Source organism: Nicotiana tabacum, chromosome 4, assembly GCF_000715075.1.
Source record: "Nicotiana tabacum cultivar K326 chromosome 4, ASM71507v2, whole genome shotgun sequence".
In the NCBI taxonomy this organism is placed as follows: domain Eukaryota; kingdom Viridiplantae; phylum Streptophyta; class Magnoliopsida; order Solanales; family Solanaceae; genus Nicotiana; species Nicotiana tabacum.
The window spans coordinates 34,034,154-34,106,242 of NC_134083.1; the positions used below are offsets into that span (position 1 = coordinate 34,034,154).

Consider the following 72,089-nt stretch of genomic DNA (forward strand, 5'->3'; position numbering starts at 1 on the left):
AGGATATACTTATGCTCTTGCCAGTTTTTCTTGGTTTAGTCACTCATTTGAACATATCCGTATGGTTTTATTTGTTCCTTATTAGAAAGATTTCTCCTTTTCTACCGTTTTCTTCTAACTTCCTTTATTTTGGGGGGTGGGGGGAGGGGAGGAGGTTGGTGTACCTTGTTTTCAAGTAATGGGGCATGGCTGAACTATCTGTGTTTCTTTTTTCAGAGGATAGGGGGAAACAAAGTATATATATTGCATATATGAATAATATACTCGTCTTATTAAAGGAAACATATCGCTATATCAACAAGTAATGTCACTCAGATGTCCCTGTAGTGTATAATATTGTGCTGACCCAAATGTCATCTTTAAATTTAATAAATAATTCTGTATTCTAAGACCTCGAAAAGTACCATTTATCATTCCTTGACTTGATTGCGTAGTCCGTACAATTTTTCGGAAAGTTTTTATGTGAAAAATGGATTAAAATGGGAAATAGAGCTTTAAAACTCAAGTGAGTTGACCTTAGTTAATATTTTTAGCAAACGGACTCGGATCGGTATTTTGACACTTCCGGTAACTCCGTATCGTGATTTGAGACTTAGGTGTATGCCCGTAATTTAATTTGGAGGTCCCTAGCTCAAGTTATGACCATTTAACGGAACTAGCAATTTAAAGGCTAAATGTTCCACGTTTGACCACGGGGTGACTTTTTGATGTCGAAGCCGGAATCTGATTCTGGAAATTTGAACAGCTCTGTTATGTCATTTATGACTTGTGTGCCAAATTTGAAGTCATTCCGGATTCATTTAATATGTTTTGGCACGAGATTTGCAATTTGAAAGTTTAAAACTCAAAGTTCAAATCGGAGTATGAATTGTAATTTCAGTATTGTTTGACGTGATTTTAGACCCCGAGTCACTTCGTATTATGTCACGGGACTTGTTGGTATATTCGAGCGGGGTCCCGAGTACCCCAAGAGTGAAACAGATCGAAATCGGAACAAGAATTGGACTTAAGCAAAATCTGAAATTTTGAGTTCTGGTGTAATCGCACCTGCGGAATTTTGACCGCAGGTGCGAGCTCGCAGAAGCGAGACTTCTATCGCAAATGCGGTCTTCGCAGGTGCGGCCCTTTTGCGCAGAAGCGGACGTCACAGTTGCGACATTTTGTCCGCAGGTGCGGAACCTCGCCTAGCAGCCCTACTTCGCAAATGCGAGTTTTGTCTCGCAAATGCGAGAGCGCAAGTGCAAAAATATAGCCCGCAAATGCGAAAATGCTGGGCAGAATATATAAAATCGGTTAGCCATTTTTACTCATTTTTGAGTTTTAAGTCTCGAATTTGGGCGATTTTAAGGGGGATTTTCACGACTTTGAACTGGGTAAGTATTCTTTATCATATAGTGATTGTATTTCACAAATCCATGTCTATATTCATCATTTATTTCGGATTTAGATGGAAGAAATTGAAATTTTTGTAAAACTTTCCAAAAATGAAAAATTAAGATTTGAAGGTCCATTTGATATCGGAATTGGACAAATTTGATATGGTTGAACTCGTATCGGAACGGGTGTTCGGATTTAGCGAATTTTTCCGGGATTTGAAACGTGGTACCCACTGCTGAATATCTTAATTAATTTCGAATTTTTATCCGGAAAATTTATTTCATATGGAATTAATTCCTATGATTCGTATTGAATATATCGAATTGTTTGTGAATAGATTTGAAGCTTTCAGAGGTAAATTTAAAAGGAAAAACTGTGGTTGAATAATTGATTGGAATTTACAAAGCGGGGTAAGTGTCGTAGTTAACCTTGACTTGAGGGAATAGAACCCTTAAATTATTTGTTATGTGAATTGCATGTGAACGACGTATAGGCGAGGTAACGAGTGTCTATACATCGTCAAATTAATTGTTTGCCTGCTTACTTGAAAAATCATAAACTATTTTTTTATCATAAATTAATTACTATAATAATTGTTTCTCTCTTATTCCTTGTCAAAATATTAATTCTTGAATTCCTGCATTAATTGTTACATATTATTTGAATTATGTGCCTTAATTGTTATTTGACATTTAGCATATTAAATATTAAACTGCATATTTGCTCCCTGATTTTCATAATAATTTGCTACTTGTCATTGTTTGCTTCATAATTAAATCATAATTATTGTTTGCTTGTTGTCTTATGATTTTATATTAATTGTTGCGTTTATTGGAAAATTTCTTCTATAAGAATTGATTGGTAAATGAATATGTTGGAGGAGCGGGTTGCACGCCGCAACATGATTGATTATAATGAATATATTGGAGGATCGGGTTGCATGCCGCAACAGACTTATTAAAAGTTAATATTGGAGGATCGGGTTGCACGCCGCAACAGACTTATTAAAAGTCAATATTGGAGGATCGGGTTGCACACTGCAACAGACTTATTAAAAAGTCCATATTGGAGGATCGGGTTGCACGCCGCAACAGACTTATTAAAAGTCAATATTGGAGGATCGGGTTACACGACGCAACAGACTTATTAAAAGTAAATATTGGATGATCGGGTTGCACGCCGCAACAGACTTATTAAAAAGTCCATATTGGAGGATCGGGTTGCACGCCGTAACAGACTTATTAAAAGTCAATATTGGAGTATCGGGTTGCACGCCGCAACAGACTTATTAAAAAGTCCATATTGGAGGATCGGGTTGCACTCCGCAACAGACTTATTAAAAGTCAATATTGGAGGATCGGGTTGCACGTCGCAACAGACTTATTAAAAGTCAATATTGGAGGATCGGGTTGCACGCCACAACAGACTTGATTAAAATAAATATATTATGAGAGCGGGTTGCACGCTACAACAGAATTGAATGTGAATATATTGTGAGAGCGGGTTGCACGCTGCAACTGCATTGATGGAAATGATAATTGGTTATGACTGCTAAGTTGGCTTCGATTATTATAAATGAGTTACTTGATTTATTTCTATTATTGTTGTTGTTTCTAATATTGCGTACAGGTAATGTAAGTGACCCGCCTTAGCCTCGTCACTACTTCGTTGAGGTTAGGCTCAGCACTTACCAGTACATGGGGCCGGTTATACTGATACTACACTCTGCACTTCTTGTGCAGATTTTGGAGTTGGTCCCAGTGGCGTACCATAGTTTTGCTCGGATTTCAGTTATTCAAAGGAGACTTGAGGTATAACTGCATGGCGTCCGCAATTCTGAAGTCCCCGTCTATTTTACTTTGGCTGTGTGTTTATTTCCAGACGGCTTTATTTTATTCAGACCTTTATTTGTATTTATTCTAGAAGCTCGTGCACTTGTGACACAAATTCTGAGATGATATTTAGACACCGTTGTTTGATGGATTATTTCATTATATTTCAAACTTTGCTTCCGCATTTGTTTTCTTATTATTAATAAATTTAAAATTGTTTTAAAAATGGATAATATTATTCTAACGTTGGCTTTCCTAGTAAGTAAAATGTTAGGCGCCATCACGGTCCGAAGGTGAAAATTTCGGGTCGTGACAATTGATATCAAAGCACTAGGTTATATAGGTCTCACGAGTCACGAGCAAGCTTAGTAGAGTCTGGAGGATCAGTACGGAGACGTCTGTGCTTATCTTCCAGAGGCTATGAAGTTTAGGAACAAGTTTCACTTCTATTCTACTATGTCGTGCGATTTATTTCTATCATTGACGATTGAACTCTTCTATTCTTGTCCTCTCGTAAATGGCGAGAACACGCACTGCGTCTACAACTGGACAGGAGCCAGAGCCCCCAGTGACAGCTACGATTAGGGGCAAAGGCCGAGGCCGAAGTCGCGCCAGAGGCCGAGGTAGAAGCAGAGGTAGAGTTCAGTCCAGAGCTCGAGCATCCGCACATGTTGTAGAACCTTAGGTGGATCTTCAGGAGGAGGTTGCAGTTCAAAATGTACCAATTGGACCGGTTCAGGTCCCAGAAGGTTCATAGCCACTCCAGCAGCCCCGCCAGTTGGGGTAGTTCATCTAGTTATTGCGGCACAGACCGGTGATAGGCCCGCCATGTCTTTTGAGGCCTTATTGAGACTGGATAAATTCACTAAGCTTTTTCCAGTTCACTTTAGTGTACACCTTTTGAGGACCCACAGGATTATCTTGAACGCTGCCATAAGGTGCTGCGGAACATGGGTATAGTTGAGACCAATAGGGTTGATTTTGCTGTATTCCAGATGGCGGGTTCCGCCAAGAGGTGGTGGAGAGATTATACATTGACTAGACCATTTGGATTGCCTGCACTTACCTGGGAGCAGTTCTCTCAGCTATTTCTGGAGAAGTTCCTTCCTATCACACTGAGGGAGGATTACCGAAAGCAATTTGAGCGTCTACAGCAGGGCAGTATGACTGCTACTCAGTATGAGTCCCGTTTAGTGGATTTGGCTCGTCATGCTCTCCTTTTACTACCTATTGAGAGAGAGAGAGAGACTGAGGAGGTTTATAGAGGGACTCACGCATCCTATCAAACTTAAGATGGCCAAGGAGACCGGGAGTGAGATTTCTTTTCAGGCGACTGCTAATGTCGCGAGAAAGATCGAGATGGTTCTTGCACAGGAGGGAGGACAGAGGTCTGATAAGAGGCCTCGTCAGTTCAGTGGTTTCGGTGGTGCCTCGTTTGGAGGCAGGGGTACTTATGCCAGGGGTCAGGTACTTAGAGGTGGAGGTCAGACTGTTAGAGGTGGAGGACAAGCGGGTAGAAGGCGTCCTAGATGTGGAGACCCAGCCGTTGTTATATTTGTTTTATGATATGGCAGAGGTCGTTACATCAGGTGGTGTCGTTATGGGTACGACCTCAATTTAAAATATAGGAAAAATTTTCTTAACTTGATTCGATTCTGAGTGTCAAGACGAGTCCTCCTATTGTGCTCCACGTATGTGAAAGCTTCGTAATTCTATAATCTACTTATGTGTTTACTCCTGTTGCGAGATTCTATGGAGATAACTACACCTATAATTCCATGTTGATCACTAATAAGAGCTGTAAGGCTAAATGTGACTTTCTATTGCTCATTTCGTTAAGTTTTGATGTGATTTACGGATAATTAATTACAAATTATGAATTATATGCCCTATCGGTGTGGGGTTCATTATTTGTTGTGATATTGTGTAACCAAAATTATTTAAAAGGAGAAAAATGAAATTTTTTGATTGGCACGATATGCATATTACTTGTGATTCAGAATTGAGAACGAGATCCTCCCTTTTTAAAAGAAAATAAATTGATATGTTTAAACCGGGCTACGAGCTGCAGTGGAAGTTATATAAGGACGAGATCCTTGTGATGAAAATTCTTGTGTTTAAGCTCTCCCTTGTAAAATTAAATTTGTACTATCGTACTAATAGGGAGTCATTCATGTTAGGCTTATTTGAGAATTCTTGTATGAAATTCTCTGTGCACATTTGCCAAAATTCGTGTTTGTAATTATTGAATTTTAATTTACGAAGTAGGTGCTCGCCCAGGTGGCATTAAATGTTACTCGTTAATTCGGGTAAATAATTATGAGGTCTTCATGCCTCACATCTTGTTATCAGTATTGTGAAGGTTTGCAACGAGATTGTTTTTTTTTACATGAGGTTAATTTGCAATTCGGTAATTGATCATGAACAACTATTAAGAACAAATATCCGTTGCCAAGAATTAATGACTTATTTGATCAGCTTCAGGGTGCCAAGGTATTTTCGAAGATTGATTTGAGATCTGGTTACCATCAGTTGAATATTAGAGCATCTGATGTCCCTAAGACAACTTTTCGGACTCGGTACGGGCATTACGAGTTCCTAGTGATGTCATTTTGGTTGACAAATGCTCCAGCAACATTTATGGATTTGATGAATCGGGTGTTCAAGCCTTATTTAGATTCTTTTGTGTTTGTATTCATTGATGATATCTTGATTTACTCCAGCAGTCGAGAAGAGCATGAACATCATCTTCGAAGTGTGCTTCACACCTTGAAGAATAATCAGTTATATGCCAAATTTTCAAAATGCGAGTTTTGGTTAGACTCAGTTGCCTTTTTGGGACATGTTGTATCGGCAGAAGGCATAAAGGTGGATCCTAAGAAGATTGAGACTATTCTGAATTGGCCTAGACCTACTTCGGTTGCAGAGATCCGGAGTTTCCTGGGTTTGGCAGGTTTTTATCGTCGGTTCGTGGAAGGGTTTTCATCTATAGCAAGCACCTTGACCAGACTAACCCAGAAGGGTGTTCCATTCAGATGGTCAGACGAGTGTGAGTTGAGCTTTCAGAAGCTCAAGACTGCTTTGACTACAGCGCCAGTATTGGTATTACCCACAGGTTCAGGATCATATACGGTATATTGTAACGCATCTCACATTGGGCTTGGTGCAGTATTAATGCAAGATGGCAAGGTAATTACATATGCGTTGCGGCAGTTGAAAGTTCACGAGAAGAATTATCCTGTTCATGACTTAGAATTGGCAGCCATTGTTCATGCGCTGAAGATTTGGAGGCATTACCTCTACGGTGTCTCGTGTGAGGTATTTACTGATCATCGTAGCCTCCAGTATCTGTTCAAACAAAAGGATCTTAATTTGAGGCAGAGAAGATGGATGGAGTTGTTGAAAGACTATGATATCACCATTTTGTATCACCCCAGAAAGGACAATATGGTGGCCGATGCCTTGAGTAGAAAGGCTGTGAGTATGGGTAGTCTTGCGTATATTCCGGTTGGTGAGAGACCATTAGCTGCAAGTGTTCAGACTTTGGCTAACCAGTTCATGAGGTTAGATGTTTCAGAACCCAGTCGGGTTCTCCCCCTCCAAAGAAACGCAAGCAAGGCGAGAGCTCCTCCCGACAAGCCAAGGGAAAGCAACAGGCTAGCGGGTCTACGAGGCCACCACGGCCTCGAGTGGAACTTGTTCGGGATGACGCCATCAAATGGCATGATACTTTTGTTCCATAGGGGAGATATGTGTCTGAAATGGGGATAAATGTGAAGGCTTTAGAACGGAACTTCCCAGATGTACTTGCTACATTGATTGAAAAGAAGATGGATAAGCTCCTCGAATGTCCGGGCCCGGCAAATCTCAGCATGGTAAGAGAGTTATATGCCAACTGGAACGAGAAAAATGACATGTCGTGGGTCAGAGGAAAGGAAATTCCAATGGATAGGGAAGCCTTGTGTCAATTTTTGGGAGTTGATAGTCCTAACCCATAAAGGCTTCGAAAGTTCATCAAAAGTCCAAGCTACCAAGCAATACGTCACACACTTTGTGGCATTGATTCTAATGCAAAATGGACGCGAACTAAGGGAAATATTCACCTTGAAATGCTCCGTTTCGACTTCAACAAAACGGCCAAGGTTTGGCAAAACTTTGTGCAAGCTAGATTAATGCCCGTTGAACATAATACTGAGTGCACTCGAGCTCGAGTGTGCGTGATCTACTTCTTGATGACCGGGCACCCCATAAATGTGGGTGAGCTCATGCTTTGGGGAGATGGCCCGCACCCGTTTTGGAGGAAGGATAAAAAGGTTTTTTTTGGCAACACCTTAACACAATACATGCTCTCTCGTGGGATACCAGAGTACCCTGGCTATGATGAGGTAGTGGAGGCACCCACAACATTGTTAGACATCACATCCATGCTAGAACCCACATCCAAGCTCACCCAAGCTGCTAGGAATGAGAGGGACGAAAATTTCAACAGGTATCTTTACAAATCCCTCAATGTTATTATGAGCAAGCTTGGGGTGTCAGATGAGGAGCGCACGCAATTATGAAGTGATCTCTCCAGTTCTTCCAAGGAGATGTTGGGCATAGCACCAGGCAGTCCCGTTCATCCATCTGAGGATGAAAACACTAACGAAGAATCTGATAATGAGGATGCGGATGATGATGAAGTTATGGGACCAATGGCTTTGGTACCCTTTGGAGATGATGATGAGCCCATTACCGCAGCTGGTTGGCATCCTGATGAGGCAGACTCCGACTAACAGGGAGTTCTTTCTTTCCACCTTACCTTATTTTCGAATTTATTAAGCATCGGGGACTATGCATTGTTTAAGTGTGGGGTGGAGGAAATACTCCTTAAATTGTATATAATTTTTAGGGCTATTAATTTTCTCTCTTTCTTTTATCACCTTTTAGCTTAGTTTAAGACTAACATAGTCTAATTAGCTAGATTATAAATAAAAAATAAAAAAACATATTAACAAAAACTTGGGACTTTTCCCGACGATGGATCTATTGGACAATTTTCTTGAGGGATTAAAGTCCGATTAAAAATACCAAAAAGATTTTCTTTTGTTTTATTTTTGATAGTTAGGTAGTATCCCTTGGTTTTTCTTTGGACGCCAGTTCTTTTCCAAGGGTGTAGCTCGAACCGGGTGTTTTGTTTTGTTTTTTTTAGGAGTAGGATAAGGGAGAAAACTGAGATTGCTCTGATGTACCTGTTGACATGTTTGGTGTTGGCAAGTTAAGTTAGGGTATGCGCTCTGTCTTCCTGCATATATGATTTGAATTGTAATGCCCAAGTAAATTAAGTAGCCTACTCTTTGACGCCTTTTTCTCAGTTGATTGACTTGTATGCCACCTAGTGCGGTGTTGCTTAAAGAATTCTCAACTTGATATGCTTGCTTGACCTGAGAGTCACACATAACCGTCTTGAGTGAGTCAAGTGCCATGTGTGTGTAAGGATTGTTGATATTCTGTGCTACCCTGTGTAGTCTAGAACTTGCCCCGTGTGTTAATCAACGCGAAATTATTAAGTTGTGCTAGTCTAGGAGATAACATAGGCATTTCTTGCTTGACCATAAAGGTGCTTGTTACTGACAAATAAAATTTTCCCATTGCTAGCCCTTTGAGCCTATAGACCATTTTCTTGTCAACCACATTACAAGCCGTACTCCTAGTTGTTCTTAATTTGAGATTGTTGAACCTTTACCTCCTAAGGCACTAAGTCGCTAAAAGACGTAAGGTGAGAGATTAGGAAGTGGCTTTCGAGTGAAACCATGGAAGGGCCCTTAAGGTACACTAAAATTGTGAATAAAGGTCACTAGCCTATGAACTTCAATGTATGGAGTGTGTGGAAAAAAAAAGAGGAAATTTTTTGCAAGAAAGAGCAAACAAAAGTTCAAATAATGTAGAAAGACACACCTCCTAATCCTTCTCACTCGTGCTAGTGAAACCATAGAGGTGCTTGATGGAAAAGAGGGCTATGTTCGTTATGGTGTATGACAAGTGAATGGGTTGTGAAGCAATTGCGCTTGAATTGTGAGTGTAGTGTATTAAAGTGCTTAGGAGAGTTAGTCAATATTCCTAAATGTATCCTACTCGTCCCTTAGCCTGCATTACAACTTTAAAGTCCAAATTGATCCTAGATTTAGCTAGCTTAGATTAGTAGAGATGTACACTACGGGCAAGCTTATGGTACGACCACGAGATGCACATGAATTCTTTGTGAGAGTGAGTGAATGTTGTTCAATTGTGTGATGTCCTTAATTTATGTTCAATGACATATTTAAATTTGTGGACTACTTTCATATTCACTCTTTTGCTTTGTGGTGAGGGCACTTGATCTCATGACGGATTGGTGATATTGTACACTTTCTTGTGTTGGGTGAGTGCATGAGTTGAGGATGCTTAGTGGTAACGAGTCGTCTCTTGAGGTAAGGTGGTTGTGGAGAGGTTGCTTGAGTTGATTGAGTTGGTTGAAAAACATTGAGTATACTTAGGCTATTTAAAAACGGGAAGAATGTGAAATTTGTGTGTCCATGCCTAATTGCCGACATCGATCATAGTCAAAAGGTAGGTTGTTTGATTGAATTAATTGTGAGGTCCTCTTTCATAGTGCTAAGTACGTTTTGGGGGTGCTAATATAGTTCCATTGCTCGAGGACGAACAAGAGTCTAAGTGTGGGGTGTTGATAATCGGCTTAATGTATGCATATTTTGATATATATCGCCTCACATTTTTCTCATGTCTCGACGATTTGAGATGTTTAATATGATTATTTGTGCTAAAGTTTGGTATTTCTATGTGTAGGAATCATTCGGATGCAATTTGGGACGAAAGGGCGCGAATCGGAGCAAAATCGGGACAAAATCGCAAAAAGGGAAATTTGAGGGCCACAGCCAGCGCCCCACGCTGGCTGTGGCGCACTTTACAGAGGCTAAAAAGTTTGAGCACCACGGCCAGCGCCCCACGCTGCCCTGGATGCTCAAGACGGGAAGTGTCCTTTTTCGACTATGACTCGGTTATTTCGACCCCTAGTCGCCCCCAGCTCATATAAAAGCCAACCTAAACCTATTTTTGGAGGGAGGAACATGATTAAAAGGAGGAAGGAGGCACAAAACACTCAAAAGCAAGGATTTGATCAATTCTTCCATCCCTTTCCTAGTATTCATTGATTTTATATTTGAAAACATGATTTTTGATGATTGTATGAACATGAGTGGCTAAGAAACCTATTGTTCTAGGGTCATGGGTATACATGAATGTTGATATTTGAAGTTTAATTTGACAAAGTTGATTTTATCATATTGGGTTGTTTATTTAATTCTGTTTTTAATTATTTTACTGAGTAGCTAACAGTGAAATACTATCTACGAATCTAGAGTTGAACTCGAAAGTGGGAACTCTAGATTGCATATAGAATTAAATAGAGCAAGTTCTTGAACTCGGGCATCGGGGAACGGATTCGCAATTAGGATAGAAATATACCTAATTGTCTTGCTCGGTTGAAATACAGGAAGTGTAAATGCATTCTTGTTAATATTAATTTCATAGACATATAGGCATTAAGTTAGCTTGAATAGGCGAGTAGGAACTCGACAGATTCTTATGAGTAATATCAACCCTGTCAATCAACAATCCAGATAAATCAATTAGTTATTTTAAGCTAAGAATGCAACATGGTTGTTAGATAACACGTGACCCTGGAATATTATCTCCCATTGATTATTATTTAAAACTATTTAAGTGTTGTGTTGAATTTTAGTATTTCATTAATTGATAGTTTTTAGGTCGTAAATTAGACAATTATCTATTTTATAAGAAATCGCTGGAATCGATAAGCTGTTTGAGTTTAAATTAGTCAAAAGTTAATCATAAGTCTTCGTGGGAACGATACTTTATTCACTACTCTATTACTTGACGACCACGTATACTTGCGTGAGTGTGTTTGGTCGCAATACGTCTCGAGTCGATTTGGGTTATGTACTGATGCAGAATGGCAAGGTGGTAGCTTATGCTTCTCGATAGTTAAAGAACCATGAAAAGAATTATCCAATTTATGACTTGGAATTGGCTGTGATCGTATTTGCACTTAAGATCTGGCATCACTATCTTTATGGTGAGCCGTGTGAAATCTATACTGATCACAAGAGTCTGCAATATATATTCAAGAAAAGAGATCTGAATCTGAGGCAGAGACGTTGGTTAGAATTACTTAAAGATTATGATCTTACTATTTTGTATCATCCCGGAAAAGCGAATGTGGTAGCAGACGCCTTGAATAGAAAATCTATGGGTAGCTTGGCCCAATTTACTGCTGAAGAACGACCTATGGTTATGGATATTCAGGCATTGGCCAATCGGGGAATGCGTATTGATCATACATTGCTGGGCAGGTTACTTGCGGGTTTAGTAGCACAATCATCCTTGGTGGGACATGTCAAGGCTCGTCTATTTAAAGATTCCCGTCTTGCTAAACTCCGAGATCGAGTGCAGGATGGTAGTGTTAAGTCATTTGCTATTGATAGTGAAGGTGTGTTACGTCGACATGGTAGATTGTGTATCCCCATGGTAGGTGATGTGAAGCAGTTGATTCTCGAAGAGGCTCAAAGCTCCTACTCTATCCATCCAGGTGCTACTAAAATGTATCAAGACTTGTGTGAATTGTATATATGGAAAGGTATGAAATATGATATTTTGAAACATGTGACTAGTTGCTTAAATTGTTAGTTGGTGAAATATGAGCACCAAAAATCAGGCGGTGTGATGCAGAATTTGATTGTCCCGGAGTGGAAGTGGGAAATGGTTACTATGGATTTTGTAGTGGGGTTGCCACGTATTTTTAATAAATATGATTCAATATGGGTGATCGTGGAAAGACTCACAAAGTCCGCGTATTTTATACCGGTTCGAGTTACTCACACTGCAGAACAGTTAGTAGATATTTACCTTCGTGAGATAGTTCGACTTCATGGTGTGTCTATTTCTATAATATCAGATTGGGGTGCAAAGTTTACTGTTGAGTTTTGGAAGTCATTTCAGAAGTCATTGGGTTCTCAGGTTGAGTTGAGCACAGCTTTCCATCCACAGACGGACGGACAATCCGAATTGGTTATTCAGATCTTGGAGGACATACTTAATGCTTGTGCAATTGATTTTGGAGGTAATTGGGACAATCAGTTATCATTAGCAGAGTTTGCTTATAATAACAGCTACCAGTCGAGTATACAAATGACACAATTTGAAGCTCTATATGGTCGTAAGTGTCGTTCACCAGTTGGATGGTTTGAACCTGGTGAAACATAACTATTAGTTCCGGATTTGGTTCAGAAAGCTTTGGAGAAAGTTGTATTGATACGAGAACGACTTCGGATAGCTCAATGTAGACAAAAACTCCCACGCAAATAAGAGAGTTCGTGATTTGGAGTTCATGAAAGGAGAAAAAGTCTTTTTGAAGGTGTCCCCTATGAAAGGAGTCATGAGATTCGGGTGCAGAGGAAAGCTAAGTCCGAGGTATATTGGTCTGTATGAGATTTTGGATAGAATCGAATCGGTGGCGTATAGACTTGCTTTGCCTCTGAGGTTATCTGCGATTCATCCTGTACTTCACGTGTCTATGTTTAGACGATATGTTCGTGATGATAGTCATAAGATTCGGCCAGAGGATATGGAGCTTGCTTAACTTATGAAGAAGGTCCGATAGCTACTCATGATAGGCAGGTGCGACAATTGAGATCGAAAAAGGTTGCTTCAGTGAAAGTATTATGGCGCAACCATCAAATAGAGGAAGCTACGTGGGAATCCGAAGTAGACATGCGAAGCAAGTACCCTCAGTTATTTGAGATGTCAGGCACACTTTCTAACTCGTTCCAGGACGAACGTTTGTTTAAGTAAAGGAGAATGTAATAACCGAAAAAAATTTATGTAATGATTAACTCAAGAGTTTTACAATTATTTAAATAGTTAGTGGGCCTAATTTATTATTACATTTGTTGGTTGGATAATAAAGTAGTTGGGATAAAATATATAGTAAAAAGTTAGAGCTAGGCTATATATATATATATATATATATATATATATATATATATATATATATATATATATATATATATTTCTGGTGGTCCACATGAAAAGACCTAATATGCAGTGGTCTTAGTTAATAACAAAGAAAGAAAAGAAAGAGTACAAAATACATGGTGCCCATATGAAAAGACCTATTGTACAACTTTTTTTATTAATTGGAGTGGGGTTGACTTTGATTTTGACTTGTTCCTAAATTGTGAAAATTATTCACTTAGATTAATTAAGACGTGTTATTCAATATTTTGGATAGGTTAAGGCCATTGGAGGCCATTTGATTGGCATTCGAGACGTTGCAAGGTTGAAAAACTTCTCATTAGAAAGGTAAGTGAGACTTTAAACTTTGATGCTTGCTTTTCTAAAACTCATTTTTTTTTAAAAAGTATTTTCTCTGCATGGTCCATGTGTTGGGACAAGCGTGCGACTTATTATATAATGTCTATATCTATATCAATATCTATATAATATCTATATAATGTTAAAAACATGAAGCCTTTGACTTAAAAGTTAAATTACACATTTGCCCTTCTAAAAAAACTAACTGTCCTACTTATTAAAAAACCGTACGCTTAGTAGAATACAAAGGGATGCGTTGTTTCGGACAAGTTTTGTTACTCATCTATACGAAAGGGTGTGTTCCTTCAGAGAAGTTTCAAATACTAGATTTATATCTCCAACTGTTATTCCCCCCAAAAAATATTCATAACAATCTAGAAATTTAAGGAATTATATGTTTATATCTTTGGAAAAGAAGAAAATGTCGACCGAGAATCCAGCGATAACGCAAAGTTGATGATGAAGCCTGATCAATCTCTGATTCAAAGAGAAATGAGAATTTTTGTAGCTTACTTTATTGGGTGCATGCTCACTTCTACCAAAGGCGGCCAATTGAATCTAATCAAAAGTTCAAGAATTGACGTTTAATTGAAGGAGACATTTTAATATCCAATGCACTTTGTTTGTTGAAATTATAGCAAATCAATTGGGCAAGCAATGGAAGAATAGAGTGATAATAACTGAATATTTCCTGATGGAAGAATAGAGTGATGGATTACCAAAAGAATGACAAATTACACTCGTGCTACTACAATGGCTTGAATTGCATCATGAAGAAACTTGAAAGTGAGGAAATTAAGGAATTGAAGAGCGAGAGCATAAAATCGGGTGAGGAGATATGAATATCCCTTTTTCATTCGTCGCTCTTCTTTTTGTTTTCTTTTTTCTGTTTTCCCTGAAGCTATAGTCAATTCTCCACTTTCAGTAGATTAACCAATTCCCCTTCGTTTCTATAAATAACCTTGAGAACTTGTGGAGTTACATGTAATCAATCAATGCAGATTACAATAACCCGACTAATTCAATTGGTGATTAGTTTCTTTCTTTTCTGCATAGGCCCACATGCGAGGAGTTGTCACGATCCAAAATCTCACATATCGTGATGGCGCCTATATCAGTACTAGACAAGCCGACAAGCTCAATGAACCGCAATTTCTCTTAAGTTTGAAAATAAAATATTTAAATCCAGTGAAAAAATCTCACAAATACATATATAAATACACTCCCAAAACTCGGTGTCATTGAGTACATGAGCATCTAATATGAATACAAAGTCTGACTGATAAAACACTGTCTGAAAGTATAGAACAATATAATAACTGAAGGAAAGAGAGACAAGGTCAGCGGACGCCGAGCAGCTACCTTGATAGTCTCTAACTGGTAACACACTGAGGTTTAACAGTCGTCGTGTCCGGAAGCACCTGGATCTGCACACGAGGTGCAGAGTGTAGTATGAGTACAACCAACTCAATAAGTAACAAGACTAACCTCTGGGCTGAAAGTAGTGACGAGCTCCGCAGGTACAGTCCAGTACATAAATAATGGTACAGAAATGTAGGAATGCTTTCAAGTTCAATAGTTAAACTCAGTACAAGCAAAATATATCAATACTACATGATATGAGGAATGTGACATCTCAGTGGAAAGACCTCATGTACTACTGGCCACTAATCATTCGGTCACTCAGTACTATTTTTATGGCCAATCCAAACCAGGGATATTCCATCCCGTATATATATATATTCACATCGACTGACAGTCAGTCACTCAGTACCGTATAAGGCCAATCCAGTCCTAGGATAATTTATCCTCATATGTAAATGATACGGACATGATCCATTTCCAGGGAAAATTTATCACAATATAAATAAATAAGGCAAGTCCATGCCCTGGGAAGTCCATCCCGAATATATATATATATATATATATATATATATATATATATATAATTATCTACTCTCACTGGGGGTGTGTACAGACTCTGGAGGGGCTCCTTCAGTCCAAGCGTGATATAAAGCCGATATGGCCTGCTGCAGGCGGGCAACCCCGATCCATATAATAATAGAGGCTATAAGTCCTGCTGCAGGCGGGCAGCCCTGTTTCATATAATAATAATATATATAAAGCCGATATGGCTTGCTGCAGGCGGGCAGCCTCGATCCCATAAATATCCTCACAATGGATGAACATGACTGAGTATGAAATATATATTTTTAAAATAATTAAATTCAACAGCAACACGACTTTGTGGGTCCCAAAATATCGGCATGTAACCTAATCATGATCTTTAATACGAGTCTCAGCTCAATTTCCTAACACGTGGAGATTATACGAATAATCTGTCACGACCCAAACTAACCCCTGTCGTGATGACGCCTATCGTGGAACTAGGCAAACCGACTCATTTCCAAAACAAACCGATATTTTTATTTCAAAGAAAATTTTAATGTTATTTAACATAAAAACCTTCGTAAAGCAGTTCAAATCAAAATAAAAGTGCGGAAGAAAAAGTCCGACATCGGGGTGTCACTAGTCATGAGCATCTACTATCATTTGTCTGACAATATCAAGACTAACATAGTCTGAAAAATAGCTAAATACAACTAAAGGAAGATAAGAGGGAGAAGAGAAGGGGTTGCGGTCGCCAATCAGCTACCTTGCTATCCCCGAGAAAATCTGCAACCAGAATAATCAACAACCGCTACCATGTCCAGCTACACCTAGATCTGCACACAAGGTGTAGGGAGTAACATGAGTACGCCAAATCAGTAAATAACAACAATAAATAAAGACTGAGTAGTAGTGATAAGCAATAAAGCATATCAAGATCATATCACAAAAAATCAGTAAAGTACAACATGCTTTAAAAATCAGTGTTTGAATCAAATCATCTCGTTTAAACTCGGTTCCAGTAAAAATCATTTAAGGATATTTTTCAACAGTTTTTCAAACAGAAAAAAATGCAAAGGTGAGCAAAAATAAAGAAATCATAAATAGCCCCTCGGGCAAACCTCACAATCACTCTTGCCACTCGGGCATACCTCACAATCACTCTTGCTACTCGGGCATACCTCACAATCACTCATACCTCCCAGTCACTCAGCACTCGGTACTCGGCACTCGCACTCAGTAGGTACCTGCGCTCACTAGGGGTGTGTACGGACTCCGGAGGGGCTCCTTCAGCCCAAGCGCTATATCAAGCCAAATCATGGCATAAATCACTTAGACCCTCGGCATATATCAAACATGCTGCGGCGTGCAACCCGATCCCATAAATATGCAACATGATGCGGCGTGCAGCCCGATCCCATAAATATCCTCACAAATCAGGCTCTCGGCCTCACTCAGTCATAAACCTCACAAGCCACTCGGGCATTTCAGTAAAACAGGGCATTCGGCCCAAAATATTTATATGCATCAAAATAGAATCATAAAACTGAGTTATGTGGTAAACAAGTATAATCATGACTGAATATAGATTTTCAATCGAAAACAGTGAGAGGATAGCAAGAAAAGGCCCCTAAGGGTCCAAACAACACTGACACAAGGCCCAAACATGACATTCAGTCCAATTTACAGAAACTCTTTCTAAAACATATAAGTATCATATAGTTTCAACAAAGTATGCAACTTTACAGTTGCTACGGGACGGTCCAAGTCATAATCCCCAACAGTGCACGCCCACACGCCTGTCACCTAGCATGTGCGTCACTAAAAATAGTAGAATGATACAAAAATCCGGGGTTTCATACCCTCAGGACTGGATTTACAATCGTTACTTACCTCAAAACGGTCAAATCTCTACCCCGCAATGCTCTTGCCTCTGGACTCGGCCCCCAAATACTCCAAAACTATTAAAAATCAGCACAACGCCATCAATACGTGCTAATGGAATGAATTCCACAAGAAAAGCTGCAAAAATTAGACCAAAACCTGAAATTGACTCAAACCTGCCCCCCAGGCTCATGTCTCGAAATCTAACAAAATTTACAAAACTAGAAAGCCCATTCACTCACGAGTCTAAACATACTAAATTCATTAAAATCCGACATCGTTTGATCCTTCAAATCCTTAAATTACTTCTCCAAAAATCCCAAGCCCTAACCCATCATTTTCACTAATTACATGATTAAACAACGAAACAATTACCATATATACGAGTAGTAGGGCTCAAGAAACTTACCTCATTGATAGCCCTTGAATCACCCTTCAAAAATCACTCCAAAAGCTCCAAAAATCGACTTGAAAATGGTGGAAATGAACCAAATTTGCGAAGGGTTCTATTATGGTTTCAGCCCAGGTTTTTCGCACCTGCGAAAAATTTCACGCTTCTGTGCCACCGCACCTGCGGAAAAATCCATCGCAGGTGCGGAAATCACTTAGGAGCCCATATTCCGCATCTGCAACCCAAAACCCCGCGCCTGCGAAGGCGCACCTGCGCGTTTCCTTCGCTTCTGCGAAGCCTGCCTAGTGTCCCCCTTTTCGCATCTGCGCCCCAGGTTTCGCACCTGCGGGCTCACAGATGCGACCTCCAACTCGCACCTACGCATCCTGCCTAGCTCAGCATTTCCCGCTCCTGCGGACTTCCCATGCGCACCAGCGGCCTCACACATGTGACTCTTCCTTCCGCAGGTGCAGAAATAGCAGAAGCATCAGCTTCATCTGCATTTTCCAACCTCGATAAATCCGTTAACCACCCGGAATCACCCCGAGGACCTCAATCAAAAATATCAACAAGTCATATATCAACATATAAACTTAGTCGAATCTTCGAATCACTCAAAACAACATCCAAATACCAAATTACCCTCGGATTCAAGCCTAAGAACTTCTAAATTTCCAAAGTCGGCAACCGATGCCGAAACCAATCAAACCACGTCCGAATGACCTCAAATTTTGCACACACGTCACAAATGACACTACAAACCTACTCCAGCTTCCGAAATTCCGTTCCGACCCCGATATCAAATTTTTCACTGCCGACTAAAATCGCCAAATTTCCAACTTCGCCAATTTAAGCTTAATTCTACCACGAACCTCCAAATTTCATTCCGGATGCACTCCTAATTCCAAAATCACCTAACGGAGCTAACGGAACCATCAGAATTCAAATCCGAGATCGTTCACATATACGTCAACATCCGGTTGACTTTTTCAACTTAAGTTTTTACTTAAGAGACTATGTGTCTCAATTCACTCTGAAATTACTCTGATCCCGAACCAACTAACCCGATATAACATAATATATCTGAATAACATAAAAAGAAGTAGAAATGGGGAAAACGGGATTATAACTCTCGAAACGACCGGCCGGGTCGTTACATAATAACACGATTCTTTAATTTTACAACTTCACAGGATTTATTCAAGTCACAATTTCTATGGTGCACGTCCACATGCTCATCACCCATCGTGTGCGTCTCCTCTAAATAATTTATATCATACCAAATTCGGGGATTCATACCCTTAGAACCAAGTTTAGAAGTGTTACTTACCTCAAACCGTGTAATATTTTACTCCGCTATGCCTTTGCCTCGCGAATTGATCTTCGAAAGCCTCGTATCTAGTCATAATTAATTCGATTCAATCAATACGAATTATAGGAATTAATTTCGTATGAAAATACAAATTTTCCAACAAAATCCGAAATTACACTCAAAAATCACTCGTGGGGCCCACGTCTCGGAACTCGACAAAAGTCACAAAATATGAACGCCCATCTAACCACGAGTCCAACCACACAAATTTTACCAATTTCCGACATCAACTCAACCCTCAAATCCTCAATTAAAGTCTTTGAAGATTTCTACCATTTTCAATCCAATCTTTACCCATTTAAACTCAACAATCTTTCCATAAACCTTATTGGTACGTGTATATATAAATAATACTCTTACACTCAAGAATCATACTCCTAATCACTCATCTTTACCCAAACTCGAAATTGAAGACTAGGGTTAGAAATTCTTACCTCTTTGAAGCCCTAGAAATATCCTTGTGAAATCTTCAAACCTTGAACAGGAATTGATGGACAAATGGCTAGGTCTTCACTTTCTCTCTCTAAGATGCTCTCATCTATCTTTAAAACATCAGATGAAACCCTTCAAAATGACCCCTAATAGTATTTTATAAGAATGGGGTCGGGTTTATAAAACCAGAAAAATGAAGCTCTGAAACACACACTGCGGTCGCATATGCGATCGCATAATGCTTCTGCGGCCTGCAAAATGGGTCGAAAAAAAGCCCTCCGGAACTGGGCAACACTGTTTCAGTTTGCGGCTGTTATGCGGTCCGCAGACCTATTCTGCAATCTCATAATGCACTGCAGAACTGGTATGCGCTCGCATAATGCGCCGTAGACCTTCCTCCAAACTTGCCCCACTTCTGATTCACCCTGCGACTATTATGCGGTCCGTAGAGTGATTCTGCGACCGCATAGTGGGCCGCAAAAATGACCTTTTCCGACAAAAAATTTCCTTTACTCCCTGGCGCATTGTTCAATCCAAAAGGTCCGAGCCATGGCGAGCAAGCGAGCCGCGAAGAATTTCTACAATTCTCAAACACGTAAGCATAGTTCGGCACCACGAAACTTTAATTTTCTTAGCAAAAATTTTTCGAGGTCGTTACACATAAGTCAACATCCGGTCAACCTTTTCAACTTAAGTTCTAACTTCTAAACCTTTGAACTAAGTGTTCCAAATAATTCCAAAACTTCACCGGGCCCGAACCAACTATCCGGGCAAGTCAAATAACAACCGTAAAGTACAATTTGAACAGTAAATGAGAAGACGGGTTGTAATACTCGAAACGACCGGCCGGATCGTTACAGCAGTCTTGTCAACGACCTTTCCTCTTACCACTTATATTAGGCTCCAATTATGGGACGTACAGTATCATAATGAAGTTCTCTCGAAGAAAATCTGCAACTCCCTTTCGAGATGGTAAAGACTATTTTGGTTTGTTGATCCTTTGTATCCAACTTAAACATTGTCTCATAAATAAGTATTCTCTAAACCCACGTTATTTTTCATTCTTTGTCGGTTACCTTTAATTTGCTTCAGCAATAGTTAACATTTTTAGGTACTACCGTTGGACATGATCATGTAGAGATTAAAATCAAAGCGATTAAAATCAATTTATTAGTACCACAAGCTCGCTTTACTTAAAAGAATGAAGATAGAGGTTTAAAATAAAATTGAAGATAGAGATTAAAATCAAAGCGACATATATACTATAAGGTTTAAAAGGATCTTATGTAAGCAATAACTTATTCAGCTTATATGCCGCGTTTTTTTATTTTAAAAATATAAAAGGACTAATGGTATATCTTCAGTTGACAATAGCAACTTACGCCTCATGGTGGTATGTTTGGGCAGTTTGTTTGTGGAAATCCTATTGAAATCTTAGAAATAAAATGGTTAATGTGTTTGTTTATGTGATTGTGTGTATCATTTCAGGAATGCCATTATTAAAAACTCGTTATTCCAGACAAAAACTTCAAGTAACACATTGATTATTGAATTCAATAAATTAAAGTTGTCTTAGAGAAGAAATCCTTTTTTCCCTCTAGTGTAAGAATAGTCCGAATTCGCACAAGAAAATCTTACTTTAGGGGTAAAGAGTGAGGAATTATCATTTTCACGATTTCATTCCAATCAAACCCAATTTCAATAACTTAATTAAAAGCTTTTAAGTTAATTGTTGAAAATTTAAGTCTCGAGTTATTCTTGAAATATCAATTTGTGACCAAACTTAATCAAAATTCCTGTGCTTTGGCGCCCAAACAATCTTTATTTAAATTTTCCTTAATAAAATACTTCAATATGATTGGAAAGAGCAGAAAGTTTTAAATGATCCCTAAGGTAGCTCTTTTAAATTATTATACTCAAATAACGCCAAAAAAGCAAATCTAATCACGTGATTATGCATGTGGTTATCATCAGATTCCCCATTTCCCCTGTTCCCTACGAAGTTCCAAATCTATCCTCGTTGAAGCGCGTGGACCACGGATGCAAAGCGAGGTCAAAAGCGTCAATTCATAGAGTACAGGCGCGCTCCTCAACAAAATGGGATTCAAATTCCCGCTGTGGAATCTAAATTTCAAACTTTCAAAAACCCTCCAATGGCTCATATTTACCCCGCCAAAGTCAACAAACCCTTTCTTAACGGCTCCTTCTTCTACCTAAAGCACGAGTTTTCTCTCTCTTTTATATCGATTCCATTTCAGAATCCTTACAAAGTTTGGCCATACACGCACACACACAGTTGAATTCATTTCGTCAAATAAAACAATTATGTCGTTAGCTTCAGATCCTTCAAAAGACTCTAGATCCACTTATTGTCGTAAACAGAAGTCTCTCGGTCTCCTATGTTCCAAGTATGAATCTGAGGTTTTGTTAATTTTATTTTGAGTTTGAATCTGAACATTTGCTGATTCTTTATTTTTAAAATCTATTTTGTGAATTGGTGCAGTTTTTTGAGCTTATACAATCGGGAAGGTATTGAAACCATAGGGCTTGATGATGCTGCGGGAGATTAGGTACTTATATCTTCCTTCTTTTATATATATATATATATATATATATATATATATATATATATATCTTTTTTTTATTTTTATGGGTTTGTTTTGGATCCTTTTATACATAGGGGTGGAAAGACGGCGGATCTATGATATTGTGAATGTACTGGAAAGCATTGGTGTAAGATCTACATATATATTACAACTCGTAGTAACAATTTGAGTTTTGTTAATTGTAAGGTTCTATTTTCTTAAATCTTATAGTTCTAGTTTTTTGTTAATTCAGGTTCTTGCAAGGAAGGCTAAGAATAGGTATTCATGGAAAGGGTTCGGAGCAATTCCTTGGACATTGCAACAATTGAAGGTAAATGCACTAGTTTAGACTTCGGATTTAAGTTATACACATTGACATTTATTTTTTACACTATCAATATAATTTAACATGATAGAACATGTTACTTACCATTTTTTCTAGAATATCAATCAATGTAAAATTAAATATAGCTACTTTCAATTATTCTTTAAGTGGTATGATTGTGTAAATTCTTTTAGATTGTTAGTGCTTAGACCATAAACTATTCAATGTTTGACTTACCTAATTGTTTTCTTTTTGGTCTCAATTAATATTTGGTTAGGAAGAGGGTCTAAAAGAGAATGTCAGTGGATTTGATGGATCTAGCTCTGCCAAGGTAAGTTCTTGACTGCTCTCATTATTAAGCATTGTTTAGTTTAAGTCCTTTGTCTAGTGAGATGCTATATTTTCCTTATTTTTGCTCCATGTAATATCAGGGTTCAGATGATGATGATGATGATTCAGATTCCAAACCAATTGTTTCGAGTCACACAGAGACACTAAACCCCAGTTCCAACTTTGCAGCAGCGTCCAAATCTGGTGTGTTTGCCTTTTTCCTTCCTTTAAGTGTTGCTTGTAAATGACATTCAATTGTTTTAATTAATACAGCTACTCTTTGGGAGTACTTTCTGAGACATCTTGGGGTATGTTTTAACAGACAATAGAAGAGAAAAATCATTGGGACTACTTACACAGAATTTTGTCAAGCTCTTCCTCTGCACCGATGTAAGCAAAAAACTTTCCACTATCAATAACTTGTTTCTCTATTTGGTTTCTACATATTTAATTCTTTGTGGTGATTCTGTTCAGGTTGATATGATTTGTCTTGATGAGGCAGCAAAAATACTGTTAGGAGATGGGAGACCTCCTGCGATGACAAGAAGTAAAAATCCACACCTTATTTTTTTCTTGCTTAAGAATAATCTGAAATACTAATGTAGATGAATGAACTGTTAGTATCTTTTAACACCACTGTGCTGCCTATCGATGCTCCTTCAAGTAACTTTGTCTTTTCTTATCTATGCAGCCAAGGTTAGGAGGCTATACGATATTGCAAATGTATTGTCTTCTATGAAGTTTATTGAGAAGGTAATTATCCTCAAATGTTATTCATCAGGAAGAAAAAAATAATTAGGCAGAAAATTGAAAATATACCTAAAATTTTGTATAAGAAACTCTAGTTACTAATATTGCTGCTCGCATAACTTGCTGCAGACCCATCACCCAGAGACAAGGAAACCTGCTTTTAGATGGTTGGGGATGAGAGAAAGATCAGATGACAAATCAGTTGATACTCTTGGTGCTACTGAGTCCAAGAAGAGGGTATTTGGGACTGAGCTTACAAATACAACTATCAAGAGGAGCAGAGTAGCACTACCTATGGATGGTATTTCAGATGAAGCAACTAGGAAACAATTGCTAACTGAAGTCAAATGTGAAAACCTGGAAAATGAGATTCACTGTCCTAAACAGGAACCTGGTTTAACAGCAAGCAAAAAGAGTTACCACTTTGGTCCTTTTGCTCCTCCAAGCCTGGCCCAGGCTGAAGCGTCTGATGCTGACAGGATGAAACGGGTTCATGACTGGGAAAGTCTAGCCTCCACTTACCGTCCTCAGTATCACAACCAAGGTATGTTGATTTTCACTTCCTCAAATACATTAATGATTCAATTGATTATCATTAAGAAGATGTTAAACACCAAAAGGCAGGCCCCAATGTGTTCTACTAGGGATATGCTTGTAAATATCAAAGTGGTGTCTACCTTTAATGTGATCTACCAGGGCTACTTGGATTAATATGTTGAATCACTTTTTCCTAGTGCACTGAAACAGCCACTTATGTAATTTAGTGTCTGATCTATTCTTAATTTGCTGACTGGTTACTTGCTCCATGCGTGTGCAATTTGATGTGTACACCAGTTTATCTTCTTTGGCCAAATCTTTTGCAAATCATCCAACATTCACCTTTTCCAATTGCATTTACTGTTTAATTTGACGAGGATGAAGCATTCAATATCTTGGCTCAAACAAATAATGGGTTCCGTTTTTCACATGGCTCAGTACATTCTTAATAATGGGTTCTTATATCGTTGCTTATTTGATGTTCTTGAGCTTAAGCAAAAACTCACTGGCAAATTTGGTTTGTCTGCTATGTTTCAGCACTGAAAGATCTTTTTGCTCATTACGTGGAAGCATGGAAATCATGGTACTTGGAAGTTGCTGGGAAGAACCCAATTCAGCTGATTTCTTGATGTGCTCTTTCTAGATAAGAATAGAATTTCGAAGATAAAACTGCCTTCACATACGAGAGATGGTCTGACGTTGAATGCACATTCTCGTTGCATCAACTTTCAATGAAAAAATAGTTGCATTATTCAGTACTCTGTTGGCTTATTGGCAGATTATTGAGTTCAAATGTAGACCAACACTAATTGAATGTACATTTTTTGGTACTTGTTCAGTTAATATGATTCTTTGAAAGTCTTGAAAGGAGGGTTCAAATGCTTTTTGCTCAGTGTATGTACTGTGATGCTGCCAACATAACTCCTTCTGCCCCCAAGTATCTCAAACCAACCGACTTGTATGCTTGATGAGCTCCAGCAACTTATCTTTTGGGAGGATATACCTGTACTTAGACCTTTGAATCTATAAGCTATTCGTGTGCTTCCCTTTGAAAGTTAAAAAGGAAAAAAGAAGTTAGATCAAGTTGAATGGTTAATGGACTATATAAGTTATTGTTCAGCTTAGTTTGATACATCATCCCATCTTGACTCCTTGAGTTGATTGGATCATAGTATGTGTACAAACAGCCAACATGAATTTTTTTGATAAATTATCCAAAAGATGTTGAACGTTAAAGAATGGTTACATTTGGGAGATGATTGAGGCAGAATGAGGGATGGCAAGGGCAATGGGTGGGTATTTTACTGAAGTGAATGAATTCTTGCATATCCTTGGACGAAAAATCAAGGATTATGGCTTTCACGCTTTACTACGTATGCAACTTCAGAATCTAGTGGGACTCAGGCGCAAGATTATGTGCTAAAACCTAGGAACTTGATCATTTTGAACCTTGCCTACTTGGTTAGAAGTTTCTGTCTTACTTATCGCTTTTATGCAGACGTGAGGCACAATTAACAAAAAGAAAAAAGATAAAAAAGGTATAGAACAATTTCAATTACTTTTCCTGAACTAATGTCTGGTACTCCATTTCCACTCAAAGTTTACATCATCTAAAAATGTCAGGTGGAACAGACGTAGAGAAAGCCATTTTACACAAATCTTAATGACCTGAAAAGGAAAAGGGAACAAAAGACTCGTCCCAAATAGAAGTAGATATATACACACCACCCCAGAAATATTACCTCCCAAGGGCTGAAATCAGAAGGGGAGACAAGAAAAGGAAAGATCTAAATTCTAATTGCTAGCTGCCTGTCATGCCGTGATGCATAAGTTGCCAACTTTCAACGAGGGCAACTCACAACGAAGATGCTGATTCTGCTAATCGTGGGACCAATCTATGAATTCTCCATACTCTTCTTCCATCAACCTCCTCCGCAGAATAGCCGCAATCTGTTAACAACAGCACACTTACATGCATAGGTCAACAGCAATTAATATCAGAAATGATTTCTGAATTGTCAAAGGCAGATCCGTTGAAAAACGACTTTAGTACTACTCGTAAAGTTGGTAGGAGCAATTATAGAGATAATGGTGAAGGATTTTCCCATTTATGCCTGTATAATTCTGTTCTCTTCTTTTAATACAGGAATGCAGAAGATCTATTCTTTCATCTTTCTGGACAAAGGTTCTGAGTAGTTTTTAAATAAATCTACAAGTAACCATTCCAATGCAATATATGAACACCTGGAGGTATGTCAAGTGTTTAACATTCATGATCCCAAAATTTTTAGAACCAAATCACTTTATTTGCAGATTCATGATTAATTGAATTTAAAGAGCGATCAATTTAAGCCCAATACAATCCATTATGTTGAAACAAAAGAAAGATGGGACTGGGAAATACTTGAGGTGCACCTGAGATTCCTCTCCCTTGCCAAAACTCGAAAAACTCTGGAATAAGCCAGTAACCACCCCAATGTTTGGGTCTTGGTATTGAAGTTCTGCATGTTAGGAAAAAAAAGATTACTTTTGGGTTTCACATGAATCAAGACAATCACATTTTTTCCTGAGAAAGAAAAACGAAAGCATGAATAGGTTGTGATCGACAGGTCTTGGTCAGATACTTTTCCAAGAACATATACATGGTCGTTTGGTATGAGATATAAGTAGATATAGTGCTGGTATAAAATTTTAATACCACCTTAATACTTTGTTTGGTTAGCAAACCTGGTATAAGTTATCCGGGGATTAAAATTAGTACCGAGATAACTTATACCTTGTAGAGGTGGGGCAATTAGTGCCGGGATAACTTATACCTTCTTATTAGAAATTATGCAATTATCATTTTTAATACAACATACCAAACAGTGGATAAAAAATAATACCAGGATAACTAATCTCAGCATAACTAATCCCAGTATAACTTATCCCAGCATAAGCGATGTTCAAACCAAACGTGGTATGACTTTTACATGTTCGAACAAAGAGAAGATTGCAACTGTTGAAGAATTCTAAAGATTGTAAATATTCAAAAAGAGATCCTCTAATTCTTGGCATGGGATAGCAATCACATGACTGAATGCAATTTACCTGTATCCCAATCAATAGAATACTTCCGCTAGGCTATGTTGGTAGGATACGGGTGTGGTAACCCGACATGGATGCGAATCTAAAAGTTGGATTCTTCATCACCTAAATTTTAGAGCAGCATAGCCACTAGGCAAAGATGGAATATTGAAATCCGAGCAGAGCTAGTTAGAGATTAGGACAAACAAAGAAAGATTTCAGCAATGAGTAAAATTACTGACCTGTCATGATACTTCTCCTCTAGTTCTCTGTACTGTTGACGGAGAAACTCTCTTCCATGAATCGGTCTGGTCTGTACTTGCAGAGGAGATGGAAAATTAGCTGTTGATGCGTGTATACAATTTGGAACCTAGAAATTCCATTTCAGTAAATACTAGACAAACCTGCTTACTCTAATCTGGATATCTCGAGAAAGACTAGAGAAGTATTGTTCAGATTCCTCCTCAGAAACTCGCTCCACAAATCCCTCCACTCTTACCTACAAATGACTTCGTTTTCCTTCAGAGAGTGAAGGAAAAATTAGATTGTGCAGCATTATATGAGCTATTGGATTGTTGGGAATAAAGCTATAAGTCCGTATAACAGAAAGCAAATATTCGCTTGAGGTTTCTTTCATTTGTTTTTTATTCTTCCTGCCCATTTGAGGTTTTAAGAGAGTCATCAAAGTAATCATGGCACTTCCTCTTTAACTTCATTCTCTCTCTCTCTCTTCACATTTTAACTTAATCATGGCGAAACTGAACCTTGGACTCTGAGCACGAAATACCAAAATCCTGCAACCTCATCTAGTCTAAATGCGCCTCTTCAACAACTCATCTAGACAGAATTTCTGAACCAGCAATTTGACATTTCCATATATAAGTTAATTATGACTATTCTAAAAGAAGTCTATGTCAATTATGACTAATGGTCACACCAATATAACACAATGTCAGTAGACATAAAGTGCTTTCAAAAATTTGTTATTATTGATAGAACATGTAACCCACCTTCTTGCAAATATATTGTTTTCCCACTGGTGGCAGAGTCGAAAGTAGATGGAGAGTTCAGATGGACTCTGCGCAGTATAAAAAACTAGATACAAGTGGAACTGGCCCCCGTAAAACAATATTGTACTAGTATGCTAACATAGCCACTTACCTCTCCAATTGTAGAGGCAACACTCGAGCCCGCCAATTCCTAAACTCAAAACAAGTAAACCCAATTTCAGGGGATAAGTAGAAATTATAAGACCAAAGTTAAGAAGACAAACCATGAGCTGATCCACACTAAAACCAAGTCGTGGAGTGTCAAAAGCTGTTCGGTTCCTTCTCGACATCTGGAGTGTCAAATATATACACCGGGGCTACCTTTTTTTTATTTATCATGAAATACCAGCCATAAGATTATTCGCCTTGTGTTTTTTTTTCATATTTCTGCATTTTGAACCTTAATATCTTCTATTTAATTCATAAAACACTAAATCTTATTTTGGAAGATGGTCTAGAGATTGTAGACCATACTTGAGGGGTAAATGATTTTTACCCCTTTAAATATTGACTTTCATCTGGAAATAAAATTTTTGCCAAAAATCATTTAGTAATCAATTAAATTGAAGAAGTAACTCAAGAAAGAACAGATGCTTTTGAAATTTCTACATTAGTCTTTCTTAATTATATAAATAACTGACTTACCTGACGAAAAAACGAATGACTTAACATCATTGACCGCTTGCACGACGATTTATTAGTGGGCATTTGGACATAAGAATTGTAAAATTCCAAAAAAAAAGTAGAAATGATATTTGAAAATTAGAGTTATGTTTGGATATAAATACAATTTTGGGTTGTTTTTGAATTTTTCAAGTGAAAATTAAAAATTTTAGACCAAACATTGATTTTGAAAAAAAAGTTGAAAGTTTTTATGCCCAAACAGGCTCTTATACTCGAGATGCTAGAATTTTTGTTTATTGTTCTCAAAGTCACTACTCAAAAGCCAAGTGGAACAAAGGTTGCATTAAGGGTGGCAAGTGGGCCGGGCCCGGTTCTAAATGGGCCGGTCCTATGCGGTTCAGTCCTAAACGGTTTCGGGCTTCGCGGGCTTGCTGGAACCGGTTCGGGACCGGGACCACGAACTAAAGGTCTCGGGTTAAGTGGGTCGGTCCCGAACCTAAGTGGGCCCAACAGAAACCGTTGCATTCGTTGACGTACTCGATTTTTTGTTTCACAAGCACGACAGTGGTTATTATATATAGGGTCAAATATACCCCATATATAGGGTCTACTTTCAAAAATGGTCTAAGAATACCCCTCGTTATACAATTGAGTTATTTATACCCCTGCAGTCATACTTTGGGTTCAAATATGCCCCTCATTTAAACGGAGGGACACGTGTCATCATCCTGTTGGTCAGTTCTAAATATCTCCTAATTAATTAAAAAGACTCATTACCCATACCCGATTTTTTTTTTTTTTTTTGTAAAAACTTAAAATTTTTTTACTAAAAACTGAAAGAAACGAAAATATTTTTTTTCCAGTTTTTACAAAAAAACTGCTTTAAAAAAACTGAAAAATATTTTCTAAAACAATATTTTTGTAAAAACTGAAAACAAAAAGCTGAAAATCAATTTTCTAAATTAATTTTTTTTTGTAAAAACTGAAAAAAAACTATTTTTTTTTTACTAAAAACTGAAAATATTTTTTTTCCAGTTTTTACAAAAAACTGCTTTAAAAAAAGCTGAAAAATATTTTCTAAAACAATATTTTTGTAAAAACTGAAAAAAAAAACTAAAAAGCAATTTTCTAAAGCAATGTTTTTGTAAAAACTGAAAAAACAAATATTTTCTTTTTTTTCAGTTTTTAGTTTAAAATATTTTAGTTTTTTCCAGTTTTTAATTGCTTTAGAAAATTATTTTTTAATTTTTACAAAAATATTATTTTAGAAAATATTTTTTAGTTTTTCTAAAGCAGTTTTTTGTAAAAACTAGAAAAAAAAATATTTTCGTTTTTTTCAGTTTTTAGTAAATAATTTTTTTAGTTTTTTTAAGTTTTTACAAAAAAAATAAAATAAAATTCGAGTATGGGTAATGAGTCTTTTTAATTAATTAGAAGATATTTAGAATTGACCAACAGGACGATAACATGTGTCCCTCCGTTTAAATGAGGGGTATATTTGAACCCAAAGTATGACTGCAGGAGTATATATAACCCAATAGTATAACGAGGGTATTCTTAGACCATTTTCGAAAGTAGAAGGGTATATTTGGCCCTTTGCCGTTACATATAACACGGAATATAATGTTGTGAAATCAACAGCATTGGCCAGATTTGTGACTGCACTACTTTTGTCTTCCAAAAAATCCAATTTAAAACGCAACTACAAAACAGATAAGAGGAAATCATATTTGTGTAGTTTCCAGAAATACATGAATGAATTTATAATATGATAAAAATGGTAAATAGCATATTTTAATGGGTTACACTACACTGGCCATATAAAAAATCTTTACAATATCAATATCAATGTATATAACTTAAATCTCATCTTTAAGTTCTGCCATGCGGAGAAATTCAACAACTTTATTTGGACCCTAGAAAGTTGTCTCGACTCTTGTGCAATACACAGAAACATGATCAGATATTCGCCGAGAAGAGAAAGAAAAACCTAAAGAGAGTACAACAATTATGAGGATGCCCTGAACATAAGTCATGGAGCCAATCGCTCAATTCTCCAAACTCTCCTTCCATCAACTGTTTCCGGGACATAACACAACCTGCAATTGTGAAACCGATCGAGTTTAGCCATAAACTATATGGGAAAGAAGAGCAACCTAACTTTCTAAAGACGCAGACATGCTGAAGTTAATGTGGTGGTCTCAGCAAAAATTGCAGTTCAAATATGTAAACAACACAGTCTTGGATACTTGTAGTTTTAAAACTTTGACAGCATTCACATATCTGAGAATTTGAGAAACCATTTGCCTATATCAGGTGATTCGTGGAAATCTGTTCACCACAGAGCATTCAGTATCCGAACTGCTGATGTTCCCAAAAAGGTCCCTGGATATTTCAATTCTCACAAATATATTCTATATCATTCACTCTTTTTTAGTTAAACTCTTTTCTAAATTGTTTGTTGTATTATTAAACGTTCCATATCTCTTTTTTAGATTGTTAAAGGCATAAAAGACATTCCATCTCTGTTTCCACTCCGTTGTTATGTTTTTTATATCACATTCCTTTTCCATATGACGAGCTACCTAGAAAATTGCATCTGTAAAGTTTCTCTTGCACTTTAAAAGGAAATCTGCTAAAACTTGATTTCTACTTGGATATATTCCTAGCATAAAATGTAAGTCTTCAGAAGAGACATCCTGGAGTAAATACCTGTCATGCAAGCGAGATTGCTGTCCTTGCCAAAATTCAAACATCTCAGGTTTAAGCCTGTAGCCTCCCCAGTGCTTTGGTTTCGGAATCAGACTTCTGCAGATAAGTCAACATAGGTTCTCAAGTCTATACAGGATATGGGAGTGCAATTTACATAGCATGAGGTAGGAAACGATAAATGCTCAAGTACTGAAATGGTTGCATTACAAGAGACAAAATTCTTTGGTTTTAAGTTGGATAAAACCATAAAATACGGAAATGCACAATAGCACATATGCAAAATAGGAACTGAACAATTGAATAGAGGTCATTTAGCACTATTTTTGAAGCAGAGACTAAATTGAACTTGAGAAGGCTATGTCAAGTACTGAAATGGTTACATTACCAGAGACAAAATTCTTTGGTTTTAAGTTAGATAAAAACATGAAATACTGAAATGCATAATAGCACATATGCAAAATAGGAACTGAACAATTGAATAGGGGTCATTTAGCACTATATCTGAAGCAGAGTCTAAATTGAACTTGAGAAGGTTGTCACAAGTCAGCATAAGGCAAGTTTGAGCTTTATCAGTCTGGTGTCAAGTTGTTTGTATAGCTAAATACCAAAATGGAAAAAACGTATTTGGTATTGCTCTCTTAGTTCTTTTTTCCTCCCTTCACGATCGATTTGTTGTTCTACAATTTTCGGATCAAATGTCATTACACTTCACTTAACATATTGATTTATTGATCTACAATTTTAGATTAAATGTCCTTAATCTTTAACAGTCTAATGATATTAAATTAGCATTCTCATGCAGGCTGAACTTTGATTGGACCTACAGATGAAGTCTAATTCGAGCTGCGTCTAAGCTAAGGCAGGCATCAATTGACTACCCAGTAGACACATGCATTTCTACCTACCACTGCAAACAAAAAGATTTAACTGCAGTTGAGATGAAATTGCAAGGGAAAACCCTTAAATAGCAACTGGGAAGTTCAGAGCGGAACATTTGGGATTCAACTTTTCAACAATTTCCTATTGCAGAATAAGGAAACTTCTAAATCTATAAAAGGGTACGAGAACTCAACTTATTCTCTCCCCAATGGATTTTAGTTTTTCTTAGTTTTTAGCACCACTTCTGAATTTTCATCCCCTCTTCATGAATCTTTTTTGATGGAGTTCCCTCATTATGAATATTTCCTAGCTAGGCACTTCCAAAAAACTTATTCCTCAAGTTTTTTTTTCAAAGGGACTGTGAATTGGGGGAGGAAATTTACTGTGCATTACATATTTCCTAAAGAATGGTAATGAATTACATGAGACAAATTTGAGCAGAAATATGAGAACATGAAGCGAAACCATGTTTTGAATGATGCAGATATAGAAACATCATAGCATTTGGCTTCTTAACAGTTTGCACTCCACGGCAGTTGATTAGTTAGGCTAGACACTAACCCATCAGAGTATTTTGCCTCCAACTGTTTGTATTCGTCAATGAGGAAATTGCCTCCCAGGAATAACTGTGCTCTAAGGAAAAGCAAGAGACAAATGTTTGCAAATTATATGGGCAAATAAAAGAAAGTTAGTTAAAGAAACAATTTCAAGAATTAGATTAACTGGCGGACCTGCTTGCTAACTATGGCACCAAGCTGACTTCCTCGAGGACGACTGTGAAAATATTGCTCAGATTCCTCATCAGAAACTTTTTGCACAGGCCCTTCAATTCTTACCTAGAGACCACACTGTTGTTTTAAGATCCGTCCAGAAAAAAAAACCTTTTTATGATCAATAACAGTATTTCATCAGTGGCAGGAGAAGCAACCATGGCATATAATTCAACACCCAATGTAGCTTGCACATGGATTGAGTTATTTTTTAATAGGCAACTTTTACTCATAAAACATGCCAAATGTTAAGATAAACACTAGAAAATACAAAAGCAGTTTCCTTTTAGTCCGGCAGGCAACTAAGAAGGTCTAGTAAAGTATGAATATCATATAGTAGATTTTCCATCTTCCCACAAAATGCTAAGAGATATAAGCACTTGTATTGTTAGTCTATGCTAACAATAGTAAATAGGGTATTGATAGCTTCCTAATTTCCTAATTAGACTGCTTAAATCTTTCTTCATGAAGATAAGGACAAGAACAACAGATCCTCTATCATAGATAGCTTAACTCAGGATATCGATATACCTGGCGATTCAAATCATCCCAGTAAAAGAGGAGTGCAGCACGAGGATTTTCAGCTATTTGTTGGCCCTTGCTACCTTCATAATTGGTGTACCTACACAGAGAAGATTCAACGTAAGAATTAAAAAACAAAGTAGTATCTTCTGAATGACATTTAGTATGTACTAACATAAAAGAGAGCAGAACTAACCAGACAAAACCATCCTTGTCAAATCCTTTCAGCAATACGATCCGTGATGAGCTTCAGTTGAAACAAAAGTCATAATATGCCATAAGTTTATGGTCCAAGTAAGAGATCAAACAACTTTTCGAAGAATTTAAAACCAGAACCAACATGCATATAAACAATTTGAAACGCTAATCAAAGATTCAGAATATAAGCTATCTGTAGACATGTCTAATTCAAATGAAATAACCAATGGGAAAATTAGATTCACTTGCCATTCAATGCAAATGGACAGCATTTTTTTTGCTTAGCAAGCAAAGGGCATTGGAAGGAATAGCAGAAAATTGTACAAAGAGACATCATTTTCCAATCTTCTCAAAATTGTACAAAGAGACAACAATTTTCCTTAAATATCCTGCTAATTCTCATATCAAAACTGTTGCTAGTTTCACAGTTGAGTGTGAACCAAACTGTCTTATGAAAGTTCTCTTAAAATAGCTCTCATCACAATTTCTTGGTCATTCAGTAATGCAAGAGAGTCACATATTATTCCAGCAGATAGGTTAAAATATAAAATAAAATGATTAAGTTTTTGGAAAAGCCATGTGAGACTCACGGCTTGCCATCTTTGCCAGTAGTTGACAAGGCCATGGCATTCGGTTCCTTCAAGCCTGCAGCCATTGCATCATCAAACCACTTTTGGAACTGCATAAAGACAAGGCTGATCTAGTTACAAAAGCAACAAGGGAATTTAGAAGTTAAACATAAAATCACAGACAATATTCTAGAAACATGGCTTAGAATTAGTGACACCTGAAATATGGTCAACTATCTATCAAGATTACAAGAAAAAAAAAAGTTCTCGGTCATCATCCACTCTGCTTTAATCAACTTATACCTGATCAAAGGGGTCAGCGGCGACCTCCTCCTCAAGCAGCGCAGGAGAAATATAGTTCTCTCTCATAGATGATATGTCAATTTTTGGAGGCTTTCCAATTCGGACGCACATGGAAGTGCCAGGATATGCTGGTAGTTGGAGATGGAATTTGTTTTTAATGGATGGTGGAACAAATCTGCCACCTAAAATGTGGTGCGGGCCAGAAAACCTTTTGGCACACAACTTAGGGGCAGTTAGAGAAACCTACATTCAAGAAATTTTACTTGTTAGGTGACTCGAAATTAAAGGAAAGTCAAAACAGTAAGGCGATCCAAATATTAAATACAAGCAAAAAAACGATACATACCAGCATGTCAGGTTTAAAACCTTCACCACTTAGATCTCCTTCTTCCACGTGCCATCCAGATGGAATATCTATAGAGACGATGGCAGGTGATTTCTGATGCTTATCGTCACTAATCTTTAGTCCCACGAGTCTCTGAATTAAGTCGTCAAAAGGTGGCCTTGGGCTACCTGGACAAGTTTTAAGAGATTACCAGACATCTTATAAAAACTAAAGAAAGATAGCGGTGCACACACTTTACTACAAAAACTTCTTTTGTTTTATCTTTTAAAAAGACAAAAATTCCTTTTCTTAATCTAGGAAGTTTAAGATTGTTTCCATAAATTTTTTGGAAGCAACCTTTGCAAAGGTACTTGGTTGTTACCTCATTCAATTTTTCTGTTCCTTCATTCTATCCTACAACTTCTCTTCTCTTCTCTACGGTTCTATCCTAAAATCCAATTATAATTAGACCTAAAGAAGAATATCAGTTTCTCTTCATTTTTATATATTATTGATTTCAAGCCATCCACCTGAGGGATGTAGAAGAATATTTTACAATTATTTCTTTCCTGTTAGTCATCGACGGAAAAACCCTCCTTTCTGAGCTATATCAGGTATCAAACAATTCTATACACTTCCAGACCTTAATACAAACAAAATTATTTGTAGATTTTCTTCCTAGGAAAACACGACAAATTTGACCCAAAATCCATCCTTATCCTGCCTTAACACTCTGCCCCCTTCATTTTTTAAAAATCTATTTTTGGTTTCAAGCCTTGCAACTAAGGAATGTAGAAGGATTACTTTTGTAATTTTTTCCCTTTCCTGTTAATCATGGACAAAAAACCCTCCTTTCTGATCTATTTCGGGTATCAAACCATTCTATACATTTCCACCAGACCTTAAAACAAATGACAATACTTGTAAATCTTTCCACCAGGAAACCACAATGAAATTTGACCAAAAGACCATCATTATCCTGCCTCAACAAAAGAAACTGCCCTATATGTTTAACAGTGTACATTTTCTATTTCTCTGTTTTCTCTGATACCAGCTGCATTGTCATCTCATCTGGAAAGGAAGAAGATTCTAGTTTTTTATGGATCAAAAAGAAAGGATTATTATATGGCTAAAGATATAAGCAGTTACACCAGAATTCTTTCTCCAATAACCCCACCGCTCCCATTCTTTTCCATGATAGAAGGAATCATTATACAAAGGTAAAGCAAAAGTAACTTATCCACAAAACAATGTAAATGACATGAACAAAAGAAAGAGAAAGAAATATAAATGAAAGGCTTCCAACCAAAAGATTCTTAAAGTTGAGTAATTAATTGTTGAAGCTCAATGACAAAAAGAACTCAAGAAAAACTGTACCGTGGAACGAGAATCCAAACATTGCATCTACTAGAATGTCAAAGCTGTTAGACAAGTCCTTTGGCAGATCTTCCAATGACAAGAAAGGAACTGACAGCGACTCGAGCTAGAAAAAGGTTGATGCATAAAAAAGCTGAATAAATGAAACTTCTAATTGAAATATGGATGATAAATTGTTCATTCATAAAGCTGAATATAAATTGATACCTGAGTTACCAAACCATTATAAAGAGGCTTAGCAGTACGCTTAGGGTAACATATGAATGGCTTATAGCCAAAGTGATATAGATGACGAGCAGCTACAAGACCATCACCACCATTATTGCCGGGACCACAAATAGTAAGAACACGACTGAACTCACTTGGTCTGTAGACCTGTCAGAAGAATTAAATCACAGCCTTAAAGCCTCAACGATTCAAAAGCCTGATGGTATTTGTCTATCAACCTATACTCCACTCAAAAATTGCTAAGATGGGAGAAAAATGAGGACAAAAGTTTTAATGTCCAAATATGCAGGGGAAAAACAAATTACTAAAAATTCAAAAATTCGACAGGCCAAGAATGCAGATGCTATACATTTACATTGTTACTTTTGCGTCAAGATCTAACATAACGAAAATACTCAAACCCATACAACTGAAACAAACTGGAAGTCTCATCAAAATGCATCTTCAACCTTGTCAATTTGTCATTAATTGAAATAAAGAAGTTGATAAATAAAATATGTAGAAAAATTGCAAAGCGAATTCGAACTACTCACCTCTGCAATTGCAGTGGCAACACTCAAGCCAGCCAGTTCCTACAATCAAAACCACAAAGTCACCTAGCATACTAAAAACAATTCCCTAACAAAAGTTAAAAAGATATTACAATTATCGAAAAAAGAAAAGAGGGAAAATTAAGAGGCTAACCATAAGTTGATCAACGCTGAAACCAAGATGACCCATAAGTATCTCATCTATTTCGGCAGCTTCTTGCTGATTTAAGTAAGATATGGACTCTGGGTTTTGCTGTACGCTATCCATTTTTGTTGCCATTCCTCTCAATGAACCCCGAGATTTCCCACTAAATCCAATCTTGGGTCTTAAACCCAAAAACCTCTTTCATTCACAACATTTAGCAAGTACATAATTCATAAGCTGACAATTCTACATGTAGCGAAATAAATAGCATAAACTCACACCAGCATAAATAAATAAATAATTAAAAAAGAAAGAGAATTTACCGAAAGAAGAAGATGATGTGAAGTGGTGAGAGAGCGAGTGGCGTTGAAATTATGGACAGAAATAGGAGCTGAAGAAGGAAGTAATATTGGGGTGAGAAGACATGACATTCTTTTGGCTTTGCGCAACAAGGGAAGCATTTTATAAAGCTCCGAATTATTATGATAATTAACAACGGAGTTTTGTGGCATTGTTTGTGGCCTCTCGCCGTGGCCATTTTTTCTTGATTTATTAGTAGTAGGAGTATTTATTGTGCCCACCCTATTTCTTTCTTTTACACGTGAAACCTCTAGATAAATTGTAGCAGCTACGTTTTATTTATTTATTAATTTATTATTTTCTATTTTCTTCCTTCCATGGGGCCATGAAAGTGGCTTTTGTTAAAAAATAAAGATAGTAAAGTAAAGACAAGTTTATAGAAAAATTTATATATTATTCAAACTTCAAACTTATGTACATAATAAACTGAAATCTTCTCTATTTATAGAAGAAAAGAAGTTGTTGTGTAAGTTGCTTCTGCAAGTTGCTATTGCACCAGATATATATAATCTTCTATCGTGAGTGATGTTTATCCATAACGCAGTACCGAAAGGATAAGCCCATTGTATCATATATAGATAATCTTCTACCGGAGGTGATGTTTATCCATAACGGAGTACCGAAAGGATAAACTTTTTCGGGAGGCTTATTTCTAATAGAGTACTAAATAGATAAACATACTTGCAAAAGGATGTTCTGTCATTTCAGCTCAGTAGCTGTATTTCTGATGGTTTTGGGGCTATGCACCAATTGCTATGATGTTCATGAGTTGTTATCGCACAGTATTAAAGTAATGGTAGGATACTTGTCTATGTGTAGGCGCAGTGAATGATTTGAAAGGAGGTTTTTCTCAATGCATGATTCAGAGGTTCAATGTTTTATTTCCAGCAGAGGAAAGACAATCAGACTAAGAATGATCAGGTTTGGGTTGATGGAGTAACAAGACTTGGTATTTTCGAGCGTGGTGGAATCTTCATCCGTGATGTGGTGTCGTCGTCCTTGATGAATGTGTTAAGTTTGCCAGTGTTATAGTTTTCTTCAATTCGCCTTCGGGGCAAGGTATTGTGAAATGGTGTCGGGGAAGTGGCTGTCAAAGATCGCGGTGTGCAGTGGTTCAGAATAAAATCGGTGTTCCTAGTGTTGATGGCTCGAGGAAGATGATATTCGGGGAGGTTTAAAGTTGGTAGCGATCTAGCAATCCAAGTGCTACAGAGATGGATTTTGATTTAAAGGCAACAATTGGGCAACGAAGGATGAGGAAGGATATGGTGGAAGGGAGTCTCGTGGTTGTTGAATTACTAGTAGGTTAGGTATGAAAAGCAGAGGTCGGGAAGTTGCCTAAAGGAGAGGGTTTAACCAAAGTGGGATAGTGGCAGAGTATCATATGGGTTCTGTGGTAGGATAGCTACACGCATTGGGGAAAGTTTAGAGTGATTTGGGACTTATAGTGGACAGTGACTGGGTCTACGGACTAATTTGGAATATTGGCTATACTAAATGAATATCCATAATATAATATATTTATAACACTCCCCCTTGGATGTTCATTAAAAGATAATCTGCCTCATTAAAATCTTACTAGATGTGATGACCCAAAATGTCATCTTTAATTTAAACATTCATTACTATGTTCTAAGATCTCGAAAAGCACTATTCATCATTCCTCGAGTTGTGTGCGCAGTCCGTATAATTTTCCGGAAAGTTTTTATGTGAAAAATGGATTAAAATGTAAAATAGAGCTTCAAAACTCAATTGAGTTGACTTCGGTCAATATTTTGAGCAAACGGACCCGGATTAGTATTTTGACAGTTCCGGTAGGTCCGTATCGTGATTTGGGACTTGGGCGTATGCCCGAAATTTAATTTGGAGGTCCCTAGCTTGAGTTATCGCCATTTGTTGAAAATTGGAAGTTTGAAAGCTTATAGATTCGAAAGTTTGACCGCGGATTTGACTTTATTGATATCGGGGTCGGAATCTGATTCTGAAATTTGAGCAGCTCCGTTATGTCATTTATGACTTGTGCGCTAAATTTGAAGTCATTCTGGATTCATTTAACATGTTTCGGCACAAGTTTTGTAAATTGAAAAATTTGAAACTCATAAGTCCGAATCGAGGTGTGAATTGTAATTTTGGTGTTGTTTGACGTGAATTAAAAACCCCGAGTAAGTCTGTATTATATTTCTGGACTTGTTGGAATATTCAGATGAGGTCTCGAGTGGCTCAGATGAGTTTCGGACGAGCCACGGAGCAATTGGAACTTGCTGCCCAGTGCTGGTTCTGGTGCGTCGCACTTGCGACATTCTGTGCGCAGGTGCATAGTCGCTCCTACGGAATTCCAGTCGCTTTTGCGACATTGGGTCGAGCTCCGCTTCTGCGGAGAAATTAGCGCAGGTGCGCAACCGTGATGGTCAAGCCGCTTCTGCGATGCAGACCGCTTCTGCGGTCACTGGAGCGCTTCTGTGATGTCGCAGGTGCGACATTTCTGGGCGCAGATGCGGCCACTAACAGGCTGCCCTATTTCGCAAATGCGAGCTTTGTCTCGCAAATACGTGTCCGCAAGTGCAAAAATAAGTCCGCAAATGCGAAAAATGCTGGACAGAGTGCTTAGTTAAGCATTTTTACCCATTTTTAAGTTTTGAGTCTTGGATTTAGACGATTCCAAAGGGATTTTTTTACGATTTCGACTTGGGTAAGTATTTTATATCTGAAAGAGATTACATTTCATAAATCTATGTCAATATTCATCGTTTATTTCGGAGTTAGATGGAAAAAATTGGGATTTTTATAAAATCTTCTAAAAAATGTAAAATGAAGATTTGAAAGCCAATCCGATGTCGGAATTCGATAATTTTTGTATGGTTGAACTCGGAACGGATGTTCGATTTTCGTGAAGTTTTTCGGGATTCGATATGTGGGTCGCACTGTCGATTTTTAAAATGAATTTTGGATTTTAATCCGAAAAATTAGTAATTTCATATGGAATCAATTCCTACGATTTGTATTGAGTATATTGAATTGTTTATGACCAGATTTGAGGATTTCAGACACGAATTCGTGAGGCAAAGGTGTCATGCCCCAACCTCGGGGAGCGCGACCGACGCTCTACCGAGTGGACCCGGTCGAGCAAGCCTATACTTTCCTACCTGTCTCATTCATAATCCAAAAAGAGATCACATCACCATTTGTAAAACACGGGAGAGATTAGTTATATAAATATATAAACGTTGCTAGTTCATTTTTTTCATAGATACATTATGCCATAGTTGAGTTTCCAAAATACAACTCAATCCAACGACCACCCCAACATACATACTTGACCCACATAAATGTCTACGGAGCCTCTAAGAGTACAAAAGAGCAACATGAAAATGCCGGCAACAAGGCTCCGACTATACCTCAAAATATGAAAACTTATACAAAAGAAAAACTTCATGACCCCTGGGAGAAATAGGGCTCACCAAGACTGCTGTGAGGAGAGAAAGAGAGCACCACTATCTGCAATCGGCACTATCTACGATGGAACCACCTACATCCATTCAAAGATGTAGCGCCCCGGCAAAAGGGACGTTAGTACTGTCGAATAGTACTAGTATGTAAGGCAAACACCAATCTTAGTAGAATGAACAGTGAAACAAGGAGGATACAGTCATAATAATCAATAAGTACTTCATAGAAATACAAAGAAACACCAAGTAAGGATCACATAGTTTTCAATTCAATCTTACCATCTTTTTAGATTACTAATCTTTAATGCCAAGGCCACAACTCACAATGCCACCATGTTTTACACTTAGTCCGGTCTCGTCCCGATCGGCTAAGCCATATCAAGTGAGACATATCCATATCCTCAATGTAAATCAATAATTCCAACACAAATGCCACCATGTTTACAACATGGCGTCTGATCTCGGCCCGATCGGCTAAGCCATCTCACTTGAGACATAACCTCTTTCAATTGTTCACCCGATTCACATTTCTTTCCCATCTTTCGTTACATGGCACAAACAGTCTCATTTATTAAGTAGTTCTTGGCACTTGGGAACATTTTACAATTCAAGTCTTTCCCTTTTTATTCGTTCAAATAACACCATCATTCATGTCGATAAGTACCATCACATAAGGCATTTTACACATAAGGGAATGAGCTTAGAAATTCATGATTACGTTCTCAAATAGAATGATGACATGGTAACCATCTAAAACAATTAGGGAACATGAATCTTTCAATCCAACACACTAAGACAAACAATTCTAGTATAATCAAGTTGGAACTTACACCCATTATTCGGACACCAAGAGTTCGATTCTAGGAAGAAGAGAGTTAGCCATATATACCTCAATTTCTCTTCTTTAGACTCTACAATTATCCGGAACCGTTAACAACCTCAATCTATTTTAGCAATATACAAATTGAACCCAGAATTAGGAAAACGTTCATGGTTCTAACTCACTTTTTCCCCACACTCTTTATCACACATGCATGCAAGATAAATCGCCCTCATACCCATGAAGTATCACCCTAGTACCCCATTATAGCTATATTTGAAATTAAGAGCTGGGGTGATGAAGCCTTACCTTTTTGGATGAAGAATTTGGTGCTCTACTTGAATATTTCCAAGCTTTGAGTGATGGTTGAAGATTAATTGATGAAAATTAGGCCCTCCCTCTAGAACCCTCTCTATCTCACTCTAGAAATATCATAAATGAGCTTTAAAATAAACTAAATGGGTGTTTTAACGGAATGGGAGTCAGGTTTTAAATTAAGAAAAATGGTGCCCCGACACAGGTCTGCGGTCGCATAATGGTTATGCGGTCCGCAAAGTGACCGCAGAAATGGCCCTCAGGGGCCTAAACTTTCAGCTCAGGTATGTGACTAGTATGCGGTCTGCATACTTGTTCTGCGGTCGCATAATGCACTGCAGAACTCCCTCCGCAGAAATCCAAGGGGAATTATGCGACCGATATGCCGTCTGCATATCGATTATGCGGTCGCATAATCGACCGCAAAACTGATCTCAAATTGGCCAAACTTACTGCTTCACTCTGTAGCCATTATGCGGTCCGTAGAGTGATTATGCGGCTGCATAATGGGCCGCAGAAATGCGTTCTTCTGTGAAACATTTTCCTCTCAGTCCGTAGGGTACTGTTCAATCCAGAAAGTCCAAACCGCGGACTAACGCAGGAATCTATCTTGGCACCACGAAACCCCGAGTATTTTGGTTAAAATTTTTATGGGTCCTTACATCCTCCCCACTTAAGATCATTTGTCCTCGAATGAGGATCAAGGTTCACTTAACACAGTTTCAGTTATGCCACATACCATCAGCCCCAAAATTTCCTAACTTCCTAACTTCCTGAAAATTTCGCCAGAGTTTCCTTTGTATTTAGGCTTATCCACCTGCCAGAGAGCCCCCGAAGCACACCTTAGCAACATATATAGAATTAAATGACACAACAAAATGCAAAATAACACCAACCGAAACCTCATGGGGGACATATAGCTAGAAAGGAGTGTCTTTATATTAGCCGAACAAGTGATACAAACTTTAGGGGAAACAACTTCATAGAACTATTACATGGCTATTCAAATAAATGAGGGTACTTTTCTTTCATTTCATTCTTGGCTTCCCAAGTAGCCTCTTCGACTTGTTGGTTTCGCCATAACACCTTCATGGATGCAATTTCTTTGTTTCAAAACTTTCGGACCTGCCTATCAAGAATAGCAACCGAAATTTCTTCATATGACAATTCTTCACTAACCTCGATGGTCTCAACCGGCACAATAGTGGACGGATCTCCAACTACCTTCTTCAACATGGACACATGGAATACCGGGTGTACTAATGACATCTCAGGTGGTAGTTCAAGCTTGTACGCCACCTGACCTATCCTTTGAATGATTCTATACGGCCCGAGATACCTCAGACTTAATTTCCCTTTCTTTCCAAACCGCATGATCCCCTTCATGGGAGATACCTTCAAGAATACCCAATCATCTCCTTTGAACTCTAAGTCTCTGCTACGAACATCTGAGTAGGATTTTTGACGACTCTGAGCAGTTTTCAACCGCTCTTTTATGATCTTAAACTTTTCCATAGCCTGGTGCACAAGGTCTGGTCCTATTAGTTCAGCTTCTCTAACCTCGAACCACCCAATCGGCGATCTACATCTTCTACCATACAAGGCCTCAAACGGCACCATCTGAATACTGGCATGAAAGTTGTTGTTATAAGCAAATTCTATGAGCGACAAATGATCATCCTAGCTACCCTTTAAGTCAAGCACACATGCACGCAACATGTCCTCAAGCATCCGAATAGTCTGCTCTGTTTGCCTGTCAGTCTGTGGATGGAAAGCCGTGCTAAGATTTACCTGCGTACCCAAACCTTGCAGAAATTTCTTCCAGAAATTAGCTGTGAACTAGGCCCCTCGATCGGAAATGATGGAAACTGGAGTGTCATGAAGCCTGACTATTTCCTTGACATACAATTGAGCATATTGTTCTGCAGTGTCAGTGGATTTAACTAGTAAGAAGTGTGCTGATTTCGTGAGTCGATCCACAATCACCCAAATTGAGTCAAACTTACGCGGAGTGCGCGGTAACCCTACCAAAAAATCCATGTTGATCATTTCCCATTTCCACATTGGAATTTCTATACTCTGAGCTAACCCACCGGGCCTTTGATGCTCGACCTTCACTTGTTGACAGTTTGAACATTTTTCCACAAAGTCCGCCATACCCTCTTCATGTTATTCCACCAGTAAATTTCCTTGAGATCATGATAGATTTTTATAGAGCCTGGGTGCACGGAATATCTAGAAGTATGAGCTTATGCCATGATTCTTTCCCGAAGACCATCTACGTTTGGAACACATAGTCATCCTTGGTACTGTAATGTACCGTCATCCATGCCAAGAGAAAAAGCCGTAGTCTTATGTTTATGAATCCCTTCCTTCATCTGCACCAACACTGGATCGTTATATTGTTTCTCCTTAACTTCCGCCACAAGCAATGATTCCGCCCTATTTCGCACAATCACTCCCCCTTAATTAGAGTCCATAAGACGAACTCCCAAACTGGCCAACTAGTGAACCTCCCGGGCCAAGGGCCTTTGACATGCCTCCAAGTGAGCCAAACTACCCATAGATTTCCGACTAAGAGCATCCGCCACCACATTAGCTTTCCCCGGATGATACAAAATGTCGATGTCATAATCTTTGAGCAACTCAAGCCACCTTCTCTGCCTTAATTTCAATTCCTTCTGCTTGAAAATGTATTGAAGATTTTTGTGGTCCGTGAATACATCTACATGGACTCCATACAAATAATGACGCCAAATTTTTAATGCAAAAACCACCGCCGCAAGCTCTAAATCATGAGTTGGATAGTTCTTTTCATGATTCTTAAGTTGTCTTGAAGCATATGCTATGACTTTATCATGTTGCATTAATACACACCCAAGACCGATCCTTGAAGCATCGCAATACACCACAAACCCCTCGGTACCCTCTGACAGGGTCAATACCGGCGCCGAAGTTAACCTTGATTTCAATTCCTAGAAGCTCCTTTCACAAGCATCGGACCACTGGAACTTAACCGCCTTCTGCTTCAATTTAGTCAATGGAGAGGCAAGAGTGGAGAACCCCTCCACGAACCTCCTATAATACCCGGCCAAACCCAAGAAACTGCGAATCTCTATTGGAGTAGAAGTCTAGGCCAATCCTTCACACCTACAATCTTTTGAGGATCAACCTTAATTCCTTCTCTGGAGACGACATGACCCAGGAATGTAACAGATTCAAGCCAAAATTCACATTTTGAGAACTTTGCATACAATTGGTGTTGATGAAGAGTTTGCAGAACTGCCCTGAGGTGGTCAGCGTGATCCTCTCGACTTCATGAATATACAAGGATGTCGTCAATGAATACTATCACAAAGGAGTCAAGAAATGGCTTGAAGACTCGATTCATAAGATCCATGAAAGCTGCCGGGGCATTTGTTAGCCCGAAAGACATCACCAAAAATTCAAAGTGCCCATACCAGGTTCTGAAAGCTGTTTTCGGAATATCCTGCTCCCTTACCTTCATTTGATGGTACCCGGACCGCAAATCAATTTTGGAGAAGAACTTAGCACCTTGTAATTGATCAAACAAATCATTTATTCTAGCCAATGGGTATTTGTTTTTGATTGTGACTTTATTGAGTTGCCGGTAATCAATACACATCCACAACGATCCATATTTCTTTCTGACAAAGAGAACCGGTGCACCCCAAGGCGACACACTCGGTCGGATGAAACCTTTCTCTAACAAATCCCTTAGTTGTTCCTTTAGCTCCTTTAATTCTACCGACGCCATTCTATAAGGTGGAATGGATATAGGATGCGTGCCCGGCATCACATCAATCCCAAAATCAATCTCCATGTCTGGAGGAATTCCAGGGAGCTCATCCATAATGACATCGGGGAATTCATTCACAATTGATACAGATTCAGGGGTAGGCACCTTAGCAATGATGTCCGTACTCGGACCAAATGATAAATACACCCCTTCTTGATCATCTTCGTGGCCTTAAGGTGAGAAATAAACCTACCTTTTGGCATAACATTATTCCCCTCCCACTCAACAGCTGGCTCGTTAGGAAACTCAAGCCTCATAATTCTGGTTCGGCAATCGAGTTTGGCAAAACATGAATAAAGCCAGTCCATTCTCATTATTACATCAAAATCAATTATCTCTAGTTCAATAAGATCGGCCATGGTATCCCCACCATGCACCGTGATAACACAATCCCTATAAACCCGTGTGGCCATAATAGACTCGCCAACCGGAGTAGATACAAAGAATGACTCATTAAGCTGTTCCGGTTCTATCCCGAAGCTCGTAGCAACATAAGGAGTAACATAGGACAAAGAAGATCCGGGATCAATAAGGGCATACACATCATGAGATTGAACAGTCAATATACCTGTGATGACATCTGGGGAAGCCTCAGCACTCTGTCGACCACTCATAGCATAAAATCGGCTGGGTCCTCCAGAACTCTGTGCACTACCCCTAGATGCACCACGCCCTATGGGTGCTGGAGAGCCTCGAGCTGGAGGGGGTGCTGAAGATGTAGCAACTGTAGGACTGGATGACTGAGTTGTGCCCCTGCCTGCACCCTGACGGGATGCACGACACTCCCTCTGAATATGTCTTCTCATTCCGCATCCGTAACATACCGGTATGTCCAGGTAGCAGACTCCCGAATGTATCCTCCCACACTTAGGGCGTGGGGCCCTCTGCTGCTACTGGAATCTCCCTCCTGATTGGCCCTGATGGTGGGACCCCCTGCTACCCTGACCAAGCCTAAAACAACTCCCCTGCTGCTGACCGTGCCCTGATGGCGGGGCACTAGCTGAAGACTGAGCATAAGACTGGGACGGCCCTGATGATCCTCCCCGAAAAGATGATCTCCCACCTCCGAATGAATCCCAAGGTTGCCCGCTGATCGGGCCCTACTACTACTTTCACGTTCCATCCTGAGCTTTAACTTTCGATCCTCCGTAGCTTGGGCAAATGCCACCATCTTTCCATAGTTCATGTCAGAATTTAGAGCAATTGTGCCAACCTCATTAATAACCAAAGGTTTAAGGCCCTGCACAAATCGACGCACCCTAGTCTCCATGGTCGGCATCATATGAACAACATACTTTGACAGGCGCACGAACTCCATGCGATACTCCCACACATTCTTACTACCCTATTTAAGCATCTCAAACTCCACGGCATGGGCTGTCTTAGTCTCGGCAGGTAAGAAATAGTTTATGAAGGCATCCGCAAACTCACTCCATCTCGTCGGAGGGCTCCTCTCCTCACGAGAATCTTCCTACATCTCAAACCAGGAATATGCCACCCCTTTCAGCCGATAGGAGGCCAACTCTACTCCCTCTGTCTCAGTAGCACGCATAACTCAGAGAGTCTTATGCATCTCATTAATAAAATACTGAGGGTCTGCCCCGGGATCAGTACCTGTGAACATTGGAGGGTCTAACTGAAGTAACCTGTTTACCCTGGAACCAGAAGATTCCTCTTGCGAGCTAAATAAGGTGGGTGCAACATTTGACCTCTGGGCCTGAGAAGCTACTAACTGAGTCAGCATCTGAATAGCTCCCATAAGATCCCCATCGGAAATACCAGGACCAGGAGCTGGGGTTGGGGCTGGAGGTGGAACAGGTGTGGCAGCGGGAGGGATTGTGGCACCCTCCGCTGGTGTAGGCGCTGGGCTAGTATGTTTTGGAGTAGACGAATCAGGCAGTGTGATTATAAGGGGATTATCCTCACCCGCATTATCAAGTAAGGGATCAACAGCCACTCATGGGGTGGCATTGGCTTCTTGGCCAATTCTCGCTCTCTTCTTAGGTGCCATTTACTGAAAGTTAGAACAATGCACAAGTTAGAGGAGAACAACCTCACATTCCACTATATCGCATGATATAGAACAACAATGAAGGGTATTATTCCTAAATGTCCAAGTAGCCCCCTAATTATAGATGTGGTCGACAACACACCGATAAGAAGGGCTCTACTAGACACAGCTCCGAGACATCCTAAGACACTTTAAAACCTTAGGCTCTGATACCAAGTTTGTCATGCCCCAACCTAGGGGAGCGCGACCGGCGCTCTACTGAGTGGACCCGGTCGAGCAAGCCTATTAAACCTTTCCTACCCGTCTCATTCATAATACAACAAGGGATCACATCACCATTTGTAAAACAGGGGAGAAATAAGTTATATAAATATATAAACGTTGCTAGTTCATTTTTCCTTATAAACATTATGCCATAGTTGAGTTTCCAAAATACAACTCGATCCAACGACCTACCCAACATACATACATGACCCACATAAACGTCTACGAAGCCTCTAAGAGTACAAACGAGCAATATGATAATGCCGGCAACAGGGCCCCGGCTATACCTCAAAATATGAAAACTTATACAAAAGAAAGACTACATGACCCCTGGGAGAAATGGGGCTCAACAAGACTGCTGTGAGAAGAGAAAGAGAGCACCACTATATATGATCGGCACTATCTGCGATGGAACCACCTACATCCATTCAAAGATGTAGTGCCCCCGGCAAAAGGGATGTTAGTACTGTCGAATAGTACTAGTATGTAAGGCAAACACCAATCTTAGTAGAATGAATAGTGAAACAAGGAGGGGACAATCATAATAATCAATAAGTACTTCATAGAAATACAAAGAAACACCAAGTAAGGATCACATAGTTTCCAATTCAATCTTACCATCTTTTTAGATTACTAATCTTTAATGCCAAGGCCACAACAAACAATGCCACCATGTTTTACACTGAGTCCGGTCTCGGCCCGACCGGTTAAGCCATATCAAGTGATACATATCCATATCCTCAATGTAAATCAATAATTCCAACACAAATGCCACCATGTGTACAGCATAGCATCCGATTTTGGCCCGATCGGCTAAGCCATCTCACTTGAGACATAACCTCTTTCAATTGTTCACCCGATTCACATTTCTTTTCCATCTTTCATTACATGGCACAAACCGTCTCATTTATTAAGTAGTTCTTGGCACTTGGGAACATTTTACAATTCAAGTCTTTCCCTTTTTATTCATTCAAATAACATCATCATTCATGTCGATAAGTACCATCACATAAGGCATTTCACACATAAGGGAAGGAGCTTAGAAATTCATGATTACGTTCTCAAATAGAATGATGACATGGTAACCATCTAAAACAATTAGGGAACATGAATCTTTCAATCTAACACACTAAGGCAAATAATTCTAGTATAATCAAGTTAGAACTTACACCCATTATTCAGACACCAGGAGTTCGATTCTAGGAAGAAGAGAGTTAGCCATATATACCTCAATTTTGCTTCTTTAGACTCTACAATTATCCGGAACCCTTAGCAACCTCAATCTATTTTAGCAATATATAAATTGAACCCAAAATTAGGAAAACGTTCATGGTTCTAACTCACTTTTTCCCCACACTCTTTATCACACATGCATGCAAGATAAATCACCCTCATACCCATGAAGTATCACCCTAGTACCCCATTATAGCTATGTTTGAAATTAAGAGCTGGGGTGATGAAGCCTTACCTTTTTGGATGAAGAATTTGGTGCTCTACTTGAATATTTCCAAGCTTTGAGTGATGGTTAAAGATTAATTGATGAAAATTAGGCCCTCCCTCTAGAACCCTCTCTATCTCACTCTAGAAATATCAGAAATGAGCTTCAAAATAGACTAAATGGATGTTTTAACAGAATAGGGGTCGGGTTTTAAATTAAGAAAAATGGTGCCCCAACACAGGTCTGCGGTCGCATATGCGACTGCATAATGGTTATGCGGTCCGCAAAGTGACTGCAGAAATGGCCCTCAGGGGCCTAAACTTTTGGCTCAGGTATGCGACCAGTATGCGGACCGCATACTTGTTCTGCGGTCGCATAATGCACCGCAGAACTCTCTCCGCAGAAACCCAAGGAGAATTATGAGACCGATATGCGGTCCGCATATCGACCGCAAAAGTGACCTCAAATTGGCCAAACTTACTGCTTCACTCTGCGGCCATTAGGCGGTCTGCAGAGTGATTATGTGGCCGCATAATGGGCCGTAGAAATGTGTTTTTCTGTGAAACATTTTCCTCTCAGTCCATAGGGTATTGTTCAATCCAGAAAGTCCGAACCGCGGAGTAACGCAGGAATCTATCTTGGCACCACGAAACCCCGAGTATTTTGGTTAAAAGTTTTATGGGTCCTTACAAAAGGTTTATTGGAATCTTGAATTTGATTGCAAATCGAGGTAAGTATCATGGTGAACCTTGACTTGAGGGAGTATGACTTATTTATCTATTTTCTACGTAATTAAATGTGCGGGTACAACGTATATGTGAGGTGATGAGTATTTATACGTTGTGCTTGAATCAAAGCATGCTGGTGGAATTTGTTTATTGTGAATAATTGCCACTTTATCTAAGATATTCCTGCTTAAGTTATTATTGTTTATTTGATAATTTTCATGAGATTATTTCTAGTTTAATTATTGTTGAATATTTTGGAAGGTGGATTCGGTATTCTGGTATTGAATTGATTGATAAGTATATATCCCCGCATTTAAATACTCTTCCGAATTTACATTATTATTTTCATGGTAAGGAAGAGTGTAAAAGCACGAAGGGTGATGCCGTGCCAATTTCACATTATTATTTATTGAATTATGAAGTGAGGAAGAGAGTTAAAGCACGAAGGGTGATATCGTGCCATTTTTATAGAGTGTAAAAGCATGAAGGGTGATGCCATGCCAAAAGAGAGTTAAAGCACGAATGGTGATGCCGTGCCCAAAGAGAGTTAAAGCACGAAGGGTGATGCCGTGCTAATTTTATTATTTACTTATAAATTTATGGGATAATGAAAGTAAAAGCACGAAGGGTGGTACCGTGCCATTTTCATATTATCAGATGCTCATTTTATTGTTGATGAATTAATTGGCTGCTAAGTCACATTTCTCCTGCTGAAATTTCTATATTATTCTCCTTCGCAAGTCCCCTCCCAAATTTATAAATTGTTAACTATTGTGTTATTGTTGCTTCATATTTGTATATGCTTGTACATGTTGTTTACGTATGTGTCTTGTCATAGACTCGTCACTACTTCATCGAGGATAGGCTCGATCCTTACGGAGTACATGGGGTCAGTTGTACTCATACTACACTCTACACTTCTTGTGCAGATTTTGGAGTTGGTCCCAGCGGAGTACCATAGACTTGTTCGGATTCAGCTACCTAGAGGAGACTTGAGGTATAACTGCACAACGTCCGCAGTTCTGAAGTCCCCTTCTATCTTATTTTGGCTGTGTATTATCTTTCAAACAACTTGAATTTTATTCAGACCTTTATTTGTATTATTCTAGTAGCTCGTGCACTTGTGACACCAGATTCAGGGATGTATTTTGATAATTCGGTAGTTATGGTCTTCCGCACTTTATTTTAGTAATTGACTACCGTTTAAATTGATTTGTTTAAAAATAGTTAAGATTATTCTAACGTTGGCTTACCTAACAAGTGAAATGTTAGGCGCCATCACGATACCGAAGGTGAGAATTTTGGGTCGTGACAGTTGGTATCAGAGCACTAGGTTACCTAGGTCTCACGAATCACGAGCAAGCTTAGTAGAGTTTGAAGGATCGGTACGGAGACGTCTGTACTTATCTCTCAAAGGCTATGAAGTTTAGGAACAATATCACTTCTTTCTTATTCTGTCGTGCGATTTTATTCTATCATCGATAATTGAACCATTCTATTCTTATTCTCTTGCAGATGGCGAGAACACGTAATATATCTACCGACGGACAGGGACTAGAGCCCCCGGTGGCAATTATGACTAGGGGCAGAGGTCGAGGCCGAGGTCATGCCAGAGGCCGAGGTAGAGGCAGAGGCAGAGCTCGAGCATCAGCACCCGTAGTAGAACCTTAGATGGATCTTCAGGAGGAGGTTCCAATTTAGACTGTACCGGTTGGACCAGTTCAGGTCCCAGAAGGATTCATAGCTACTCCAGTGCTTCAGGACACTCTAGTCCATTTGGTGAGTCTTATGGAGGGCGTGGTCCAGAATTGTACATTTCCAGTGGCACCAGCCGTCTAACAGGCTAGGAGAGGAGCACAGACTCCCACTACTCCCGCTCCGGAGTAGATGGCTCCACAATATCAGGCTCCAGCAGCCTCACCAGTTGGGGTAGTTCAGCCAGTTGTTGTGGCACAGGCTGGTGATAGGCCCGCCATGTCTTCTGAGGCTTTATTGAGGCTGGATAAGTTTACTAAGCTCTTTCCAGTTCACTTCAGTGGTACACCTTCTGAGGACCCACATGATTATCTTGACCGCTGCCATGAGGTGTTGCGGAACATGGGTATAGTTGAGACCAATGGGGTCGATCTTGCTATATTTCAGATGACGGGTTCCGCCAAGAGATGTGGAGAGATTGTATATTGACCAGACCAACTGGGTCACCTACACTGACTTGAGAGCATTTCTCACGGCTATTTCTAGAGAAATTCCTCCCTATCACATTGAGAGAGGATTACCGCAGGCAATTTGAGCGTCTCCAGTAGGGCATTATGACTGTTACTCAGTACGAGACCCGTTTTGTGGATATAGCCCGTCATGCTCTCCTTTAATTCCTATTGAGGGAGAGAGAGTGAGGAGGTTTATTGAGGGACTTACTCATCATATCAGGCTTCAGATGGCCAAGGCGACCGGAAGTGAGATTTCCTTTCAGGCGGCTGCTAATGTTGCTAGGAGGATCGAGATGGTTCTTGTAGAGGAAAGCGGGCAGGGGTCTGATAAGAGGCCTCGTTAGTTTGGTGGGTTTAGTGGTGCCTCGTCTGGAGGAAGGGGTAATTTTGGTAGGGGTCATCCTCCCAGGCCGTTTCATTTAACGCTCCAGGCGTCCTATAGTGCACCACCAACTCCTATCAGTGCACCTTCGATCCAAAGCTTTGAAGGTGGTTACTTAGGATGACAAGGATAGTTTTAGGGTTAGCAGTCACAACAGCCGAGGTCTTGTTATACTTGTGGTGATCCGAGGCACATTGCTAGATTCTGTCCTAGGTCTCAGGGCAGCATGCAATAATAGGGTTCTCGTGCTATGATTCCAGCACTGGTTGCTTCACCGCTCACCAAGGCAGCTAGAGGTGGAGGTCAGGCCATTAGAGGTGGAGGTCAGGCCATTAGAGGTGGAGGCTTGCCAGTTAGAGGTCATCCTTGGGAAGTAGTTCAGAGTGGTGGGGCCCAACCCCGATTTTATGCTTTTCCAGTAAGGCCTGAGTCTGAATCATCCGATGCTGTGATTACAGGTATTGTTCCAGTTTGCCATAGAGATGCTTCGGTTCTATTTGATCCAGGATCTACGTATTCCTATGTGTCCTCTTATTTTGCTTCATATCTGGTGATGCCTCGTGATTCTCTAAGTGCTCCTGTGTGTGTGTCCACTCCGGTGGGAGATTCTATCATGGTAGATCATATCTATTGTTCATATGTGGTTACTATTGGGAGTCTTAAGACTAGTGTAGATCTTCTACTTCTTGATATGGTAGATTTTGATGTCATCTTGGGCATGGATTGGCTGTCACTTTATCATGCTATATTGGATTGTCATGCCAAGACGGTGGCCCCAGCTATGTCGGGGTTACCTCGATTAGAGTGGAAAAGAGCTCCTGGTCATTCTACCATCAGGGTTATTTCTTATATGAAGGCTCGGCGTATAGTCGAGAAGGGGTGTCTAGCCTATTTGGCTTATATTCGCGATCCCAGTGCAGATGTTCCTTCTATGGACTTAGTACCAGTTGTTCGTGAATTTCCAGAAGTATTTCCTGCAGATTTACCGGGGATGCCACCCGACAGAGATATAGACTTCTGTATTGATTTGGCTTCGAGCACTCCAGTGTTATTTGTAAAGAAGAAAGATGGTTCAATGCGAATGTGTATAGATTATCGGCAGTTGAATAAGGCTACTATCAAGAACAAGTATCCACTGCCAAGAATTGATGACTTATTCGATCAGCTTCAGGGTGCCAAGGTGTTTTCAAAGATCGACTTGAGGTCTGGTTACCATCAGTTGAAGATTAGGGTATCTGATGTCCCTAAAATAGCTTTTCGGACTCGGTATGGGCATTAAGAATTCCTAGTGATGTTATTTGGGCTGACAAATGCCCCAACATCATTTATGGATTTGATGAATCAGATGTTCAAGCCTTATCTGGATTCATTTGTGGTTGTATTTATTGATGACATCTTGATTTACTCCAGCAGTCGAGAGGAGCATGAGCAACATCTTCAGATTGTGTTTCAGACTTTAAAGAATAATCAGTTATATGCCAAAATTTCAAAATGCGAGTTTTGGTTCAACTCAGTTGCCTTTTTGGGTCATGTTGTATTGGCAGAAGGCATAAAGGTGGATCCTAAGAAGATTGAGGCAGTTCAAAACTGGCCTAGGCCTACTTTAGTTACGGAGATACGGAGTTTTCTAGGTTTAGCGGGTTATTATCGCCGGTTTGTGGAAGGGTTTTCATCTATAGCAACCCCATTGACCAGACTAACCCAGAAAGGTGTTCCATTCGGATGGTCAGACGAGTGTGAGTTGAGCTTTCAGAAGCTCAAGACTGCTTTGACTATGGCGCCAGTGTTGGTATTACTCACAGGTTCAGGATCTTATATGGTATATTGTGATGCATCTCGCGTTGGGCTTGGTGCAGTATTGATGCAAGATGGCAGAGTGATTACACATGCGTCGCGACAGTTGAAAGTTCACGAGAAGAATTATCCTGTTCATGACTTAGAATTGGCAACCATTGTCCATGCACTGAAGATTTGGAGGCATTACCTTTACGGTGTCTCGTGTGAGGTATTCACTGATCATCGTAGCCTACAGTATTTGTTCAGGCAAAAAGATCTCAATTTGAGGCGGAGAAGATGATTGGAGTTGTTGAACGATTATGATATCACCATTTTGTATCACCCCGGAAAGGCCAATATGGTGGCGATGCTTTGAGTAGAAAGGCTATGAGTATGGGCAGTCTTGCGTTAGCTGCAGATGTTCAGACTATTAGCTGCAGATGTTCAGACTGTGAGTATGGGCAGTCTTGCATTGAGTAGAAAGGCTGTGGTGATCGTTAGCTGCAGATGTTCAGACTTTGGCTAATCAGTTCGTGAGGTTAGATGTTTCAGAACCTAGTCGGATTCTTGCTTGCACAGTCACTCGGTCTTCTTTATATGAGCGTATCAGAGAGAAACAATATGATGATCCTCATTTGCTTGTCCTTAAGGACATGGTACGTCACGGTGGTTCCAAACAGGTTGCTGTGGGGGAAGATGGAGTTCTGCGGATGCAAGGTCATATTTGTGTGCCTAATATGGATGGGCTTCATGAATTAATTCTAGAAGAGGCCCACAGTTCCAGGTATTCTATTCATCCAGGTGCCGCCAAAATATATCAAGATTTATGGCAACATTATTGGTAGAGGAGAATGAAGAAGGATATAGTTGTGTATGTAGCTCGGTGTCTAAATTGTCAGCAAGTCAAGTACGAGCATCAGAGACCTGGTGGTTTGCTTCAGAAGTTAGAAATTCCTGAGTGGAAGTGGGAGCGTATCACTATGGATTTTGTGGTTGGGCTCCCACTTACTCAGAGAAAGTTCGATGCAGTATGGGTCATTGTGGACAGGTTGACCAAGTTAGCACATTTCATTCCAATAGCAGTTACCTATTCCTCAGAGCGGTTAGCAGAGATTTACATCTGCTAGATTATACACCTTCACGGTGTGCCCGTGTCTATCATTTCTGAAGGTACATAGTTCACCTCGCACTTTTGGAGGGCTGTACAGAGTAAGTTAGGCACCCGGATTGATTTGAGTATAGCATTTCACCCACAGACAGACGGACAGTCAGAGCGCACCATTCAAATATTGGAAGATATGCTTCGCGCTTGTATTATAGACTTTGGAGGCTCTTGGGATCAGTTCTTGCCACTTGCGGAGTTTGCCTAATAACAGCTACCAGTCGAGCATTCAGATGGCTCTATATGAAGCATTATACGGTAGGCGATGTCGTTCGCCAGTTGGTTAGTTTGAATCGGGAGAGCCTCGGTTGTTGGGTACCGATTTGGTACCAGATGCCTTGGATAAGGTCAAGATTATTTAGGATCGACTTCACACAACTCAGTCTAGGCAAAAGAGTTATGCCGACCGTAAAGTTCGTGATATTGCATTCATGGTTGGAGAAAGAGTATTGCTCCGGGTTTCACCTATGAAAGGTGTAATGAGGTTCGGAAAGAAGGACAAGTTGAGCCCTAGGTATATAGGACCCTTTGAAATTCTTTAAAGGGTGGGTCAAGTAGCATACATGCTTGCACTACCACCTAGTTTATCAGCAGTTCATCCAGTGTTCCATGTGTCTATGCTCCAGAAATATCATGGTGATCCGTCCCATGTATTAGATTTCAGCTCAGTCCAATTGGACAAATATTTGACTTATGAAGAGGAGCTGGTAGCTATTTTAGCTCGGCAGGTCTGATAGTTGAGGTCTAAGAGTTATCCTTCAGTTCGGGTGCAATGGAGAGGTCAGCCGGTAGAAGCATCTACCTGGGATTCTAAGTCGGACATGCAGAGTAGATATCCACATTTTTTTACCAGCTCAAGTATTTTTCTAATTCCGTTCGAGGACGAACGTTTATTTTAGAGGTGGAGAGTGTGATGACCCAAAATGTAATCTTTAATTTAAATATTCATTATTGTATTCTAAGACCTCAAAAATCACTATTCATCATTCCTCGACTTACGTGCGCATTCCGTATAATTTTCGGAAAGTATTTATGTGAAAAATGGATTAAAATGTGAAATAGAGCTTCAAAACTCAATTGAGTTGACTTCGGTCAACATTTTGAGCAAACAGACCCGTATCAGTGTTTTGACAGTCCTAGTAGGTTCGTATCGTGATTTGGGACTTGGGCGTATGCCCAAAATTTAATTTGGAGGTCCCTAGCTTGATGTATTGCCATTTGTTAAAAATTGAAAGTTTGAAAACTTATAGATTCCAAAGTTTGACCACAGATTTGACTTTATTGATATCGGGGTCGGAACCTGATTCTGGAAATTTGAGTAGCTCCGTTATGTCATTTATGACTTGTGCGCCAAATTTAAAGTCATTCCTGATTCATTTAACATGTTTCGGCACATGTTTTGTAAATTGAAAATTTTGAAATTCATAAGCCCGAATCGAGGTGTGAATTGTAATTTTGGTGTTGTTTGATGTGAATTGAAACCCCGAGTAAGTACGTATTATGTTTCTGGACTTGTTGGAATATTCAGACGAGGTCTCGAGTGGCTCGGATGAGTTTCGGACGAGCCACAGAGCAATTGGAACCTGCTGCCGAGTGCTGGTTCTGGCGCGTCGCACCTGCAACATTCTGTGCGCAGGTGCGTGGTCGCTCCTATGGAATTCCAGTCGCTTCTATGACATTGGACAGCCCTGCCGAGCTCCGCTTCTGTGGAGAAATTAGCGCAGGTGCGCAACCGCTTCCGCGATAGTCGAGCCGCTTCTGCGAGACAGACCGCTTATGCGGTCAGTGGAGCGCTTCTGCGATGTCGCTGGTGCGACAGTTTTGGGCACAGATGTGGCCACTGGACAGGTTGCCCTGTTTCGCAAATGCGAGCTTTGTCTCGCAAATGCGTGTCCGCAGGTGCGAAAATAAGTCCACAAATGCAAAAAATGCTGGACAGAGTTCTTAAAAACAGGAGTTAACCATTTTTACCCATTTTTGAGTTTTGAGTCTCGGATTTAGGCGATTTCAAAGGGATTTCTCACGATTTCGACTTGGGTAAGTATTCTATATCCTGAAAGAGATTACATTTCATAAATCCATGTCAATATTCATCGTTTATTTCGGATTTAGATGGAAGAAATTTGGATTTTTATAAAATAGTCCAAAAAATGAAAAATGAAGATTTGAAAGCCAATCCGATATCGGAATTCGATAATTTTTGTATGGTTAAACTCGTATCAGAACAGATGTTCAGTTTTCATGAGTTTTTTTTTTGGGATTCGAGATGTGGATCCCACTGTCGATTTTTAAAATGAATTTCGGATTTTAATCCGGAAAATTACTAATTTCATATGGAATCAATTCCTACGATTTGTATTGAGTATATTGAATTGTTTATGACTAGATTTTAAATTTTCGGACAAGAATTCACGAGGCAAAGGTTTATTGGAATCTTGAATTTGGTTGCAAATCGAGGTAAGTGTCGTGGTTAACCTTGACTTGAGGGAGTAGGACTTATTTGTCTATTTGCTACGTAATTAAATGTGCGGGTACAACGTATATGTGAGGTGACGAGTACTTATACGTTGTGGTTAAGTCAAAGCATGCATGTGGAATTTGTTTATTGTGAATAATTGCCTATTTAATTAAGATATTCCTGCTTAAGTTATTATTATGTATTTGATCATTTTCATGAGATTATTTCTAGTTTAATTATTGTTGAATATTTTGGAAGGTGAAGTCGGTATTCTGGTATTGAATTGATTGATAAGTATATATCCCCGCATTTAAATACTCTTCCGAATTTATATTATTATTTTAATGGTAAGGAAGAGTGTAAAAGCACGGAGGGTGATGGTGTGCCAATTTCACATTATTATTTATTAAATTATGAAGTGAGGAAGAGAGTTAAAGCACGGAGGGTGATGCCGTGCCCAAAGAGAGTTAAAGCACAAAGGGTGATACCGTGCCAATCTTATTATTTATTTATAAATTTATGGGAGAATGAGAGTAAAAGCACGAAGGGTGGTGCCGTGCCATATTCATATTATCAGCTGCTCATTTTATTGTTGATGAATTAATTGGCTGTTAAGTCACACTTCTCATGCTGAAATTTCTATATTATTCTCCTTCGCATGTCCCCTCCCAAATTTATAAATTGTTAACTATTGTGTTATTGTTGCTTCGTATTTTTATATGCTTGTAAAGGTTATTTACGTACGTGTCTTGTCATAGCCTCGTCACTACTTCGTCGAGGTTAGGCTCGGCACTTACGGAGTACATGGGGTCGGTGTTACTCATACTACACTCTGCACTTCTTGTGTAGATTTTGGAGTTGGTCCCAACGGAGTACCATAGACTTGCTCGGATACAACTACCCAGAGGAGACTTGAGGTATAACTGCACAACGTCCGCAGTTCTTAAGTCCCCTTCTATCTTATCTTAGTTGTGTACTATCTTTCAAACAACTTGAATTTTATTCAGACCTTTATTTGTATTATTCTAGTAGCTCGTGCACTTGTGACAGCAGATTCGGGGATGTATTTTGATGATTCGGTAGTTATGGTCTTCCGCACTTTATTTTAGTAATTGACTTCCATTTAAATTGATTTGTTTAAAAATAGTTAAGATTATTCTAGCGTTGACTTACCTAGCAAGTGAAATGTTAGGCACCATCACTGTCCCGAAGGTGGGACTTTCGGGTCATAACAAGTTGGGATCAGAGCACTAGGTTACCTAGGTCTCACGAGTCACGAGAAAGCTTAGTAGTATTTGAAGGATCAGTACGGAGATGTTTGTACTTATCTCTCAGAGGTTATGAAGTTTAGGAACAATATCACTTCTTTCTTATTCTATCGTGTGATTTTATTCCATCATCGATGATTGAACCATTCTATTCTTATTCTCTCGCTGATGGCGAGAACACGTAACACATCTACTGACGGATAGGGACCAGAGCCCCCGGTGGCAACTATGACTAGGGGTAGAGGCTGAGGCCGAGGCCGAGGTTGTGCCAGAGGCCGAAGTAGAGGCAGAGGCAGAGCTCAAGTTAGAGCTCGAGCAACAACACCCGTAGTAGAACGTCAGATGGATCTTCAGGATGAGGTTCCAATTAGGACTGTACCGGTTGGACCAGTTCAGGTCCCGGAAGGATTCATATCTACTCCGGTCCTTCAGGATGCTCTAGTTCATTTGGTGAGTCTTATGGAGGGCGTGGCCCATAATGGTACCTTTCCAATGGCACCAGCCGTCTCACAGGCTGGGGGAGAAGCACAGACTCCCACTACTCCCACTCCGGAGCAGATGGCTCCACAGTATCAGGCTCAGGCTCCACAGTTACAAGACTTGCTTGATCTGGGATTAATTAGACCTAGTGTCTTGCCCTGGGGTGCACCGGTGTTATTTGTAAAGAATAAAGATGGTTCAATGTGAATGTGTATAGATTATCGGCAGTTGAACAAGGCTACTATCAAGAACAAGTATCTACTGCCAAGAATTGATGACTTATTCGATCAGCTTTAGGGTGCCAAGGTGTTTTCAAAGATCAACTTGAGGTCTGGTTACCATCAGTTGAAGATTAGGGCATCTTATGTCCCTAAGATAGCTTTTCGAACTCGGTATGGGCATTACGAATTCCTAGTGATGTCATTTGGGGTGACAATCCCCCAACAACATTTATGGATTTGATGAATCGGGCGTGCAAGCCCTATCTGGATTCATTTGTGGTTGTATTCATTGATGACAGCTTGATTTACTCCCGCAGTCGATAGGAGCATGAGCAACATCTTCAGATTGTGTTTCAAACTTTGAAGAATAATCAGTTATATGCCAAATTTTCAAAATGCAAGTTTTGGTTCAACTCAGTTGCCTTTTTGGGTCATGTTGTATCGGCAGAAGGCATAAAGGTAGATCCTAAGAAGATTGAGGCAGTTCAAAACTGGCCTAGGCCTACTTTAGTTACGGAGATACGGAGTTTTCTGGGTTTAGCGGGTTATTATCGCCGATTCGTGGAAGGGTTTTCATCTATAGCAACCCCATTGACCAGACTGACCCAGAAAGGTGTTCCATTCGGATGGTCAGACGAGTGTGAGTTGAGCTTTCAGAAGCTCAAGACTGCTTTGACTACGGCGCCAGTGTTGGTATTACTCACAGGTTCAGGATCTTATATGGTATATTGTGATGCATCTCGCGTTGGGCTTGGTGCAGTATTGATGCAAGTGTCATGACCCAAAATTCCAACCTGTCATGATGGCGCCTATCTTGATTCTAGGCAAGCCGACAACCTCGATAAACTACAATTTCTTTTAAGTTTGAAAATATAATATTTAAACACAATCCAAAAATCTCGCAATTACCGATACAAACACTCCCAAAACCTGGTGTCACTGAGTACATGAACATCTATACATTACAAGTCTTGAAAACATGGTCTATTATAATCTGAGACCAAATACAATAAACAAAAGGATAGGGAAGGAGAGACAAGGTCTGCGAAACATGGCAGCTACCTCTGAATCTCCAAAAAATCGACTGTGTGAAAGAATCAACATCTACAGTATCTGGGATCACCTGGATCTGCACACAAAGTGCAGGGTGTAGTATGAGTACAGCCAACTCAGTAAGTAACAATAATAAATAAAGAACTGAAAGTAGTGACGAGCTTCTCAGCTAAGTCCAAATACAGTACTTTCCAATATAAAAGAGTAGGCATGCTCTCAAGTTCAACATTTAAGATTTCACTGAAATTTCGTATCAAGTTTGACCGAAACAGAAAATAATATTTTTTTGAAATTTCCAAAAATAGTGATATATGACAGCTGAAATGCAGCAAATAATGAAATCAATGCATCATCTCAAAGTAACAGTCACTCAGTCCTCCCATTCACTCCAATCTTACAGTCACTCTTTCCTCACAGTCGCTCATTCCTCACAGTCACTCGGCACTCACACTCGGCACTCGCACTCAGTAGGTACCTGCGCTCACTGGGGGGTGTGTACAGACTCCGGAGGGGCTCCTTCAGCCCAAGCGCTATATCAAGCCAATCATGGCATAAATCAATGAAACATGCTGTGGCGTGCATCCCGATCCATAAATATAGCCACAATTAGGCCCTCGGCCTCACTCAGTCATCAATCTCTCCAGTCTCTCGGGCTCTCAGAAATCATGATAAGTAGCCCAACAACAATGATATGATGCATCAATAATGAATAAGAGAGACCGAGGTACAAAATGTGCAAATAGAACTGTGACTGAGTGCAAAACAACAATTTAGCAAATAATTTCTTAAGTACATGACCTCTGTGGGTCCCAACAGTGTAAACATATGATTTAAACATGATTCATAGATCAATTTCTCTAATACGGGGAAAAATGTACTAATATCAACAGATTTTTCAACTACACAGTTCCATGGAATTGACCAACTCATAATTCCTACGGTGCACGCCCACACGGCCGTCACCTAGCATGTGCGTCACTTCATAACCAATCACATAATACATATTCTGGGGTTTCATGCCCTTATGACCAAATTTAGAACTGTTACTTACCTCAAACCATGAAATTCTTTATTCCGCTAGGTCTTTGCCTCGTGAATTGGCGTCCAAACGTCTCGAATCTAGCCACAAATAATTCGATTTAGTCAATAACATTTATTCGAATTAATTTCATATGAAAATAAAATTTTCCAAAAAATCCGAAATTTAACTCAAAAATGGCCCGTGGGGCCCACATCTCGGGACCAGACAAAAGTTACAAAATCCGAAAGCCCATTTAACCACGAGTCTAACCATACCAATGTCTAGCCCATTCTGACATCAACTCGACCCTCAAATATTCAAATTAAACTAAGAGGGTTTTCTAATCTTTCCAACTTAATTCACCCATTAAATGTTAAAAACAACCATGGATTCAGGTGATTTAACCAATAATGAGTTAAGAACACTTACCCCATTGTTTTCCTTGAAAATCTCCCAAACTTCACCTCTTCCCGAGCTCCAATCCGTCAAAAATTCGTCCCATTTTCAGAACTTAAACTTTCTGTCCAGACCTCTCTTCTTCGAGAATGCGACAGGTCCCTTGCGTTCGCGAAGCACAAAATCGTGCTGCCCAACATTGCTCTTCGTGAACTCGAAGGGCAATTCTTGCCTGCCTCAAATTCCCCTTCGTGAACGCGTGGGCCCACTTGCGAACGCGAAGAAGGAAACCAGAAAAACACACCAACAGTCTTCAGCCAACATGCCAAGTCCAAAAATGATCCGTTAACCTCTCGAAACTCACCCGAGGCCCCTAGGACCTCAACCAAACATACCGTCAAGTCCCATAACATTATACAAACTTATTTGAACCCTCAAATTACCTCAAACAATGCTAAAACCATGAATCATACCCCAATTCAAGCCTAATGAACTTTGAAATTTCAAGTTTCCACAAACGACGCCGGAACCTATCAAATCAAGTCTGATTGACCTCAAATTTTGCACACAAGTCATAAATGACATAGCAGACCTATTAAAATTTTCATAATCAGATTTCGACCCCGATATCAAACTTCCCAAAAATTCGACTTTCGCCATTTCAAGCCTAATTCCACTATGGACCTCTAAATAATTTTCTGGACCCACTCCTAAGTCCAAAATTACCATACGGAGCTATTGGAATCATCAGAATTAAATTCTGAGGTCGTTTACACATAAGTCAATATCCGGTCAACTTTTCCAACTTAAGTTTTTAATTATGAGACTAAGTGTCTCATTTCACTCCGAAATCCTCCCGGACCCGAACCAACTAACTCGGTAAGTCATAAAACAACTGTAAAGCATAACTTGAGCAGTAAATGGAAGGAACAGGGTTATAATACTCAAAATGACCGGCCGGGTCGTTACATTCTCCCCCTCTTAAACAAACGTTCGTCCTCGAACGGGTTTAGAATCATACCTAGAGTCTCAAATAGGTGTGGATATTTGCTCCGTATCTCCTGCTCAATCTCCCAAGTAGCTTCTCCGACTGGTTGGCCTCTCCACTGTACCTTCACTGATGCTATGTTCTTTGACCTCAGCTTTCGAACCTGTCGGTCTAAAATAGCCACTGACTCCACATCATAAATTAAATTTTCGTCCAGTTACACTGTACTGAAATCCAAAATATGAGACAGATCCCCGACATACTTTCGGAGCATGGACATATGGAACACTGGATGAACACCTGATAGACTAGGTGGCAAAGCAAGTTCAAAAGCCACCTCTCCAATATTCTTAAGTATCTCAAAAGGCCCAACATATCGAGGGCTAAACTTGCCTTTCTTCCCGAACCTCAACACACCTTTCATGGGTGAAATCTTGAGCAGAACCTTCTCCCCAACCATGTAAGCAACATCACGGACCTTCCAGTCAGCATAACTCTTCTGTCTAGACTGCGCTGTGCGAAGCCGCTCCTGAATCAATTTAACTTTCTCCAAAGCATCCTGAACCAAATTAGTACCCAATAGTCTAGTCTCACCCGGCTCAAACCAACCCATCGGAGACCGACACCGTCTCCCATATAAAGCCTCATACAGAGCCATTTGAATGCTCGATTGGTAGCTGTTATTGTAAGCAAACTCTGCCAGTGGCAGAAATTGATCCCAAGAACCTAGATGAATAACACAAAAAAAGTAGAAATGAGAAAATGGGGTTATAACTCTCGAAACGACCGGCCGGGTCATTACAACCATAGGGCGAAGAATGGTAAGCTTCAAGAATACCCAATTGCTCTTCTTCTGGAATGTATCTCCGGATAACACCATCAGTGAAAATTTTGAACAGATATGGCTCATCCCAATAGTAGTCCAGGCAGCCCCGTTTGATCTTCTTCCTTTGGTTTGAGGAGAACCCTTTCGGAATAATGCAACTCACAAGATAGTTGGCCACATCGGCAAACCATGGCATCCCAGTTATAGACATGGAAAGGAGTTGTTCGTCAGGAAATGAATCATTGATCTCAAGGCCATCATGTGGCCTCCCCTTCTCCTCCAATCGGTACAAGTGGTCCGCTACTTGATTCTCACTACCCTTTTGATCTTGAATCTCTAGATCAAACTGTTGCAATAGAAGCACCCACCGCATCAACCTTGCCTTAGAGTCTTTCTTGCTCATCAAATAACGAAGTGTCGCATGGTCGGTGTGAACAATCACCTTTGTACCCATAAGGTACGGGCGAAACTTCTCCATAGCAAAGACAATGGCTAGGAGTTCTTTCTCGGTCACCGTATTGTTGACTTGGGCCTCGTTCATGGTCTTGCTAGCATAGTAGACACGATGAAAGATATTATTAATTTGTTGCCCCAATACCGCACCAACCGCCACATCGTTTGCATCACACATGAGCTCAAATGGTAAGCTCCAATTTGGTGCGATGATAATAGGAGTGGTAGTCAACTTATACTTGAGTAGTTCAAATTCATTCATACAATATTCATTGAAAAGGAACTTGGCATCTTTCTCCAAGAGTTTGCACAAGGGGTTTACCACCTTAGAAAAGTCCTTGATGAATCGACGGTAAAACCCCGCATGACCAAGAAAGCTTCTCACTCCCTTTACGGAAGTAGGGGGAGTTTGGATATCACTTAAAGTTTTGCTTTATCAACCTCAATACCATTCTTGGAAATCATGTGACCGAGGACAATGCCCTCCGTGACCATAAAGTGACACTTCTCCCAATTCAGCACCAAGTTAGTTTCTTCACAACGTGCCAATACCTTATCCAAGTTATCCAAGCAATCTTCAAAAGAATCCCTCACGATAGAGAAATCATCCATGAAAATCTCGAGAAAGTCCTCCACTATATCAGTGAAGATGGACATCATACACCGCTGAAAAGTTATCGGTGCATTGCATAACCCGAATGGCATCCGCGAGAATGCGAAAGTGCCATATGGACAAGTGAAGGTGTTCTTCTCCTGGTCTTCATGTGCAATAGGAATCTGGTTATATCCGAAATATCCATCCAAGAAGCAATAAAAAGCACGTCCGGCTAACCTATCCAATATTTGATCGAGAAATGGAAGCGGAAAATGGTATTTCCGTGTAACTTTGTTGAGATTTCTATAATCCATGAACACTCTCCACCCGGTGACAGTTCTTGTGGGGATCAATTCATTTTTTTCATTTGTTATCATAGTCATGCCCCCTTTCTTTGGGACACATTGCACCGGCGAGGTCCACGGACTATTGGAAATGGGGTAAACCACCCCGGCATCCAACCACTTGATAATCTCTTTCTTTACTATCTCTTGCATGGCCTCATTCAATCGTCTTTGATGTTCCACAGAGAGTTTGGAATCCTCCTCCAAAATGATTTTTTGCATGCAAAAGGCGGAGCTTATACCCCGAATATCCGCCAATGTCCAACCTATTGCTTTCTTCCTCCTTTGAAGCACCGCAGGGGTGGAATCTACCTGCACGTTAGTTAAGCACAAGGAAAGAATAACAGGTAAAGTGTAACAAGGGCCTAGAAACTTATACATGAGGTGTGAAGGCAAAGGCTTTAACTCCAAGGTGGGAGGATACTCTATTGAGGGTTTTGTTGGTGGAGTCTTCCGATTTTCGAGATCCAAGGAAAGTTTTCGGGGCTTATAAGTATATGATCTCATTCCTTTCAAAGTATTGACACATTCTACAAAGCCTTCCTTCTCATCCTCATCATGATTCAACAACACAATTTTCAAGGTATCTTCCATATTTATCACACCACTTGTGTCATCAACAATTACTTCGGTCACAAGATTCACGAACTAATACACTTCGTTGCTATTTGGTTGCCTCATTGATTTACAAACATGGAACATCATTTTTTCATCGCCCACCCAGAAGGTGAGCTCTCCAGCTTCCACATCAACTAAGGCCATCCCTGTAGCAAGGAAAGGTCTCCCCATAATGACTGGCACCTCGTAGTCAACCTCACAGTCAAGTATCACAAAATTTGCGGGAAGGATGAACTTGTCGACCCTAACTAACACATCATCAATTATCCTCAATGGCCTTTTCATTGTCTAATCCGCCATTTGCAACCTCATGGATGTGGGTCTTGGTTGCCCAATCCCCAACGTTTTGAACACAGAATAGGGCATCAAGTTAATGTTTGCCCCCAAATCACATAAAGCTTTGGCGAAATCGGCACTCCTAATAGTGCACGGGATTGTGAAAGCTCCGGGGTCTTCCAACTTTGGAGTCATGAAGTAACCATAGCACTCACTTGATGTGTCATTTTGATCATTTCACAGTTCATTGATCTCTTCTTTATTACCAAATCCTTCATGAACTTGGCATATCTCGGTATTTGTTCAAAGGCTTCAACCAATGACACATTTATGGACAAACTTTTCATCATATCAATGAATTTTTTGAATCGATTCTCATTGTTTTGCTTTGTAAGTCTTTGAGGGTATGGAGGAGGAGGCCTTGACATTGGTACCTTATCCTTTGTCACTACCGGTTCCGGCATGTCAATCACATGCTCCCTAGACGGGTTCACTACTTCTTGCGTCCCCTCCACATTTTCATCAATATCAATCCTCGCTTCTTCATTAGCTTGAACATCATTGCTTGGCTCATTATCATCTTGCACCAATACATCATCACCCACATGTCTTCTTTGGTTTGAGGTACTAGCAACTCCACCTCTCCCACTTCTTGTTATCACGGCCATTGCATGCCCCGTATTCCCACCTTTTGGGTTCACCACCATATCACTAGGTAGTGCCCCATTTGGGCGAGTATTTAAAGCTTGAGAAATTTGGCCAAGTTGAACCTCCAAGTTGCGGATAGAAGTGTTATGGAAGGCTAAATAGGCATCGGAGTCGGCGTTTTTCTCCATTATTTGCTTAAACATGTTTTCAATCCGTCCCATTTCACTATTGGAAGAACTAAGACCTTGCGATGGATATGGAGGCGGGTTGTTTGGTTGTTGATACATCAGGGACCTCTGAAAGCCCGATCCCCGATTTCCTTGATTGCTATTGTTCCAACCCCCTTGATTATTGTTGTTCCCCCAATTTCTTTGATTGTTGCCACCCCAATTACCTTGATTATTTCCTCCCCAATTGCTTTGATTATTGTTGTTACCACCACTCCAATTTTCTTGGTGGCCTTGGTTGTTCCAGTTTCCTAGGTTTCCTTGTGATCTCCATTGTTGTTTATTTGGAGCATTGCTTCTTTGACCTTGATAATTGTTGACATATTGAACCTCTTCATCTTGCTCATCATATGAATCATCTTGATTATACCCACTATTACTTTGCTCAAATTGTTCCGGATGGTTTTGTACTTGTTGACCTCAGTGTCGTCTCTTGTTTACCATCATGTTCACCCTTTCCATAGCATTCACTTGTTTTGACCCTTGAACTTGTTGAAGCTGAACCTTGTCCAATTGGTTCATGGTGTTTATCACCTCTGCAATAACTTTCCCATGATCATGTAGCTCCTTGTGTAGGTGAATAACATTTGGGTGACCCTGAGGAACATTGGCTCTACTTTTCCACGCCGAAGAGGTGTCCTCCATCTTATCCAAGATTTCACAAGCTTCAGAATAAGGCGTGTTCATGAAGTTACCCCAGTGAGTTGATTTACCACACACTGATTTGTTGTTTTGATCCCCCTGTAGAAGGTCTGTTGGATCATGGCCTCGGTTATATCATTGTTCGGGCATACTTTGATAATGGTGTGATATCTTTCCCAAATCTCGTGCAATGGATCATTGGGCTCTTGTTTGAAAGCTAAAATTTCATCCCTTAGTATAGCAACGTGCCCCAGAGAGAAGAATTTGGCAATGAACTTCTTGGCCAACTCATCCCAAGTGTGGATGGAATGATTGGGCAATCTCTCTAACCCATCCAAAGCTTTTCCTCGTAGAGAAAAGGGAAACAGCCTTAACCGCAGTGCATCCTCAGTGACATTTGTTTGCTTGCTCCCCCAGCAAGTATCAACGAAACCCTTGAGATGCTTGTAGGTATTTTGGTGTGGAACTCTGGTGAATAAACACCATTGCTCAAGAATTGTAAGCATCACATAGGTTATTTGGAAGTTGCCCGCCCTAATCTGGGGGAGACTATTGCACTTGCATATCCCTCATTCGGCAACACCCGGTGCGCTTCTCTTGGTGGAGGTGGGGGAGGTTTTAGGACATTATCCTGAGGCGGTCGGCCTCGCCTGTTTACTTGAGGCTCGGGATGAACCTCATCCACTTGATCATCATCTACCTTCTCCCCTAATAGTAAATTTCCGAGGGGCTCGTTGTTAAGGGCCATTTTGTACCTAAAAGCAATTCACAAACAAAATTAGTGACTCGGAAGGAAATAAAGACAAAACATACAAATACCTAGATATAAAGATAAATCCATTTAACTCCCCGGCAACGGTGCCAAAAATTGATCGGGTTCAGCCTACACTACTATTGAGTAGCGAGGGTGGTCGATGCAGTTTTAACCTAACTAGGTCAGGATCGAATCCACATAGTGTTAATGTTTGGAACTAGGTTTATATCTAAGATAGATGCGGGTTTTGAATCTAATTACACTTCCCAAAGTTTGGGTTTGATTTCTACTTCTAACTTTACTCTAAAGATTGCAATAATTGAAACTAAGGACAATATTTTTGTTGTTGTTTTTCAAACGTTTAAAGAGACTAGGGTAGTGATTTCTACCTAGGTGGATATCTAACGGGTAGCAAAATCTAGGGCAAACTTGATTAGTTGGGATTGTAATATAGCTATCACACTCGGGTACTCACTCTATACCTCTCGGTAGTTTGAGTTATTTTGCCCCAATTTGGCTTTCTCAAGTCCAAATAGGTATTCATGAAAATCATGTGATATTATCTCAAGTTGGATATTACTATCTCTAGGTTTAATCCTTTAATTGGGGCTATCAATTTCTTGAGTTCACCCCAATTCCTTGTTAGCCTAGTTTTCCTAAACTTAATTCCTCTTTCTCAAGTAGAGACTAAGTTATGAAGGCATGAATCAATGTTTGCAACCATTAAATTCTTGAGTTCAAGCAAGAATTAGGCTAAATATCACTAACCCATTCACATTCAAGCCCTAAAATAAAATACCCATTAAATACCCACATTAGGGTTGGGTCACAACCCTAGCTATGTGTTTAGCTACTCATGGAAATAACAGAAATTAAAGATAAAATGAAGATAAAATCCATAATATTAATTTATGGAATAAAAATCTAATGTTAAGAAGTGAATCTAGTACAAAATTTCCGAAAATAGAAAAGTCAGTCGTCTCAGGTGCTCATACGAAAATATAACATCGCCTAAAAATGACAAAAAATTCTATTTACACTAAGCTGAAAATATCTGACAAAAATGCTCCTGCGGAGGTTGTGCGGTTGCGTAATTCTGAGTGTGGATGCACTCTTGCTATCGCGGTCGCATAATTCTGATGCGGTTCGCGTTCTTCTCTTTTGGATCTGGGTTGAGCTGAACTTTAGTGCACCGCATAATTCTAAGTGCGGTCGCGCTCCAGATTATGCGGCCGTATAAAAGTGATGTTGTCCGCACTTGCTTGAGTATGGCTTGAAATCAACTCTCTGATTCTTCATCTTGCGGACCGCATAATTTCGATCGCGGTCGCACAAGGGACTTCCGCGGCCGCACAATTTTGGTGCGGTCCGCACTTCTCTCTTTTGCTCAAGTTGTTAGCTCTCTAAATCTCAGTCATCGCGGTCCCCGTAATTTTAATTGCGGAAGCAAAGGGACTTTCACGAACGCACATTTTTATTGCGGTCCGCGCTCATCATTTAGCCTAAAATCACACTCTCTGAATCTCCCTCTTGCGGATCGCATAATTATGATCGTGGTCGCATCATGGATTTCGCGGCTGCATGGCTTTCGCGGCCGCACAATATTTATGCGGTCCACACTTCAGACCTCTTTGCCCAGCCTTGGTTTTTGTTCAACTTTTGACTCCTTTGTGAGTTGATTTTGATTCCTTTAGCTCATTTTGAAAAATTCCTGCAAGCAAGCATATTTTATTATTTTCCGGGAATACCTTCAAGCATTTTTGGCCTAAAACACAAGTAAAAGAGAGCAAATAATAGGTTAAAATCCCTACTTATCACCTGCTCTGAAGCAGGCCGAGGAGAAAAAGGGCTCCGAGTTCCCTGGGTTCGAAAAATAAAAAACCGGCGAGGATGTCTCGCAAGCCAAAGGGGGACACCGGTGCTATGTCTTTGGACTTAATCCGCCGATTAAGGGATGAGTCCAAAGAAAATGAAGAGGAAGATTATTCAAAACTAGTGGTCCGTGTGCGAGCTGGTGCTTCGATGCAAAAGTCCTCCGAGCCGTCGGAGGTTGACGAGGGAGCTTTGGCCGAAGTTCCTGAACCAGAAAGAGTTAAGGCCACTCCATCCCAAGCTGATATAGTCGAGAGAGAGACCGGGGGCGAGGCTTCCCGGGCAGCGGAAGATGTCCCGAGGGACGAGCTTAGAGTGATCGATATTTCTGGATCCCCTCAGGTTTCTGACGCTATGATCCGTGAGGCCAATATGTTAGAATATCGCTCTTATGAGGGTCTTCAGGGGGCGATTGATATCCATGGCTTGTTGCATGGGTTTGAGTTTGCTGCCTCAGAAGATGTCACCGAGTTTGGTGGTTTACCGGTACCGAAGAAAGTACCATCAAAGGGCGCTACTGGGTCTTCATCGAACCCAAAACCGGTGGACCGATTCCCGGCCCCAAGTGTTAACCCCGGCCGCAGGCAGAATATAGTGCTTTCTATCCCGGAGGATGCCCGGGTTTTCTCTCCCTCCGTGGGGATTGCTAGCTACCTTAGATGCTTGGTGACCTAGGAAGACCAAGCCGTGATGAATGCGGTGGGAACGGCTTGCCTGTTTAATGAGGCCCAACATGCTCTGAATCGGGTAACTTCGAGGGTCTCTCCATTATTTCTTTTAAGCTTGG

General features: G+C 39.8%; 2 protein-coding genes across 2 annotated transcripts; one reads left to right on the plus strand and one right to left on the minus strand.

Moving 5' to 3' along the window:
• The first annotated feature begins 21,766 nt into the window (after positions 1 to 21,766).
• On the plus strand, positions 21,767 to 25,219 carry LOC107759854 (E2F transcription factor-like E2FE). Its single transcript, XM_075251650.1, has 11 exons — positions 21,767 to 22,017; positions 22,113 to 22,177; positions 22,287 to 22,342; positions 22,448 to 22,525; positions 22,797 to 22,850; positions 22,951 to 23,053; positions 23,172 to 23,239; positions 23,324 to 23,396; positions 23,541 to 23,602; positions 23,729 to 24,143; positions 24,674 to 25,219. The coding sequence occupies exons 1-11, from the start codon at positions 21,935 to 21,937 to the stop codon at positions 24,763 to 24,765; spliced, it is 1,149 nt and encodes a 382-aa protein (XP_075107751.1). The 5' UTR covers positions 21,767 to 21,934; the 3' UTR covers positions 24,766 to 25,219.
• A 5,416-nt stretch (positions 25,220 to 30,635) lies between these two features.
• Positions 30,636 to 37,966, minus strand: LOC107759856 (pyridoxine/pyridoxamine 5'-phosphate oxidase 1, chloroplastic-like). The gene is given in 15 exon segments (XM_016577869.2): positions 30,636 to 30,974; positions 31,588 to 31,683; positions 33,028 to 33,074; positions 33,076 to 33,099; positions 33,198 to 33,302; positions 33,768 to 33,858; positions 33,955 to 34,005; positions 34,547 to 34,635; positions 34,829 to 35,071; positions 35,175 to 35,341; positions 36,531 to 36,636; positions 36,738 to 36,905; positions 37,292 to 37,330; positions 37,443 to 37,631; positions 37,757 to 37,966. Coding segments are annotated over 15 exon segments (1,671 nt in total). The 5' UTR covers positions 37,946 to 37,966; the 3' UTR covers positions 30,636 to 30,907.
• Between the last annotated feature and the right edge of the window lie 34,123 nt (positions 37,967 to 72,089).

What these genes read in the sequence shown, in the direction of transcription:
- LOC107759854 (XM_075251650.1), top strand. Translation starts at nt 21,935, where the DNA reads ATGTCGTTAGCTTCAGATCCTTCAAAAGACTCTAGATCCACTTATTGT. An exon ending in CTCGGTCTCCTATGTTCCAA is followed by an intron (nt 22,018 to 22,112) that starts GTATGAATCTGA and finishes GAATTGGTGCAG; the next exon opens with TTTTTTGAGCTTATACAATC. An exon ending in TGATGATGCTGCGGGAGATT is followed by an intron (nt 22,178 to 22,286) that starts AGGTACTTATAT and finishes TCCTTTTATACA; the next exon opens with TAGGGGTGGAAAGACGGCGG.